This window comes from Ceratotherium simum, chromosome X (genome assembly GCF_057802395.1).
Source record: "Ceratotherium simum simum isolate JZ-2026a chromosome X, ASM5780239v1, whole genome shotgun sequence".
Classification (NCBI taxonomy): domain Eukaryota; kingdom Metazoa; phylum Chordata; class Mammalia; order Perissodactyla; family Rhinocerotidae; genus Ceratotherium; species Ceratotherium simum.
Genome location: NC_141940.1, coordinates 67595334 through 67667422, shown reverse-complemented (window position 1 = coordinate 67667422; position 72089 = coordinate 67595334). Strand labels below are relative to the sequence as shown.

Genomic DNA, 72089 nt, shown 5'->3' with positions numbered 1-72089 from the left:
ATCCAATTTGTTGGCATATAGCTTTTCATAGTATTCTCTTATAATCCTTTGTATATCTGTGGTATTCGTTATAATTTCTCATCTTTCATTTCTGATTTTATTTATGTGAGCCTTCTCTCTTTTTTTAGTGAGTCTAGCTAAGTTTTGTCACTTTTATCTTTTCAAAGAACTAACTCTTAGTTTCATTGATCTTTACTACTGTATTTTCTGTCTCTATTTCATTTATTTCCACTCTAATTTTTATTATTTCCTTCCTTCTATTGATTTTGGGCTTTGTTTTCTCTTCTTTTTCTAGTTCTTTTAGATGTAATGTTAGATTCGTTTATTTGAAATTTTTCTTGTTTCTTGATGTAGGCCTGTATTACTATATATTTCCCTCTTAGTCCCTCTTTTGATGTATTCCATAGCTTTTGGTATGTTGCATTTTACTTTCCATTAGTCTCCAGGTTTTTTTTTAAATTTCTCCTTTAATTTCTTTATTGATCCAGTAGTTGTTTGATAGCATGTTGTTTACTTTCTACATATTTGTGACTTTTCCAGTTCTCTTCTTGTAGGTGATTTCTAGTTTCATACCATTGTGGTCAGAAAAGATGTTTGATAAAATTTCAATCTTCTTAAATTTATTGAGACTTGTTTTGTTTCCCAACATACGGTCTATCTTTATAAATGTTCCATGTGCACTTCAGAAGAATGTGTATTCTGCTGCTTTTGGATGGAATGTTCTCTATATATCTATTAAGTCCATCTGATGTAGTGTTTCATTTAAGGCCGATGCTTCCTTGTTGACTTTCTGTCTGGATGATCTATCGATTGATGTAAGTGGGATATTAATGCCCTCTACTATTATTGTGTTGCTGTCAATTTCTCCCTTTTTGTCTGTTAATAGTTGCTTCGTACACTTTGGTGCTCTTATGTTAGGAGCATATATGTTAATAAATATTGTGTCTTCTTGATGGATTGTCCCCTTTATTAGTATATAATGTCTATCTTTGTCTCTTGTTATATGTTTTGGCTTCAAGTCTATTTTGTCTGATACAAGTATAGCTACATTCATGTTCTTTGGTTACCATTTGCTTGGACTATCTTCTTCCATCTCTTAACTTTGAAGCTATGTTTGCCTTTAGAGCTGAGGTGGGCCTTCTGGAGGCAGCATATTGTTGGGTCTTATTTTTTTAAATATATCCAGCCACTGTGTGTCTTTTTATTGTTGAACTCAGCCATTTACATTTAGGGTGATTATTGACATATGAAAACTTAATGCTGCATTTTATCTTTTGTTTTCTCATTGTTCTATATTTCTATTGTTTCTTTTTCCTTGTTTTTCTGTCTACCATTTCAGTTTGGTGGTTTTCTGTAATGTGTTTCTCAGTTTCCTCTGTTTTTGGTTTTGTGACTCTGCTGTAAATTTTTGTTTTGTGGTTACCATGAAGTTTGTATAAAATATCTTAAAGATGAGATAGTTCTTTTTCTGCTGATAGTATCTTATCTTTATTTGCCTATGCAGGTTCCATCCTTTTCTTCTTCTTCTATGTTTTTGTTGTCACAAATTATCCCTTTTCATACTGTGAATTCATTACCAAATTGAAGTGGTTATAGTTATTTTTAATGCTTTCTTTCCCTTTAGCCTTTATGTTGTAAAGTGTGTACTAACCTATTCTGACATAGAGTTGCATTTTTCTGAGTCTACCTATCTGTTTATCACCTTGCTCAAAGCTTTGTATGGGGCCGGCCCTGTGGTGCAAGCGGTTAAGTCAGAGTGCTCTGCTGCAGCAGCCTGGGGTTCGCCGGTTCGGATCCTTGGTGCATACTGACATACCGCTTGTCAAGCCATGCTGTGGCGGCATCCCATATAAAGTGGAGGAAGATGGGCACAGATGTCAGCCCAGGGCCAGTCTTCCTCAGCAAAAAAGAGGAGGATTGGCATTGGATGTTAGTTCAGGGCTGGTCTTCCTCAAACACACACACACACAAAGCTTTGTATATCTTTGCCTTTTTATTTCACGTAGGAGAGCTCTTTTCAAGACTTCTTGTAAGGCAGATTCAGTGGTGATGATCTCCCTCAGATTTTCTTTGTCTGGGAAAGCCTTTATTTCTCTTTCATATCTGAAAGGAAATTTTGCTAGATAGAGTATTCTTGGCTGACAGTTTTTATCTTTTAATATTTTGAATATATCATTCTGCTCTATTCTGGCCTGTAGAGTTTCTGCTGAGAAATCTGATGATAGTCTAATGGGGATTCCCTTGTACGTTATTGTTTTTTTTTCTCCCTGGCTTCCTTTAATATTCTTTCCTTGTCATTGACTTTTGACAGTTTCAATATAATGTGTCTTGGAGAGGTTTTTTTGTGTTGAGATAATTAGGCATTCTATTAGCTTCATGTGTTTGTATATTCAATTCCTTTATCAGATTTGTGAAGTCATCAGCTATTATTCCTTTAAATAAGCTTTCTGCTCTGCTCCTTTCTCCCTCTCTTGTCCTTCTGGGATGCCCGTTATCCCTATGTTGCTTTTCCTAATTGAGTTGGATATTTCTCACAGGATTTCTTCATTTTTTTAAGTCTTAGTTTTTTCTCTTCTTCCACCTGAAACATTTCTAGATTCCTATCTTTGAGCTCACTAATTATCTCTTCCATACCTTCTATTGTATTTCAAATACTTTCTATTTTATTCTTCAACTCATTTATTGGGTTCTTCAGCTGCAGAATTTCTGTGTGGTTCTTTTTTAGAGTTTCAGTCTCTTTCAGTTTCAGTACTTTTTCTGTTCATTAATTTTATTCCTGAGCTCATTGAACTATCTCTGAATTTTCTTGTAGCTCATTGAGTTTCTTCATGACAGTTATTTTGAATTCTCTATTGATTAGATCACAACCTTCCATGACTTCAAGTTTGGTTTCTGGAGAATTGTAATTTTCTTTTTGTGATACTGTGTTACTGTAATTTTTCATGGTACTTGATGAGTTGTTTTTCTGCCAGTACATTTGTAGTCATGAACATCTTTCTTATTTAGGTAAGGCTTTGTTAACTTTTATTTTGAGCTTGTTTTAGTTGTATTTGAGAGCCAGCACTTTTCACCTTCTGCTGCCTCTGTGTGAGGTGTCATCAGTGCCCTCATTGTGCTGCTTATGCCTCTGAGGTTGCTGGCGCGTTGCTGTTTCCAGTGTTGCTACAGTCACATGTGTGACCACTGAGGTCACCTGGCTGGAGAGCACCTCTGTTTCTTCTGAGGTCACCTGGGTCTCAGGTTCCCCCACCATGATGAGGGGAGGGTGAGGGTGGAGCAGCAGTTTTGATAATGGTCACCTCTGCCATGTTCGGTTTGCTGGGTCTGCAGGAACCACTCTTGTGGGTGGTGCAGCCAGGGTTGCTGGTGCCACTGCAGCTGTGTCAGACTGGGGTGTGAGCTCTGCTGTTGCTGTTACCGGGCTCTCTGTGACCTTGGGTACTGCTGCGACTTGTGGGCCACTGCCATACATGCTGCCTCCACTGCTCCTCCCAGGTTTTCAGGGGGTGCTTGCACCACTGCTGCTGGGGGCGTTAGGCTTGTAAGTATCATCACCACTACCATGTGGGCTGGTGTCACAGGTGCTACTGCCACCACAATGGGGGGAGTGGTACCTGGGTCATAGGTATCACCAGAGTTCCTGGAGCCTCTGGTCTCGGGTGCCACCAAAGTTCATGGAGACTCAGGTTGCAGGTTGTACTGCCACTACTGGGGGGGGGGGCTGAGTCACAAGTGCCATCATAGCTCATTGAGTCTCTGTTCATGGATGCCATCATGGTTCCTGGAGCCTCTGGTTTTGAGTGCTGCCACAGTTTCTGGAACCTTGGGTCACTGGCATTGCTGCAGCTGCTTGGGTCACCGGGGTCTTGGATGCAGGCCCTGGAATTGGGAGATCTGTGGTCACAAGTGCTGCTGCCAGGAAGGGGAGTGTTCTGGTTCATGTGTGCCGTTGTGGTTCCTGGAGCCTCTGGTCACAGGCACTGCAGTGATTTTTGAAGCCTTCAGTTGCATGTGCCACCTTGGTTCCTGGGGCCTCCATTCACGGGTATTGCTGCAGTCCCTGGAGCCTATGGTCATGGGTGCCACCACAGTTCCTGGAGCCTTTGGTCTCAGGAGCTGCTTCCACTGCTCCTCTGGTCCCACTGTCTCTATCAGGTCCAGTCCACCCATCTTCAGTTGTATAGATGTATGGATCTTTCAGGGATTCTGATGTGCTGTGTGGAGGACCCTTTGTTGGTTTATGGCTGTCCTACTGGTTGTAACTTAGAGGGGAGAGACAAAGGGAGCAACTCACTCCACCATGATGAGGATGTCACGCTTGTTTGTTCTTCTGCCAGTTCCTTGGTGTGCAAAGTTAGGTTGTTTATCTGAGATTTTTCTTGCTTCTTCAGATAAACATTTATTGCTATGAGTTTTCTCCTTATCACTGCTTTTGATGCATCCCATAAATATTGGTATGTTATATTTCTATTTTTGTTTGTCCCAAGGTATTTTTTAATTACTTTTTTTATCCATTGGTTGTTCAGTAGTGTGTTGTTTAATCTTCATACATTTGTGAATTTTTCAGTTTTCTTGTAATTGATTTCTAGTTTCATACTGTTACGGTCAGAAAAAATGCTTGATATGATTTCAATCTTCTTAAATTTATTAAGACTTATTTTGTGGCCTAACATATTATCTATCCTGAAGAATGTTCTATGTGCACTTGAGAAGAATGTGTATTCAGTTGCTTTTGAATGAAATGTTCTCTATATATCCATTGACTCCATCTGGTATAATGTATTATTTAAGGCTGTTTCCTTTTTTATTTTCTATCTGGATGATCCATCCATTGATGCAAATGGGACGTTAAAATACCCTACTATTATTGAATTGCTGTCTATTTCTTTCTGTAGGTCTGTTAATACTTTCTTTATATATTTTGGGGCTCTTATTTTGGGTGCATAAATATTTAAAAATGTTATATCTTCTTGTTGGATTGATCCGTTTATCATTATGTAATGACCTTCCTTATCTCTTATTACAGTACGTTTAAAAAGTCTATTTTGGCTGATATACATACAGCTACCCCAGCTTTCTTTTGGTTTCCATTTACTTGGAATATCTTTTTCCATCTTTTCACTTTCAGTCTGTGTGTGTTCTTACATCTGAAGTGGATATCTTGTAGGCAGCATATTGATAGGCGTTGTTTTTCAAACATTCAGCCACTCTATGTCTTTTGATTGGATCATTTAGTCCATTTAACTTAACATAATTATTGATAGGTGTGTACTTATTGCCATTTTGTTAATATTGTGGGTGTGTTGTATTTATTCTGTTTTTTTCTTCTCTTTCTCTCTCCTTACAGTCTATTTTAAATCGGTAACAACTTCAGTTTAAATGCATTCTAAAGCTCTACATTTTTACGCTCCACTCCCCATGTTTTATGTTGTTCATGTCACAATTTACATCTTTTTATCTTGTGTATGCCTTAAGAAATTATTGTAGTTATAGTTATTTTTACTACTTTTGTCTTTTAACCTTCATACTAGCTTCATAAGCGATTAACCCACCACTTTTACAACATTAGATTATTCTGAGTTTTACTATATATTTACTTTTACCAGTGAGATTTATACTTTCATACGTTGTCCTGTTACTAATAAGCATTCTTTTGTTTTGGTTTAAACAAGTCCCTTTAACATTTCTTGTAAGGATAGTCTAGTGATGATGAACTCCTTTGGCTTTTGCTTGTCTCTAAAACTCTTTATCTCTCCTTAAATTCTGAATGACAACTTTTCCAGGTAGAGTATTCTTGGTTGGAAATTTTTTTTCTTTTGGCACTTCAAATATATCATGCCATTCTCTTCTGGACGGCAAAATTTCTGCTGAAAAATCTGCTGATAGTCTTATGGGTGTTCCCTTGTATGCAACAAGTTATTTTTCTCTGCCATTAAGATTCTCTCCTTGTCTTTAACTTTTGATATTTTAATAAGTAGTATGTCTTGATGTGGGTCTCTTTGGGTTCATTTTGTTTGGAACTCTCTAAGCTTCCTGGATCTGGATGTCTGTTTCCTTCCCCAGGTTAGGGAAGTTTTCATGCATTATTTCTTCCAATAAGTTTTCTGCCCCTTTCTCTCTCTCTTCTCCTTCTGGGACCCCTATAATGTGCATGTTGGTCTGCTTGATGTTGTCCCATGAGTCCCTTAAGCTATCTTCACTTTTTTTCATTCTGTTTTCTTTTTGCTGCTCTGATCAGATGCATTCCACTGACCTGTCTTTGTGTTCACTGATCTTTTCTTCTGCTTCATCTAGTCTACTGTTGAACTGATCTAGTGTATCTTTAAGTCCATTTTTTGAATTCTTCAGCTCTGTGACTTCTATTTGGTACTTCCTTATATTTTCTTTATCTTTGTTGAAGTTCTCACTGTTTTTATCCATTCTTCTCCTGAGCTCAGTGAGAATCTTTATCACCATTGTTTTGAATACCTTATCAGGTAAGTCACTTAGGTCCATTTCGTTAAGGACTTTTTTTGAGGTTTTATTTTATTTTTTCATTTGGAACATATTCTTTTGTTTCTTCATTTTCCTTGACTCTCTGTGTTGGTTTCTATGCATAAGATAAAGCAGCCATCTCTCTCAGTCTTAAGGTAGTGTCTTTGTGTAGGAGATGAACTTTATCATTCAACATTGCACTAGCTCTTGGTTTTTCCTCAAACCTTTGTGATTTCCAAGTGGCCTATTTTATTTTTAATAGCTCCCAGTAGTTTAGGGTGTGCCAAAACCTGTCAGTGTCCCAAAGAGGAGGATCACAGTCAGGACCTAGAGTCAGGCTGATTAGAAGCCAGACCCTCAGACAGTAGTTTTTATTTTTATTTATTTATTTATTTATTTATTTATTTATTTATTTATTTATTTATTTATTTATTTATTTTTTGTGAGGAAGATCAGCTCTGAGCTAACATCTATGCCAATCTTTCTCTTTTTGATGAGTAAGACTGGTCCTGGGCTAACATCTGTGCCCATCTTCCTCTACTTTATATGGGATGCAGCCACAGCATGGCCTGACAAGTGGTGCATTGGTGCATGCCCGGGATCCGAACCTGGGCTGCCAGCAGCGGAGCATGCACACTTAACTGCTATGCCATGGGCCTGCCCCAGGCAGTAGCTTTTAAAGTATGCAAATATATACAGTCTGATGGGACTGCAATCCTAATTCCCACTGGCTTCCAGATCCAGGTGGTTTAGAAGCATCTCCTGGCAGCAGCCACAAAAATTAGAGTGCCTGGTGAGGGTGTAAGCTCCTTTCTGGGAGATACCAGTTAGCCGGATCAAGGCAGAGGGAGAGTGCCAAGATGACATCCACTGGCGTCGGTTCCCTGAGAGCAAGTAGTAGGCTGTTAGATGTGTGCCAAACCAGAAGCCTGCTCCTCAGCCTGAAGCTCCAGGACAAGCAAGTAGGTCTTTTTACAGGAAGACTGTGGATGTGTTTCTGTCTTCTGTCTGTGTAGTGCCCTGGGTGTGGTAGCCAGCTAAGAACTTTCTCTCTGATTGTTACAGTCCCGTGTACAAGCCTCCTTGGCCTCCAGAGCCAGGCAATCAAGTGGTGTCCCATGGATGGCACCTGCAATAACCGGGGCACCAGATATAAAAATGGGGGCACCAGATGTGTGTAAAAGCTCCTCTCTAGGAGATACTGGTGCTCTGGAGTGCAGCAGGGGCAGAGTGCAAAGATGATGCCCGCCCGCTAGAGCAAGGCAGAGGCAGGGTGCAAAGATGGTGCCTGTTGGGAAAAAAAAAGGGCCTAGAGTTAAAATAAAAAGAGCCTAGAGTTATAAAAAAAAGTTAGTACTCACTGGCTGGAGAGAGGCAGGCAGAAGGAGAACACAAAGGTAGCTCTTGCCAGCCTCCATTCCCAGAGAGTACCCCAGCAGGCACATAAATGTTTGTTAAGTTAGATGTGTGCCCCTCAGGCTGACACTTAAGGATAAGCAAATAAACCTCTTTGCCTGAAACCTGGGCACTTTTCCGATCGCTGTCTCTGTGCTGTGCCCTGGGGTGGGTGAATCTAGGCACGAGCCCTTTAAGAACTGTTTCTCACTTTGCTATAGCCTTGTGAGTCTCGTGGATGCAAGCCCCATTGGTTTTCTTTTTTTTTTTTTTTTTTTTTTTTTCTGGCTTGTTTGTCTTTTATTTTATTTTATTTTTTTTTAAATTTTTTGTTTATTGCAGTAACATTGGTTTATAACATTGTAAAAATTTCAGGTGTACATCATTGTACCTCTATTTCTGCATAGATTACATCATGTTCACCACCAAAATACTAATTACAACCCATCACCACACACATGTACCCAATTATCCCTTTCACCCTCCTCCCTCCCCCCTTCCCCTCTGGTAACCACCAATCCAATCTCTGTCCCTATGTGTTTGTTTATTGTTGTTATTATCTACTACTTACTGAAGGAAATCATACGGTATTTGACCTTCTCCCTCTGACTTATTTCACTTTGCATCATGCCCTCAATGTCCATCCATGTTGTCACAAATGGCTGGATTTCATCGTTTCTTATGGCTGAGTAGTATTCCATTGTGTATATATACCACAGCTTTTTTATCCATTCGTCCCTTGATGGGCAAAAAATCAACGATAGAACTACCATATGATCCAGCTATTCCACTGTTGGGTATTTATCCAAAGAACTTGAAAACACCAATTTGCAAAGGTACATGCACCCCTGTGTTCATTGCAGCCTTATTCACGATAGCCAAGACTTGGAAGCAACCATTGGTTTTCAAAGCTAGATGTTTTGATGGCTCATCTCTCAGTTTCAGGTCTTAAAAGTTGGGTTACCTGATGTAGGATTCAAACCCTTCACTTCTCAGGGAGAGAGGTTTTGAATTCTCTTCTGATTGTGGGGTGCTGTGCCAGGCATTTTGTGTCTCAGCCTTTCTTACCTGCTTTGAAGTGCTTTTTTCATATTTGCCCAATGTGTAGTTGTCATTCAGCTAGTTTTTGGGTTTCTTTTTAATAGAAAATTGTTCCATATGTAGCTATAGATTTGGTGCGCCTGTAGGAGGATGTGAGTTCAGGATCTTCCTACATCTTGAACCTCCCCTCCACCCTAGATTTTTAAATTTTATCCTGCTTGGTATTCCCTGGGCTCCCTGGATCTATGTCTTGGTGCCTGTCATTAATTTTGGAAAAGTCTCAGCTACTACTACTTCAAATAATTCTTCTGTTTAGTTCTCTCTTTCTTCTTCTATTGTTACCATTGTGCATATGTTACACCTTTTGTAATTGTCCCACATTCTTTTGTTCTCTGTGCTTTTCAGTTTGGATAATTCCTATGGACATATCTCTAAGATCACTGATTCTCTTGTCAATCATTTCCAGTCTACTGAAGAGCCCATGAAAAGCATTTTTTATTTCTATTACAGCCATATCTTAGTCTGGTTCCATTGCTTGCTTTGTCTTTTCAGACAATGTTTTTTCATGCCTTTTAGCATGCCTTGTATTTTTTGTTGATTGCCAAACATGATGTATCTGGTAAAATGAAATGAGGTAAATAGGTCTTTATTGTGAAATTTTGTGTTTATCTGGCTAGAAGTTAGGCTATGTTTACTATTTTTTGCCATAGGTATTGGCCTCCAAGGCTAAAATTTCCTTTAGTTTCCTTGTTTTTGTCTTCCCTGTTGTCTTTATGTTTCCCTAGAGATTCTTCTTAAGTAGGTCTGATACTTGCAGTTCTTTCAGTTGTAATCCCCTGTGACTACACAGAAGCCTGTGGCCTGTATAATAATGTAATGTTAAGGTATGTTTTAAGGTATGGGGGTAGGGGAGTTTTCTGTAGTTCTATGATTAGGTCTCAGTTTTTTCGTGAGCCTGTTGCCCTGACCTTCACCAGTTAGTCTCAGCTTTTTATCCTCCTTAAGTGAGACAGGAAGTCTAGAGGGGGCTGGAACTGGGTATTTTCCTTATCTCAGGTTAGTTATACTCTGGTAAACCCAAGTTAATTATGCTCTGGTAAATTAGTTTCCCTTGAGGGCAGGATTTTGTTAAGGAGAACAGAGTGCTCTGGGCGTATTTCACAATGGCTACTTTTCCTCTCCCCTACTCAGAAACAAGAGGGGAATTTTATCCTTTGCTTCTGCTCCTGGTAAGCTTTTATTCTCTGTATTAATTTGTCTCTCCAATTTTTGGCATGGCAGCTTTCCCTGTGACCTCAAACCTCTGATGGATCTAAGAGGAATTGTTGATTTTCAATTTGTTCAGCTTTTCCTTGTTGTGGGGATGAGAGTGTCGACTTTCAAGTTCTTTACATATCAGACAAGAAACTAAGCTAGTTTTTTTTCTGTATATTTTTTCTTGATACCAACAATGAAAACTCTAACTTACTAGACTAGTTCTTTTCTTTGCTGTCTCAGGAGGTAGTGAGTTCCATATCATTTAAAGAATGGGTTAAAAAATCACTTGGCAGAAACCCCAGAGGGGACTCAAACAATGTATGGGAATCTGGGCTATGTGACCTCTAAGGTTCCTTCTAGTTCCCAGATTGTAAGATTCTTAATGAGTTAAAATATTCAAAAGTTGTTGCAGACACTGTCAAAGTGATTATAATAGGTTTCCACTTCCAAAGTGCCATTTGTAGTATTGAGGAATAGCTTGATAAGCAAGACCTAGGAGTTACACTTTTTCTCTATTCCAGAGTTGGGTCTTCCGAAGCTTTAGTTCTAGAAACCTCCATTCTCAGTTAACTTATTTTGTTCAGGACTGAATTGGGGCTAAGAAAAGAGAGTATGGCGATAAGGTCCCAGGGAAACTAGTTCCTGTTGCCCAAACCTACCAGAGAAGAGTTTTTACCAGAAAGTCAATTGAATATTTTACAGTCAAAATAGAATAGCCAAGCAGATGAATATTCCTACTGGCCAGTGAATATTTTTTTTCTGGCAAGGAAGCCAGGAAACCAAATGGATATCCTAAGACTGATTTATGAAGAATACAGTTGATTAGTGAGGAGACTGCACAAATTAACCAGAATCTCCTGTCATCCATCTGGATACTCCCTTGAGAGTTCCTGGGTACATTCTGTCCCAATATCACCTCAAGTTGCTCCTTTAATGCATTCCAAGATGCTTCTTGAAGTTTTCTAATGATATGAACACCCACATTAAGGGTCTGTAATTATTCCAGCCTTGAGAAAATGTCAATTTTTCCGTTAATGCACTAGCTTTTAATTCCCATGAATCAAGGAATTTTAGGCTTCTTCCAATATTCTTATAAAATTAGAATATAGGTTGTTGACAGAATCCTTCGAAAACAAGAGAAGAAATGGTACATATTCAAGATGTCAGTTATGCTGAGTACTAAGTGTGGCATAGTAGGAAAAGGCACAGAGTCAGAATTCAGGCCCCACAGGGCTACAGGATCTGCTTTGGAATGCTCTTATAATTAGATTTAAATACATTAGATTTAAATAAAAAATTGATATCCATGAAGAGTTGTTGTGGTGATACTTTAACAATGAAAATTTCTTCTGTGGTTGGAAGAAAGAGCCAAATCTTATGCTGAGGAACTATAATCATTATCTAGTAAAAATGAAAACTATGTGGAAGAGTGAAAGGGGATAAAATTTCCTGGTCTTCTTTGTAAGTTGTTTGAAGTTTTTTTTTTTTTTTAAGGGAAACTGAATTACTCTTTGCCCCAAAGTTGCAGAAAGAAGAATCTGTTTTTTATGAGCTGTTAGACATTATTTTTTAATCTTTAATTTTCATGTCTCTCTTTGTCTTCAAGAGACCATTAATCTTTCAAGCTATCAAGGTGAAAAAAACCCACTACACCAAAACAAAAGTAGTTAGTTGTGAGTATCTAGGAGGAATAAAAATGATCATTTTTGTCTACCAGAGTACAATGAAACTGGCAAGAGAAAACCTTTATTTTTTCCCTTTGTATAGTTAATAATATAACTTTTTTGCCAAAAAGGCAGCTTTCCATAAGGATAATTTGTGTTAAATTTCCAAGATAGTACTAGTGACATGCAAAACATTTCCTAGATCAAGTGACTAGCTATGAAGAGAATCTTTAAAGGGCAGGTGGTTGGGGATACAAATTTAAATGTCAGTTGAGCAAATGTTCTCTGTAAATCTATTTGATAAAATTTAAGTTATGCTGGGGCCAACCCAGTTGCGTGGTGGTTATGTTCATGTGCTCTGCTTTGGCGGCCTGGGGTTCGCAGGTTTCCTGGGTGTGGACCGACATACTGCTCATAAAGCCATGCTATGGCAGTGTCCCACATACAAAAAAATGGAGGAAGATGGGCACAGATGTTAGCCCAGGGCCAGTCTTCCTCAGCAAAATGAGGAAGATTGGCAACAGATGTTAGCTCAGGGCTAAGCTTCCTCACCAAAAAAAAAAGAAAAAAATTGTTATGCTTTTGAAATTCAGAATGGAAATATATTCTTGTGATTGAGTAGAGTTATTATGGAGGAGATTATATGAAGAGATTATATATAATGCAGAGAAAAAATAAATAATGAACAAATGAATAAGGAGTTAGAATTTGTCTTGCGATTTATCTGGGGTAACAGAGCTCTAGGATGGATCAAAGAAAATGTTTTGAATTTGGCCTCCCAGAAATATTTTGCTTTTTTAGTATTAGGCAAAGGCAATCTAACTCACGTTATTCACATGAAGTAGAATAGACTAAGTGAGCTTCTTTTCTTACCTCTAGTGCAGTGGTGCTTACTAAAAAGGGCTCACAAATTTAAATTGCTCTGAGATCTAATCTCACCTTTCAAACTTCTGAATTTTCCACCTGTTGGAATCATAAAATCTTAGTAGGAACTGTTTATTAAGGGATATATTTAATTGAGGCGTATATTTAATTATCTCAAAAGGACATTTAAAATTCAATTAAAAATGCAAAATCACGTCACTAGAGTGAAAAGCCAGGAGATTTTGACAACCAGGAGAACCAGAGTTTACAGTCTGAGATGAATACACAAAGCCATTTATGTTTATTCTAGAGAATAAAATACAAAACATTGCTTTAAGATCTGAAATTATTTTTTGAGACACAGAAATAATATTGGTTGAACAAGATAGAAAACTAAGTGTATAATGAAAGAGAGCTTGGATAACTGATGAAGTTTGAAAGGACTGTAGAGATCAAGGAATCTGTGTGAAGACTGTGACATGTTAATTCCACAGGGTGTTATATAGCCATTAGGAATTATAAACCTGAAGGCCCTTCTAATGTCAATGTCCTAGGATAGCATACAATATTCTTAAGATATTCTTCCAAATAAAATTATAGGCTTTAGGTCATGCAGTCAAGTAATTAAAAAATTTAAGCATGGAGTTTAATTAAACATAGTTTTAAAAATAAACAAATAAATAATTTTAAAAAAGCCTTTGCTTCTACTCCTTATATTTTGAAGGTGGAAAATGTTCCAGCAGGATAACATAGTAAATTAAGATGTTGAGTTCTGGAGTCAGACTGCCTAGATTTGAACACTGGTTCTGATGCTTACCAGGTGTCTGACACTGGGCAAGTTACTTAACCTCTTGTGCCTCAATTTTTAAATCAGCAAAACAGGGATAATAATGGTACCTGCCTCACAGAGCAGTTGTGAGCATTAAATGAATTGATACAGATAAAGCACTTAAAACAGAGTAAAAGCTCATTAAACATTAGATACCATGATTTAAAGGCATAATTTTGGACCTCACGGAGTTGATAATTCCACAAAGTGATGCTTCCACTTTTTGGGAGAAAATACTAACACATATGGAAAAACTGGAAAAAAATTAAGTACTAAATAGTGTGGTATAGGCTATAAATACATACAACATTAAAGAAGAACAAATTCATGGTGAGCTTGTAGGTGATTAAGTATAGTATGTTTCTGTGTGGGAGGAAGTGGGACTGTGAGTGGAAGTGAGAACATAGGCAAAGAGCTTGGAGGTAGGAACAAGTAAGCAACAAGATTCTTTTATGTGCAGTAGAATTTAACTATGACCTCATTTTGTTCTAATTCTTTAGAAATTGAGAATCCATGTAATATATTTGAATCAGTATGTTTAAGTAACAAACTGTCTCCAAATACTTTAAAATTATATCACACTGTATATTTTTAAGGTAAAACTTTTAACATATGTGTGTATGTTATGATCACATTTGAGTTTCAAAAACGCCCTGTAAGAAAGGCAGGACAAATAGTATTATTCCCATTTTACAAATGAGGAAGCTGAGGATCAGAGTTTATGTCACTTGCTTTTAAGTTACACCACTAGTAAGTAATAAGAGACCAGATTAGCATCCAGATCTTTTGGCTTCCAGTGTAGTGCTCTTCTACCACACTATACTTACCGAATAGCAGAAAGCTTAGTAAATGAGAAATGAGGACTGACTTTTATGATAAATATTATGTTTGATCTACAAGGAAAAAATGGTATAGGGTAAAAGTATAGGTACTGCCAAATCTCAGGTATGTTAAACAAAAATAAATGGGCATCAGTTATTGCTGTGCTTTAAAGGTCCTCTGTCTTTATGTTTTGAGTTTTTTCCCTAAGGAATTGCACTATTAGAAGTGAAATAGAAATAACATACACGTGGCAGATTCAGATAGAACTTCTCTTTTCATAGCTTTCCTTTTTCTTCACCACTATCATTTATTTCCTTTGAGGTAATGTGCCTTTTGAAATACAGAATTAAGAAACAGAACACACTTTGGCAAAAGCTTGCCCATGAATATTATATTTCAGCCATAATCAAGTTGTTGTTGCTGTTTTAAGAACAAAGCTTCCACTGTAATATAAAAGCCACTGTAAACATATCCTTGATATTCCTGTTGACATGCCAATAAAAAAGTAAAAAGCATAAAACAATAATAAAACTTATAATTAACTTCCACTCATAAATGCATATCGTAGAGCAAAACCTCTTACATATAGTTATACACATATGCATAAATATAAGTACTTCTTAAAACAATTTGTAATATCAACATTCAAATTTTTATTCAGAAACCTATTGTAGTTAATTTTGATCACAGTAATAAGCATGTAGAAAAGTAGACTCCTTTACTCTTCCTTAGATAAATTTTTAATTACTTCTCTTCATATATTGGAGTGCCAGTTGTCTGGTTTCTTAAGGAAGGATTGTATGTCTTGTAGGGAGAGAATTCCCTATAAGAATCTCAGTGAGCAACAAAAACTCCACCATTCTCTTTTGGGGGCCTGAGAGAGGAGCAGAAGAAAATTAGACACAAACTAGCCCTTGACCAGGTTTATCTTCCTCAGTTTCCAGATTGTGCATTGCATGGAGTCTTTAGGGCCATTTGGCTGAATACCAGGCTGTTCTAGCACTTGCACATTCTCTTTTGAAAGAAATGGCCCTATTTTGCCTAGCCAGTCAATGCTACAAAGGAAGAGGGTGACAGTATATTTTATGTAGCTCCTGTATCATTTCAGTTCTCATCTGAGGGCATGCACGCAAAGGGATATGTTAGGATGATTGATTACTATTTGCTAATTTTATATCCTAAAAGGCTAGTTCTTATCCTTTGTAAAGCTTTTATTTGAGGGGGAAAAACTTGATCTCAGGACAGTTTTTTATAGTGCCAAGACATTAATATTATCCATCTTTTGATGAATCATCAAAAAAAATTTATAATTTAGTTCATAGTTGTGGACTGAATTTTTAACACAAAATATTTTTAGCACCTCTAATAATGTGGATGCATAAATGAGACATTTATACACACACATTCAGTTGTGTAAATTATCAATGGAAATTCTTATTTTTATTGTAAATGATTTGAGAAAATACTTGTTTGGGAAGCTCTTTTCATTCATAGAGATAGGTTTAAACTATTCTTTTTATATTTCTTCTCCTTTTTCTGGCAAGGAGACCTTCTTCTTGGGTACATAAGTCATGCTGGACAAAGAATGCTTTCTAAACGTAGACAGCCTTCTCCTAAAGTTCCCCCCTGAAAAGAAATATAGGACAGGGTCAAAGCAACAATTTGATGCAGCCAGAGACAAGGTTATGACCACTGACTTTTGCATTCTAAGAACAGAATCACAGGGTTTGGTTTCATTGTGTAAAAAATGAAGGTGGATGGTGCGTTGAATATGATATGGCATGAAGCTGATCAAAAAGGCAGCTGTCACGACTATGATCATTCCTATAGCCTTTTTGCGACTTGATAGATTTTTCTTCATTGAATTTTTTAGTAAGGTCAAAATGATCATTGTGTAACAGACAATTATAATAACAAAAGGAATGATAAATCCAACAAACAATGACACATAGTGCAAGACCAAAACATGATTTTTAGCTTGATGGTCTTGTGGAGGCTCAAAGCACTTGGTATTGTTTTTCTCATCTTTGTAAGATTTGGACATTAAAAATGGAGAACTGGTCAAAATTACAAAAATCCAAATGCCAGCACATACAAACCTGGCTTTTTTCTGTGTAATCAAATTAATGTTCTGGACTGGGAAAACAATTGCAATGCACCGGAAAAAGCTCATTGCTGTCATAAAGAAGATGCTACAGTAGAGGTTGACATACAAGGCATAGGTGCTGAGGCGGCACAAAAAGTCACCAAAGAGCCAAACGCCTTTGTGAACATAATAGACCACACGGAGAGGCAGTGTACATACGCACAGTAGATCAGCTACTGCTAAATTAATCATGTATACTTGGAAGGCTGACTTCTCATGATATGTTCTTATGAGGACGTAGAGCACAAAGCCATTGCCAAAGAAGCCCACAACGGAGATCATAGAGTACAAGGTAGAATATACTTGATTGCGGAAGTCATCAATAGTGTCATTGCATTTGTTATTACTGGCAGAAAATACTGTCAGATTTCCAACTCCATCCATGTTTCTCTAGGAATGGCTGCTTGGTGCCTACAATATATATATAAAAAAAAGTCTCGTCAATTTTTACCAGACCGTAAATTACAGGAAGTACTAAAGTTTCACTTTATAGTATCACTATGTATACTTTTTGACCACGACAGGAAGCAAGAGTGGTGGGGCAATGAGGAGGGATTCAGCTGCATCTTGTCCCCAGGAGAAGGGTTTGCGTCCTACAGGCACACAGAAAAAATTTTTGCCCTCCTTTTTCACCCATATTTGCCTGACGGACTTCCTCTTAATCTCTAAGACTTAGCTGAAACAGCTCTGCCTTATTTTAAGTCATATTACTCCAGTACTATTCTGTAAATCTTCCTTTAAAGTGAGTTTTTTTTGAATTAGAGAAAAGGCTTAAAGACAGTAGTCTCATAAATATGAATAGATCTCCATTATCTACCTACCTACCTATCTATTGGAAGAGCATTGAATTCACTTGGAGAATAAAATCTGGTGAAAATGCTTGGTTCACCCAAGAACAGGGCTTCCTAGGTAAACATCTGCAGGGTGATGCTCATACATAGGGAAAATAATTGAATTTGTTATTAATGGAAGTCACTCCCCTAGGGGAGAATCTTAATCTAGAAGACAAATGTCTCTATTTAGAACCACAGAACACCAAGGCCAGAGAAACTTTAGAAGCCATCCAGTTATTTTAATGAGGAAAAAGAGTTCTAAAGAGGTGAAATACATTTCTAAAATCTGCACCATAAGTTAAGGCTCTGAAGAAAGATATATCACAACTGTTGGAATATACTTTCTGGGTGAAGATATTGCTGTAGCCGTTCCTCCTTGTTCTCTTCCTAGACTCACACTCAAAGTCTTACTGTTTAACAATACATGGTAATTTATCTTATAGCAAGAGGTTGTTACTTGGTCTAGCCTAGTTCAGCTATATCAGGGCAGTCAATCAGGGCAGTCAACAAGCTCTGATCAGCGAGAGCTAGGGATGAGATAGTGTGGAAGTGGTGATTTCTTCAGTGTTCCTCCAGATTCTTTTATTCTTTAAGAAGGTGAGAGCAACTCATTGATATATAATACAGTGGATAATTTTTTATTGAAGTCTGATTTATTGGCCTTTTACACAGTTCTTGCTCACTGGTAAAAGAGGGGTTGGGGTTTGGAAGGTGGGAAGACTGCTTGAGCATGCAAGAACTGCCAGCATTGGAGGGGAATGATCTCATCTCTGTGCCAGTGATACAGAAACAGCCATGGTAGTGGTTGTAGGTGGCGTATAACTTCCCAGGTTTACTATTGCTAACAATTATATTTGCTGTGATAACATGCCATCCATCAATCTGTCCACCCTGGCTAGTTGTTCCATTTTTCCCTTTCATTAAAAAAATGTCATTATTTTTCACCAAGAACTGTTGGTATACAATAAAAAATGGAAGATAACCATTCTGAGAGTGGATATTTAAGATCATAGAGAAAAATGAGTTCACTATTCCCAACCTCTGCATTATTTCTCAGTTTGCTTTCCAATTACCTGCCTCTTTCACCATTGGTTCACTGAGCTCAGGTGCAATTGTGGAAGAAAGGGAAACTGCCTAAACTTAATCTAGTCTTTTATTGTTAGCCTTGTGTTGAGTTTTCCCCAAATCAGGCAGTGTTATGCTGTGAGGCACTAGATGGTGCTATTGAGATTTTTGATAAAGTCTTTGTTTTAAGAACTACACTTGAAAGGTATTAGATAATTACCATCTGTCCTTCATACCACCATCAACCCTCACTAAATCCTGCTACAAACTCTTTCCGGAATAATTTTCCATACATTGTAGCTGCCAATTATGTCATGTCCTTGCTCTAAAACCTTCAATGGTCTCCAAGTGCCTTCAGAATAAAATCCAGACTTCTTGGCCTGATATTTAAGGCTCTCTACAGTTTAGTTGCAACTGAACTTTCCTAGCTTCTCTCTCACTTCTCTCCTTTGCATACCCAAAGTTCAGTGAAACAACTATTTTACTATACCAGGGACATGCGCCACATGTTTTCCCATCTGCCTGTCTTTTTTCATGGTATTTTTTTTTCCTGAAATGCCCTTTCTTCCATTTATGTGTATGCAAAAATTACCCATCTTTCAGCTTAAATTACACATTCTTGACCAAGCCTTCCCTTAGCCTCCTTCCAAAGTAATTTCTATCTTTTTCCCTTCTAGGGAACTTTACACATTCTTTTTTTTTATAGTGTTTGTTTATTTATTTATTTAATTAATTAATTTATTTATTTTGTGAGGAAGATCAGCCCTGAGCTAACATCTATTGCCAATCCTCCTCCTTTTTTTTTCTCTTTTTCTCCCCAAAGCCCCAGTAGATAGTTGTATTCATAGTTGCACATCCTTCTAGTTGCTGTATGTGGGACGCCACCTAGCCTCAGCATGCCCGGACAAGCGGTGCATCAGTGCGCGCCCGGGATCTGAACCCCGGGCCGCCAGTAGCAGAGCGCACGCACTTAACCGCCAAGCCACAGGGCCAGTCCCCCTTCTAGGGAACTTTAAATCCATCTTGTAGATCAATGATTTGTATGCATATGTTATCTTTTCTCACGGACTATCTGGTTGATATATAACATAGGAAGGCATCTCACACAAGGCTAACACGTATGTACCATGCCCATAAGTGCTCAATAAGTGTTAACTGAGTGAATGAGTAAATGAATGATGAAACAAGTTTGTCATTTGAAAATATTATTTGTCATTCAAAGCCACTTAGAGTTATCTTTGCATTTCAATATAATATCAAACCTTTCCAGCCTCAGAGCCTAAAGTGGCTCTGTTAAGTGCAGTAGCTTCCTGAAGTATTAATGAAGGTACTAAATCATAAGGCTAACTGTAAGATTAAAAAAAACCCCATATTTTGACACAGATTAATCATTTGTTTATTTTATTTGTCTGTTAAGTGTTAGAAATAAATTTGAAATTCCTGGATCTTTGAATGAAAGATGTCAAATAAAACTGATAAATAAATTAATAAAAAACAAAGAAAAACAGATGATCTTTAGTCCCATTAATAAACTTGCCAGTCCTTACAGACCAAAATAAACTTTCTTAGTAATTTTGATATTTACGTTCAATTGTTTATTTATAACTGAGTTAAATCAATGACTTAGGCCATAAAAAGAAGATTATAAAACTTTCAAACAAGTAATGAATCTTAGAGGAGTTGAGATCATTTAGTCCAAGCCACTCATTTCATAGATGATGGCTTTGCTTGTCTTAAACATCATTTAATTCATTTTTTTGTAATTTACTGTGATCCCCCAATAACGAGACCCACACTATATGGATAAAGAGATGCCTAAGATCCCATCCCTGCCTTTAAGCAGCTCACAGTCTAGTGGGGGGGAGAAGTGTCTCAGAAGGGTGGAGAGGGACAATACAGTATGGTAAAAGCTATCTTAGCACAAAAGAAATGGTTTATTAATTGATTAATATAAACCAGCAATAAACATAAATTAATTTTTAGTGCAGATGATGAAAGAAGTTACTTTGTTAAGATAATTTTCAAGTTGAAAAAAAAAAGATTCATTTAGAAAGTGGAGCCATACCTCTTTCTGGCAGTGCAGTACCCTTCACGAATGTTTCTGGTTAGTGGTCAGTGCTTCTTATGATTTAGTATCAGATTAAGCCTAAGCTGAAATCATAATATGGAAAAGGAAGTTAATGACATCAGAAGCAGTCCAGAAGGGTCATAGGAGTTGCAGCCTTAAGCACAGATCCAGGTTTGATGGCACATCAAAGCTTTACTGACAGATTTAGGGCTAGTTATTGGATTCCATGCCATCTTCTTTTCCCTCCATTCATTTTTACATCCCCAGGGGAGAAAATTGGAATACAGACCAGGGCTGATCACAGATGTTTTATGCTGTGTGCACATAGCGTCTGTATCTAAAAATGAAGACAGTATTATAAAAATACTCCTTTCTATGAAACCATGATATTTTTCCTATTTTCTCTTCTAAACAGTTTGCTATAAAGTTCAAAGGGGAAATAATATGGAAGTTTATATCCAAGGATCTGGATTGTTAGGAAGAGGAGTTAGAACATTAAAAATATCAAGTATATCTGTCTGGGATGGCTTAGGGACAGTTTTCCTTGTAGGAAGGATGGCTTAGAGGACCTTGGACTCTTCTCCCTAAAAACTCATAATAGCATTTATTGTTAATGTCACTAATTTGGCATATATTATATACTTTCAGAGATCAACTGATTTGTAGTTTGTATAGTTAACTTTTCATGAGTGTATATGTCTCTTCTCTTCAATTAAACTGTATCAGAAATTCTAACAAAGTATAACAAATCTCCAAGAAATGAGCAAGGAAGGGCTTTCTTGAAACAGTAACAATCTGAGCACTTTTCTTCTAAATTTGTGTTGCCTTATGGCAACTTTTATCCCTGTCTGCGAGGACTCCAGAGGCCACTTTCCTGTAAGGCCACTTTTCATTTATCTGTGGTCTACGTGCCAACAAAATAAACACCTTCCTCCAGTTTATTCATAGCAAGTATAAACAGGCTGGGACATTCCAAAGGAACTCTACTGAAAAAAAAAAAAAAAAGGAAATCAGAAGGAAAGTAAAGAAAATGCAAAAATATAAAACATAGACAAGTTTTAAAAGTAGGAACCTGAACCTACAGTTACAATATTGCTGTTTGAATCTACCCTGTACTCAGATAATCATTTTTCAGATTCTCCAATTTCTTCTCTCTCTCTGAATTTTCCCTCCTTCTCCAGGTAAGGTGTTAACATAGGTAACCTACTATTAATGGTCTGGGTGGAGAATAGTTTGCAGGTGGGGAATTACTTAACCAGAGTGGGCTTTTATATTTTGTTACTCAGGCAATAACCTTTTTTTTTGGTTTGGCTTGTCCTAGGTCTCTGAAATTAATAAATATATGCTGACTGAATATTGAATGATAAAAATCCTTTCTAATCCTAAAATTATACGCTTCCACTCAACTTATCTATGGAGAAAATTAACTTTTGCTCCATCACAGTTTTGTGTTTAGACAAAGCTTATATTTCTCCCTAGTATGGAAAGAGAAAGAAAGTTTATGAATTTCTAACACCCATCTATGAGAAGTGTAATATTACCAGGCTAATATACTAGTCATCCATTTCCATGGTAGCTGTGCAATTACAATCTAGCCCACTCTTTACATGTACAAGTGAGTAAATGTTGCATTGTCTTGGCAACAGTGTAGTGTTTCCCCAAGTTTGGGATTCTGAGGTGTCTTCTGTGGTTCCTTTAGAAATTCTGAGCTTTGCATATAGCAGGCACTCAATACTTTTACTCCTTTCCCCTCTTTCCTTTTCAGTTTCCTTAAGGACTCTTGTCTCTGACAGCAGCTTCTGCCAAAAGTAGGTTCTACCATTCTTATCCGGGTGATTGGGTGGGTGAAGGTGAGGCAATAAAGTAAAAGTGTGTATATATGACTTTTGATTTAAATTATTTAATTCAGTAGTTACTCGGATCTTTTATTTGGCTTAAGTCCATGTATGCATGTATGTACATATATTCTCTTTCCATCAGCGTTTGGCCTCCATTGAACCTGTAATCTGGTCATGCTCCAGTGACCAGAATGAGGTAAATGAGAGCCCAGAGATAATCTAAGAATATAAGGTCCCAATTCATATTCCATACTATTTATTGTTGCTGCAATAGAATCACCTATGAGCGAGAATGACTTATATACTGTTGTGTTTTCTAAGTGTGGTCCAGGTAGAGCTGGTGATCTACAAGTGTCCCCAGGTAGTCCCTAGGCTGATGTCTTATATTAAATGAAAATAGTAATAGTGCCTCTTTTTTTGTTTCTAGTCAAAAAAAAAGCCATCTGTGGTCCTCTCAAAACAATTTGATATTTCTCTTTTTTGAAGTCCTGCAGTATTTTTTTTGTACTTTTCTTGATAATTTTCATTTATTGTTTTGTGTCATAGTCATGTCTCTGGTTATTCAATTTAAACTTCTCCATTCTTTCTCACTTGAGTCCCACTAAGCTTAAAGGGCAATAGATAAGTGTTATTCTTTTTGTATTTTATGCTGTACATAGTACAGTACCTTTTAAATGTTGCTTGATTTGAATTAATCAATTTTCTATATCATTTCATTGATGTCATCAAAATCAGAGGGAATATTTGCCTGCAGATGGGCATGGTGGAAAATTTGTAGGACTGGTAGGCACAAGACCTGTACCATATCTCAGGCTCTGGTGGATGATTAATTGTGTAACCTTGAGTAAATCACTTCCTCCTTGTGATCTCTTCACTTTATCTGCAATTCAATAGTGTTGTATTATATGATCTCTGAATTCCTTCCAGTTTACTGTTCTGTAAATCTATGAAGATCAGGGTATGTGATTTTTTCCTTGTTTTAGTTTTGATCTTAGAAAAAAAAAGAGCAAGTAGGATAAGAGATCTTTGGATTTAAGGAAGAGGAACATGAACATAAGTTGTTTGAGAGCTTGTTTTAAGATTACTAGCTGTTCCCTGAGTGTCTCTCAGGTGAACATCTGGGAGAAAGACTCACTTCATTCCTCTTTGAATGTATCGGCTGTGCTCGAGATACAGACTTGGTCAGGCCCTCTAAAGGCAACACAGTAGTTCTAGCTTTGACAGTGGTTTCTTTTCTTTCCTTTTTTTTTTTTTAAGAAGGAGGATCAGCCCTGAGCTAACATCCATGCTAATCCTCCTCTTTTTGCTGAGGAAGACCGGCTCTGAGCTAACACCTATTGCCAATCCTCCTCGTTTTATTCCCCAAAGCCCCAGTAGATAGTTGTATATCATAGTTGCACATCCTTCTAGTTTCTGTATGTGGGACGTGGCCTCAACATGGCCGGAGAAGCGGTGCGTCGATGGGCGCCTGGGATCCGAACCCGGGCCGCCAGTAGCAGAGCACGCGCACTTAACCGCTAAGCCAGGTGGCTGGCCCCGACAGTGGTTTCTAAACTAAGTGCTAATTTTATAATATAAAGTGGCCCCAATTTCTAGGGCTCACAGGTCTCTCTCCCTTGCCTTACCCCTTTTGTTTTCAAATAACAAGTTACAACATTTCTGGTTCTAGCAGTATGATCACCATTTTTTCAGATCTTCTAAGAGAGAAACTCCTAAAGTCATCTTTGTTGATTCCTTTTTATCATCTTTTGTATGGAATGCCAATCCTGCTTGATCATATGGCTTTAGAATTCCAGGGCTGATGATCACATGGCTTTAGATATCTTATGATCCATCCATTGATATCTTAGCTGATGCCTAAATCTACTCTGCAGAGTTTCTAACAGGCTTTGATTCCTGTTAAAATGACATTGTCTTTAGGACAGTCAAGCCACAAATTTACTAGACCCTGTCATCTCAGTTAGATGGAAGGAGTCTGGGAGGATTTTGCTAAAGTTGATGGAGGCAAGAGAAAAAGAGTAGGAAGGCACCTGAAATCTGAGATCTGAAGACACTGAAGTTAAAATTACAGATGGAGAAAACAGCATAGATCTGGGAAGCTCGGGATGAAGGGAGGACGGATCTGACTCCTTCCCAATTTTGCTCCAGTTCCAGCTAAACTTTATCCAATCTGACACCAAGTCTTGATCTTTTTCCTCTCCATGCCTCTTCATTCCCACTGCTGCTTCTTCAGTTCTGGCTCTCATTACCTCAGACATAGATGACTTATAATAACCTCTACTTTTCACATGCACCTTGTATTTTAGCCATGCTGAACTGCTTGTAATTCCACTCTTTTTGCTGCTCAAGAGCCTACAAATGACTAGAATCAAGTCCCAACCCTGTATTTCAAACAACCCCCTTCACAATCTAGCCCTAGAGTCCTATCCAACCTTCTGTCTCACAGAGAAAGATGATAATGGCAGAGGCCAAATAAGTGTTACCATCTGGAGAAAGAAGAAATCCTCTAGTAAGTACTAAGGAAAGCTTAGGGATCTCAGAAAGAGAGCCTTACAACAATCTGTGACAACTTTTTTGATATGCAGTTATCTCAAATTAAGATATGCTATAGAATGAAACAAACAGCTTAATTATTGGAATAGTGACTCTTGGGAAAACTTGGTTCACGGACAAGGTACACTGACATACTAGTTTAAAATTCTAATTGTCTTGACAGGCATATCCCTTGAATGTAGTATTGTGAGTCACCAAAGTAGCCAATATCCTTGCTCTTCAGATCAGTGATTTTGTCCTGAGACCATGCCTTGTAGTACCAAATTTTAATTTCTTTTTATTTTATCCTGTCATCCTTTACAAGTATTCATGGTTTCCAACCAACCCCTTCCCCCTAGGTCCATCTCCAGCCCTGCCCCACTTGGGTCATCTTTTGAGCAATGAAATATGTATTTTTACCTTATTATTTACCCAATGCAAACAAATCATAAACATTTTTGTTTCCTTATGAGTAATATTTTGGGAGGTAGTCAAGTATTCCTGATATCTCCAACAACCTTAATTAAGAGAGATGCCAGGGCCAACTTTGATCAGCAGGAGGAGAGGTGTTAATTTGTTTGATATCTGGCATTTGGACTCTAAAATGATCTTAGGAGATGACCCTAATTTGGAATTTCGTTCCCGGAACTGAGAAAATTTCCAAAAATAATACAAAGAAGATCAGCTGTATTAATCTAAATTTGGGGAGTTTACATTACTGATTGCACTTTGTTGGAGTACAACAAATTACAAATCTTTTTACTTGGGAAAAAGGACTCACTTATTTGGGTTATTGAGAGCCCAAGGAACCAAAATATTCTGCATTAGGGGAGAGATATAGTTTCTATAAGGATCAAGGAGATATGTGAAAATTTACATTGAGCATACTTTATTTTCCAAAATATAGGAGGATAATGGAAAAATTCAAAATTAGAGAAAAAGGAACATGGTTTAATTTAAGGTCTGAATATTGGTTTTAAAAAATGTACCTTTTTGAAAGGTAGATATGGGTTGTGAAGTTGAGGAGGTGGCAGAAAATCTCTTCAGTTCACATTATGGGAAAGCAAGAGGATTATAGTTGTTTAAAACACCCAAAATTCCACAGTGAGGTTTTAAACTTTAGTTATTTTAAAGTTTAGAATTTGAGAAAATGTACAAATAGAAAATCCTTATTTTAAGTTTTTAAAATAGGAATGATACTCACATAAGTTGCAGAAGACATATTGTATGCTAAGTCAAATTGCTTCTGTAGTAGGTTGCAAATAGAAAGAGAGCTTGTTTTTTGTCCTGTTTATTGACCATCTGTCTAATGATTTGTAGTTGCCTGTGTTCTTTCCTTCCTCATAATTCTTGCAAGCTATTGGAATTTTCAATCTGAGAGATCTATGTAGAGTGAGGTATTGCCAAGCAGACACCACTCACTGTGTGGTTATAGAGAAGAACTTAAGAACAAATTTGTATGGGAATGGGAGGACTTGGTGAGGGATGAAGCCAAACAACTCTGCTTTCCCTGATGGACCCATCATCCTTGAATTTCACTTGGAGATTAATTTTAGTTTTATTCTATATCATCTCATTAATAGCAAGTTCTCTGTTTTATAAACGAAGACTTTTTAGTTATACTAAACCACTCCTCCTTCAAGAAAGGAGAAAAACTCAGCTTAATTTTCTTTTTTTTTTTGTGAGGAAGATCAGCCCTGAGCTAACATCCATGCTAATCCTCCTCTTTTTGCTGAGGAAGACCAGCTCTGAGCTAACATCTATTGCCAATCCTCTTCCTTTTTTTCCCCCCAAAGCCCCAGGAGATAGTTGTATGTCATAGTTGCACATCCTTCTAGTTGCTGTATGTGGGACACGGCCTCAGCTTGGCCAGAGAAGCGGTGCATCGGTGTGCGCCCGGGATCCGAACCCGGGCCGCCAGTAGCAGAGCATGCGCACTTAACTGCTAAGCCACGGGGCTGGCCCTCAGCTTAATTTTCTACTGAGAAAAGATCAATGTGGGTATAGTGACAAAAGCACAATAGTCTTTGAGCCAGGATAGGTCTGAGTTTGAATCATGTTTTCTCTACTTACTAGCTGTTTGACCTTGGGCAAGTTACTTAAGCTCTCTGATGCTCAGTTTTCTCATCTGTAAAATGAAGATAATAAAGGAGAGGAGACAGCAAAAGTATGTCAACGGGAGACAAGAAGAAAACAAAAAATGTATAATATTAAACAAGTCAAAAGAGCAGTTTTAAGAAAGAATGTGGTCACTGATTTCAAATGTTTCCAAAAGACCAAAGAGAATGAAGTTCATAAAATGGCAATTGGATTTAGTAATTAAGAGGTCAGTGGTGACCTTGGAGAAAACATTTTCAATAGCGTATTGAGTTTAGAACCAAAATACAAGGGTTAAAAGTTTTAATCAGACAATAAAAAGAGAAAAAGATGAACGAAAGTATATTAGTTTTCTATTGTTGTGTAACAAATTATCAGAAACTTAAAACACCACCTACTTATTTTCTCAAAGTTTCTGTGGGTCACAAGTTTAGGTACAAGCTAGCTGGGTCCTGTGCTTACAGTCTCACAGGGCTGCAATCTATCAGCCAGAACTGCGACCTCATCTGAGGCTAGGGATCCTTTTCCAAGATTACTGGTTGTTGGTAGAATTCATTCCTTGTTATTGTATGATTGAGGTCCCAATTTCTTGCTGGCTGTTGGCCAGGAACCACTCTCAACTCCTAGAGGCCACCCTCAGGTCCTTGACACATAGCCCCCTTCTCTCACAACATGGCTGTTTGCTTTCTTCCAGGCCATCAGGAGATCTCTCTCTTCAAATCTTTCTGACTTCTTTCTCTGACACCTAGACCTACTTTTAAAGGGCTCACCTCATTAAGTAGTCCCACACAGGATAATCTCCTGTTTAGTTAACTGAAAACCAACTGATGAGTACCATAACACAGGAATGAAATCCCCTGATATTTACAGGTCCCACTCACACTCAAGGGGAGGAGATTTTACAGGGCTTGTACACCAGGGGGTAAGAATCCTGAAAGGCATCTTTGAATTCTGCTTACCAAAGAAGAAATGTCTAGGAGGGATTTTCTAGGAAGGAAAATGTGGTCCAAAGCCAAGCTAGAAAATTCTACAAAATAGTGGCAGCTGTGGAAGTGTGGATTTCTAAATAGAAATATGAGGATGATTGGTTAAGGTGCTTCAGGTGGACGTTAATTTCATCGCAGACTTTTTTTTCTGGCAAGGTGGGAGTGAAACAGTGTAGTCTGCATATAAATGCTCCAACAGAAAGGAATTGTCAGAAATCTTTGCCTTCATTCCAGGTGAGGTCTCCTGTTTAAATTATAGCAAAAGCTGGATATGCAGCTGAAGGTTTCCAGATAAAGTCAGGATTTTGAAATGCTCAAAGAAGCTCTTAAAAAAGGCACATGATGCCACTAAAGAAGGTCCCAATGGGGAAACAGAAGATCATTCAGTTGTCTGATATTGAGTACCCTTCAGTGTGGAGGAGCAGACTGTACCTTATTTCCCTGAGTGTTACAGAAAACAGTAATGCAGTAACATTCTTCTCAGGAATACATACATTTTTGAGACTTTGACAAGTCCATCCCCTGGTATCTACTCTCAGTGAATAGAGTGAATTGGAAGTGGTCTATGACTAAGTAAATGGCACATGAAAAGTTAATTTAGGGGCTGGCCCCATGGCTTTGTGCTCCGCTACTGGCGGCCCGGGTTCGGATCCTGGGCGCGCACCGACGCACCACTTGTCCGGGCATGCTGAGGCCGCATCCCACATACAGCAACTAGAAGGATGTGCAACTATGACATACAACTATCTACTGGGGATTTGGGGAGAAAAAGGGGGAAAAAAAAGGAGGAGGCTTGGCAATAGATGTTAGCTCAGGGCTGGTCTTCCTCAGCAAAAAAATAGGAGGATTGGCATGGATGTTAGCTCAGGGCCGATCTTCCTCACACACACACACAAAAAACAGTTAATTTAATTTAATTGAACAAACCCTTCTGATTCTGATTACATGATTAATGGTTTATTGTTTTGTCATAAACAGAATAAAATGAAATGTCTGCTGAACGTTGTCTAAATTCCCGCAAACTATTAAATATTCAGTTAAACTTACGGAGGTTAAACTGAAAATTTTAAAGGATAGGGCTGGAAACTGAACCTCTAAGTTTAACTTCTATGTCTAGAAAGATATTGGCAAAGATACAAGATCAGTTTATATTAAGTATTAAGAAATATTAAGAAGAAATCAAGCTGGCTTTGTAAAGAGAAGAACCTACCAGCCTGATTTAAAACTTTAAATTCTATCCTTCATAGCACACTCGATAATAAAGCAGAAAAATATGGTATAACTATAGAACTTACTACCTTATGCCTAATATTATATTATATTCATTCATTCAAAAATATTTTCTAAGCCTCTATTATCTCTATTTATGTACTTGACTTAGCTCTTCTCACCTGAAGCTCCTTAGGGCGGGTAGTATATCTCACTCATCTTTGTGTTCTTAGCGAGCTTAGCCCAGGGCTTCAGACATGATAAGACCTTAAAGGTATTACTGACTAGCATTGAATTGGTGGTAGGATTATGCTTGAGAATGATAACTAATCAGTGTTTGTCTGGGACTGATGTAGCCATATCTCACAGGATTGGCCTTGGCCTACCATTGTTATTAAAATCCTTGATAATAGGCAAGAAAACAATCATTTTATGCAAATGTTACCAACTGGTGGATAGGAGTTAGAATTCTGAATAACTTAAAAATTAAATGAGCTGGGAGATGTAACTAAGGTGAATGCCCAGTAAGTTTGTATAGTTTGTTAAATACCAGTCAGAAAACGTACTGCTTTGTTGCAAGTAGAGCTAAAAAGAAAGAAAGAACAAACTAGGTGTAAGCATGGAAAGCAAGCTTCAATTTGTTCATAAATCAGCAGTGAGGAGGTAGTCCTGACAGAACACCACTTTGATCATACCTTCTCCCTCCTCAGAATCTCCTGATTACCTATAGGAGAAAGTATAAATTTCATCCCACTAGATTATACCAAATTGCTTCTCAGAGTCCTTTCTGTTACTGTAAATCTGTTAGCATAATATCAAATTTGCTTCTCTAAGATGGATTCAATTATTTGAAATATTCTACCAGTGCTACCTGGGCATTCTTTACAACAAGAAACAGCAGGACAAAGAGTAACTTAGCAGTGTCCTGGTGTTCAGGCTTTCATGAGGATTTGAGACCAGACATGATCACAGAATGAGTCATAAGAGAAGGGATGAGAGCTATGTTCCAACACAACTGGGAGATGAACCAGGTCACTGTGAACAAGTCAATAAAAAGGTAGTATGTGTCAGGATACTGAAAACAATACTTAAACAGAGCTACTCTGTTGAAGGAAGCTTCCAGAAGTGGCTAGAAAATCTCTGGGATTGAATGACCTATGGAATTTTATGGAATGTTAGAGCCAGAAGAGCACTTAGAAAACATCTAATCCAGGCCAGCCCCGTGGCTTAGCGGTTAAGTGCGTGCGCTCCACTACTGGCGGCCTGTGTTCGGATCCTGGGCGCGCACTGACACACTGCTTCTCCGGCCATGCTGAGGCAGGGTCCCACATACAGCAACTAGAAGGATGTGTAACTATGACACACAACTATCTATTGGGGCTTTGGGGGAAAAAAAAAGGAGGAGGATTGGCAATAGATGTTAGCTCAGAGCCGGTCTTCCTCAGCAAAAAGAGGAGGATTAGCATGGATGTTAGCTCAGGGCTGATCTTCCTCACACACACAAAAAAATAAAATAAAACATCTAATCCAACCCCACTCCCTTAATGACCCAGAAAGATAAAATGACTGCTGAAAGTAACACACAGAATTAGTGGCAGAGCCAGGATGCCTGACTCACAGTCCAGTGCTATTTTCACTACACCATACTGTAAAGTTTCAGATTCCACAAGGCCTCTCACTAAATACTGACATAAAACAAACTCATATACTGGTACAAATCATGATGGTTGAACAAACTGTTGTGCAGGGGATTGTGTACAAGCCAAGAGTTGATCCATTTCTTTGCTTTCCCTTTGGTTATAATATGGGAGTACTGTTTACTGAATACTAGAAATTACAACTTTCTTTTTAATTTTCTTATTTCTCTTCTTTTCGGTCTGTCCTTATCATTTATGCTGGATTATTCATATTAAAGCACAATTCTAATTATATTACTTCCCTTTCAAAGGTCTCCAGTGGGCTATTAAGTTAAGCTTGAAGCACCATTCAAGACTACAATAATATTCTATCCTAATCTTCTAGAGTCACTTTCCATGGTTTACTATATGTATATTATACAAATGTGACCTTAAGACCAGTTCCATCGCTTATTTGGTCTCTTTTCCTTTGCTCAGGCCATTTTCCCATCTGAAATGCCCTTTTTCCTCATTACCATCAGATTTAATTCTAATCATCTTTAAGACAATTTTTACATCACCTTCTCCATAAAAACTTTCCTGATCCTCTGTACTACTGTTATATGCTAGTTATATTAAAAGGGATGTATTGGTTACTCACTATGTATTAATTCTGTTCTAGATCCTTTGGAAAATAAGACAAAAGCCCTGCCCATGAAGGCTTACACTCTACTAGAAGGAGACACAGATATGTTAACAAATTAATTCACTACACCATTACAGCTGCTGCAATAGAAGTATACAAAGGATATAGAGAATATAGGGAATAGTAAATGGTGTGTGTATGTTAGTAAAGGCTTCATAAAAGATAGAAGGGTATTACAGGTGGAGAAGAGCATTCTAGGCCAGGGTAGAAAGTAGAATAAGCAACAGCTTGGAGGTGTGAAATAGCCTGGCATATTTAGGGAACAGCTAACAGTGTGATAGAGATGAAGTATAAGAAGAAGGGTGCATGTGTGTGCAGGTGTGCCTGTTTGGGTGTATGTATCTGTATGTGATTGGACTATGGGGTTTAAAAGTTAGAAAATAGTTTGGAAAGAAATGCAAGAACTAGATCATGAAGGGTCTTGTGTACAATTCTAGAGAATTTGAGTTTATCCTCTAGAGAACAGAAAGCCACTAGAGGGTGCAGAGTGAGAAAAAATACTGACATGTAACGGAAAGAGGAAGTGGAGCAACAAAGATAGAGGTTGCTCATCCCTGAGAGGCTTAACTTTCTTGGCAAAGTAAGAGACAAGGTGGTCTGTTGAGAAAAAGAAGGCTGCACTTGGGTTTAGGTCTTCTGAAAACTGGTGAAGATTTGAATGGTGGTTCTGGAGAGTGAGAGTGAAATATGACCACGAAAGGACTGAAGGCCCAACTGAGGTTGTAGAGTGTGGATTTTTAATGGTTCCAGTCTACACAATTGTGTGATTTATTCCAGTAGCGTTCAGCAGCCTGAGTGTAGGAGAGAAAAAATGCAAATACTTAAATTGATCCAAGGTTGGGGTCATAGATCAAATGTTATAGAAGGACAGTGTGGTGAGGAAGTTGCAAATGCTACCAAAAGAATGCTTAAAAGTGAAACCATGAAGAAGTTTAATAAATTGAGAGAAAAGGGAGAGACCGAGGGACTGGTAGATTCACTTAGATTTAACAACTGGTGTAGTGACAATAAGGGAGTGAGAGAACACAAAGCCTAGAATCTTGTGGTCAGAGTGTGGTACATGGTGTTTAAGATTTTAGTTGTGTGATAATAAATAAGGCCCCAAGTGTGGCCATGGAATGAGTAACCGAGGTGGAATGTGAATGGACATTGTTGCAGATAAGGTCGTCAAGAAAATATGAAGTCAGTTTACTGGGTGGGTTGTTTACATGGAAGATGAAGTTAGCAAGGTAATGGCAGGATTTGGGGTAGAAAGGAAGACTGCAAGCCAAATGCCAAAATATTCGGTGAATTAGGGAGAAATAACTAGGAGTTCAATAGATGATGACATTAATAAGGAAGATTAGAAGGTGGTATAGATACATTATGGTAGAAAATTAATGGTTTAAAGTGGCACCAGGGAGCCAGGAGACATCCAACAGACTCTAGATCTCACAGTACTTGGGTTGTAGAAAAATAAGCAGCTTCCTTTTTATGGGGAGGACCATGTTTCACTTAGGGCAAGGAAGTGGTGGGAGAATTATTTGAAGAGGTTTAGGATGTAGGAGAACTTATAATGAAAAGGGGGTTCCAGAGGGCACGGTGAGGAAGGGTTAGTAGAAAGGTTAGATGAAAGGTTAGTAGAAAGGTGGAAGGAAGAATTAGGAGGGAAGTACAGAGTATTCTCAGGATGTTAGAATCCTGGAGAGCAGCTGGCCACAGAGGTCGATGGTTCAATTACAGAATTCAATTTTGTGTTTCTACCTCTTCTTTTTACTTTTTCTTATAATAATTTGTATTTTTGCCTAATATTTACTAATAAATTGTAGACTTTTTTGAGGACAAAGACCAGATCTAATTAATATGAATAATTTATGTAGAACCTAGCAAGGAGCACAACACTTGGTGCCCAGTAAATGTGTTGAATCAGACTAACTCATTTCAAAATTGCTTTATTGAGGCACATTAGATGTATAGTTCATTTCTTATATTACTTTCTTATTTTTTCTTTGGTATAACTCTTGAAACAGTAACAGGAATTTTTTTAGAACATTTTACCAAAGCAAAAAATTAATAAGTACAACTTTATTTGAGAGCTAAATTTAAGCTACTTGTTTTTCATCCAACTAAAGGGATAGGCAAGTCTGACAGCTGAGTGATTTACTGTGGATCAGCTGAAAGTGAGGCCAATAGGTTCAACTAGATTGCAAGTTCCTTGAAAGCAGGAATTATATCTTCATGTTTTCTTTTACCTATTTTACTTCCCCTTGTACTTCCTCATTTTTTTCTAGCACTTTTCATACACAACAGGAACATAATGAATGGCTAGTGAGGTTCTATGCCATTCTTTCTAAATAAAATTATATTATTGACCCATGTCAGTAGAACGTGCTCTTTGTTATTCCAAGAATAGGTGCCAGTTACAGCTAGAAGTGATCTTTGCATTATGTTCCAATGGACATTTACATGTGAAAAAACTGAAACCTGGGGATGGGAATGGAGTGGTGATGACTTGCTCAAGAGCACATATCTAGTAACAGGGCTGGGACTAGAACCCAGGCATTACAACCATCAGTCCAGTTCTGCTACCACACTGCTGCCCCAAAACCCACTCCTCCTTTTGGTGTCCCTTTCATCAATGACAGACTTTCAGATAGCCAATTGAGGTTGTCAGTGCAGCCAAGATCTGTGAAATGCAAATATTTGGTGTTCAGTTCTTTGCTTCTCTCTTTACCTTGGAGAATTTATCAACTTCTATGGTTTAAAAAGATCACTTTCATGGGGATGACTCAAGTCTCTGTCTCAGCCACAAACTACTCACCTGCCTATTAGGTTACTCTTCTTGGATTACATGCCTTTTTCTCAATTTCAACGTGCTTAAAGAAAAATATATCATCTTCTGTCCGAAATGAACTTTTCCAATTGACTTTTCTGTTTTTCCCATTGACACTAATAGTCTTCCAGTGACTCAGGCACAGAACCTGGTAGTCATATTTTATCCCACACTACCCTGACCTCATCCCTCATGTGTAAATTCTAAGTTCTGTTGATTTTCATTTTGTTGTATCTCCTGACTCTCTTTCTTCTACCAACTTAGTTCAGGATCCTTACCTCATCATGCCTTGGCTACTTGAAGATGCTTGAACTATGCATCCTTTTCAGCCTTACATGGTCAAAGAGGTGAACTTGGCAAATTTCTACTTACATTTCAAGATTCAAGTCGAAGTTGTCATTCTCTACAAATGCTTCCTTGTTCATGGTTCTTTTATCTTATTTATTACAGTGCTGTAATTACTCTTTTTACTTGCATGTCTGTCATACCCATTTAGATGGTGAGCCCATTAATGGCAGTCAGTCTACTTTATTCATTTTTGCTCTCTTCCTCTCCTAATTGAGCAACTTTGGAAGAGTAACTGTGCTTTTGAGTAATAGAGTGTTTAACTCTCCAAGGTAGGTGTCTAGGAGGTGGAGGGAGGAGCATATTTTCAGTGTGGAAACGCAGGTGCTACTGTGCAGGAATTTAGATAATGGTGTAAAGTGGAAGTGAAATGTGGACACCTCTAAGAGGGTAGAGTCTATTAAGAAGAAACATGAAAAATCAAAGAGTGTAGGGGACCATGACTCATAAATGGACACTTTACAAATCACTGGAGAAGAAAGGAAAGGGGATAGGGCAGGTGAACCCACACATTTAGGAAGGAACATAAGGCAAAGAGCTTAAAACAGAAAAGGCAAAAGTGGTCTTGTGGGGCTAAAGGAGAGTTCAAAAGTGGACTAGGTCAGAGATTGATGAAAATCCAAAGACCTAAGGATGTGTTTGACTATAAGGTCTGAGTGAGACTGATATGGGTGTTTTTGAATTTAGCCAACAGGAGGGACTGAAAGATTAAGTCAATATTTGGATGTAGTTTTATGACTTTATTAAGTTGAATGTCTCCCCAAGACTTCCTTTCCCTTTCTAGTTAACGCTAGCATGCATCAGATGATCTGCATGTGTTGGAGGACTGCCAACAGGGGTGGGGTAATGAGGGCAGGGCCGAAGCAGAAGTAGGGGAGGTTAGGACTCAGGGTTCAGTCTTCTAAGGCAGATACTTTCTTCACTTTTGCTGAACAGTGGCAAGATTCAGGAAACTTAGTTTTTATGAGGGTGCATGCAGCTCAGCGGGGCCCTACTTTTATTTGGTCAACTCCCCAATGCTCTTTCCTATTTTCTCCATGTATCCTATTATTGTCAAATGAAAAAAGTTAGTTGTGCTGTTCATCCCCTAATATTGAGCTCAGGGAGGTGAGAGACAATGTTTTTTTCCCCAGCTTTATTGAGATATAATTGACAAATAAGATTGTAAGATTTTTTTTTTGTGTGTGAGGAAGATTGGCCCTGAGCCAACATCTGCCAATCCTCCTCTTTTTGCTGAGGAAGTCTGGCCCTGGGCTAACATCCATGCCCATCTTCCTCCACTTTATATGGGACTTCACCACAGCATGGCTTGCCAAGCGGTGTGTTGGTGCGTGCGCGAGATCTGAACCGGCAAACCCCGGGCCACCGCAGTGGAGAGCGCGCACTTAACCGCTTGCGCCACTGGGCCGGCCCTGATTGTAAGATATTTAAAATGGACAACGTGATGGTTTGATATATGTATACATTTGAAGGGATTCCTCCCATCGAGTTAATTAACTGGAACAATGTTTTATTAATCTTTTGATACAGCAGGTGTTTGTTGAATTGGATACATGAATAAATAGGAGAATCAGCAAATATGAATGTTTTGTAAACTGTAAAGCACTATACAAATGTAAATGTTTACGGTTCTCTTTCCTATTCATACTAGGCTCAGCTCAGGTTTCACTTCCTGACACCTGACCATCCCATCCTACACTCATATCTCTCTTCTTTGAACTTGTATTATTTTTATTGTCTGTACCATTAATATGGCATTCAGTATTCTGCTACTTTGTATTGTATCTTTTAATGTGTAGGAATCTTGTCTCCCTAGGTAGCTTGTGAACTCCCCTATCATGGGAGAAGAAAGTCCAGCCTTTTTTTCCTTAAGTTCTATGAACACAAAGCCTAGCCTATCACAATGTTTTGCACATAGAAAAACGTGCAATAAATGTTTGTTGAGTGATTGGTTATTGATTGACTGGAGTAAAGCTAAACATCCTCCATGTTTTTTTTTTTTTTTGTGAGGAAGATCAGCCCTGAGCTAACGTCCATGCTAATCCTCCTCTTTTTGCTGAGGAAGACCGGCCCTGAGCTAACATCTATTGCCAATCCTCCTCCTTTTTTTCCCCAAAGCCCCAGTAGACAGTTGCACGTCCTTCTAGTTGCTGTATGTGGGACGCGGCCTCAGCATGGCAGGAGAAGTGGTGCGTTGGTGCGCACACGGGATCTGACCCCGGCCTGCCAGTAGCAGAGCGTGTGCACTTCACTGCTAAGCCACGGGGCCGGCCCCACCATGCAGTTTTAATCTATGAACAACCAGGCTTGTACTAATGATCCCAGTGGCTTTCCTCCATGGTAATAAAAGATCTTGGAGAGGGGAGTAGAAAGATCCTCCTGTCATCACTGTAGCCTTATTATCACAATAAGTAGCTTTTTTACTTGGCATTTCCAGGGATATGTTTAGCAGCATTTTCACTGGTATAAGAAACTACAGGGGAGTTGATACTGCATTGCTGACAGCTCTAAGATGTTTCTTTCCAGTAGCTTATTCATCCTTAAGGTGAGAATATCACGTCCATCAAATTTGGCCACTCTGTTCTCAGATAGCTAGATTCCAAACACAGGAGACCGTCAAGCCCCAAAGGAACTTGGACTGTGGCATTCAGAGCTAATGACACAGGGTGACCCTTTGCATAATACTGTGACATAAATATTTTATCCTTTGTAATCAGAATAAAATGATTCATAAGAACTGACCTGAAGGGAAATGCAGGTCACAAAATGGCAATAGAAATCTTGAGGAGTGTATGAGTATGGGTGGGAGTGCACAGTGGGAGGATAGTTCCACCCTTAGTCTGGGTGCTAAAAATATGTTACAGATAGCTTACATACTTTTGAACCTTTTGTAAAGCACTAACTAGAGGGCCTACCTCCTTCCAGGAATATCTGTATAAGTCTAATTACCAGCAACTTGGAATCCCCCTAAGTTCTGAGGCTGTTGCTCACAGCTGACTCTGAGGCCTGCCTCTAACTTCTTGGTATTTAGATGCCTGGATCTTGGAGGCAAGATAATTGTTATCTAGGAAATTGCTTTTTATTGAAGGCCTTTGTCTTAAATAAGAATTTAAATTCATATTAAACATAAAGGATAAACAATTTGGCATGAAAAGAAGCTTTATTGTCTTTTGAGGCCTGAACTTCCTAAGAATTTTGGCATAAATACATAAGACGTGTCAGAGATGTTTGAGTGTTGTTATTATTAGCTTAATTCCACTTACCGTGTTGAATCCATGACAACACAAAGACAACCCTATGGCCAACAGACACATGAAAAGATGTTCAAAATCACTAACTATCAGGGAAATGCAAATCAAAACTACAATGAGATATCACCTCACGCCCATCAGAATGGCTATAATTAACAAGACAGGAAACAACATGTGTTGGAGAGGATGTGGAGAGAAGGGAACTCTCATACACTGCTGGTGGGAGTGCAAACTGGTGCAGCCACTATGGAAAACAGTATGGAGATTCCTCAAAAAATCAAGGATAGAACTACCATATGATCCAGCTGTTCCACTGTTGGGTATTTATCCAAAGAACTTGAAAACACCAATTTGCAAAGGTACACGCACCCCTGTGTTCATTGCAGCGTTATTCACAATAGCCAAGATTTGGAAGCAACCTAAGTGCCCATCAAGGGGCGAATGGATAAAGAAGTTGTGGTATATATACACAATGGAATACTACTCAGCCATAAGAAACGATGAAATCCAGCCATTTGTGACAACATGGATGGACATTGAAGGTATAATGCAAGGTGAAATAAGTCAGAGGGAGAAGGTCAAATACTGTATGATTTCCTTCATTAAGTAGTAGATAATAACAACAATAAACAAACACATAGGGACAGAGATTGGATTGGTGGTTACCAGAGGGGAAGGGGGGAGGGAGGAGGGTGAAAGGGATAATTTGGTACATGTGTGTGGTGATGGGTTGTAATTAGTATTTTGGTGGTGAACATGATGTAATCTATGCATAAATAGAAGTACAATGATGTACACCTGAAGCTTTTACAATGTTATAAACCAATGTTACTGCAATAAACAAAAAATTAAAAAAAAAGACAACCCTATGTAAAAACAAAAGCCGTTAATCTGAAATAGATGAGATATATTAACAAGTCCTATATGTTAGACATCTCAAAATGTGATTCCAAACTGGATTTTTCTTTCCCTTTTAGGGAAAAGAGATTCATGGAAAAAAAAAATAGAAAGCTTGAATGTGCCAGGGGACTCTAAGTCTAGATCTTAGCTCTTTTTCCTTTTCCATCAGCTACATTTAAGTAGGAGCTCAAATGTTTGGGATGTATTGATTCTACAACACTCTAAATAAGACAATGAGGGGCCGACCCAGTGGCATAGTGGTTCAGTTTGTGCGCTCCACTTTGGTGGCCCAGGGTTCCCAGGTTCGGATCCCAGGCTTGGACCTACACGCTGCTCATCAAACCATACCGTGGTGGTGTCCCACATACAAAATAGAGGAAGACTGGCACAGATGTTAGCTCAGGGACAATCTTCCTCAAGCGAAAAGGGGAGGATTGGCAATGGATGTTAGCTCAGGAGCAATATTCCTCACTAAGAAAATAAAAAAAAATAAGACAATGACATTTTATTCATCAAAAGGAAAATCAGATTTGTGTTTGAGAGCTCAAGGGTCTATGTTTACTCTTCTGTTTTGTCTCTTTCCCTCTATTTCTACCAGAGCCCCTCCCTAACTAACTTCTTCCAAACATTTAAAGATTTTTCTTCCTCTTTTTTTCTCATGTGTACTCCCCTCTAAATCCAGGAACAAAAAACTGGTGGGGCACAAAGAAGGGAGGGATCATGATGGGATGGAGTGGGATGGAATGGAATGAGGAAGCAGGATAGAAGAGTTTTGTGATGCACAACTTATGTTTAAACAGTGGTCTTCTCTACCAACCTATGAAGAATTCTCAATTGAAGGCAAAAGTAATTGTCAGTTGACGATGTTTTAGCACCAGTGTTGTAACGTGAATTAATGGACTTAAGATGTCTGGATTTATCTAATCAGGTTAAATGACTTCCTGTGTTGCCTTTTCTGTAAGGATGAGGATGTGCCACCACCTGCTATGAATCTATCAGACATATTAGCAGTTATGTTTCCTCAACGCAAATCAACAAATTGGCATTCTGACTCCTGAATCTCTTTTGTAGGATTGATTAGTATGAATCCATTTCCCAGGAGATTGCTCATACCTGATTGAACTGGGAAAGTTTCTCCTCACTGGATCTCAAATCATACCATGTAGATAACCATGTAGCCTGAAACCCAAATAACATCGGTGTAAGGGATAAAAATGACTTTAGGTTTTTGTATTTTAGGGAGAGACACTGCACTATACCTACCTATATATTCTGAGAATATGATTTGTATTATAACCAAATCTGTGGTTGAACAAGTGGCTTTATGACAGAGTAGTGGAATATTGTGTTACATTCAGAACTCAGTGTAAAAAATTATTTTGATCCTTAGCGTTTAATTCTAAGAATCAATGGACTTTATAGAAGTAATAGCTAATGAAAAAAGGTGGATAGTGTTTTCACAGAAATACTTCTTAAATACTACTTTAAATTTTTTATTCCTTTCAGAATTCACATTGAGGCTTCCACAGGTATTGTAGAGTTAGTGGTAACTAGAGGCTGGATCCTACTGATGGGTCTAGGAGGGATGAGATTGCTGATCTTAGAGTGAGGCCCCTGGTCTAGAGGTGTAGTTTTGGGAGCAGAAAGTAACTGGCCCTTCTCTCTCCACATGCAACCAATTTTGTTATGTATTTTATTCTCCTGGAATGGACTTTAAACAGAACTATTTTGGATGGTGCTTTTTGTTTTCAAGTTGCTTTCATATTTATCATTTTAACAGATCTGAAAAATATTCCTATAAGCTCGTTACTACATTTGACACATGAGGAAAACAAGAAATACTGATGTTCAGTAACTTGCTAGAGAACACACAGCTGATTAAAAGGCAAAGTTAGGATGAACTCCCAGTTATCCAGGCCCAGTTTCTTTCTCATTGAAATCCATGCAGCAAGGTAGTTTAGAGCAGCCACTGTTAGGTTGCAGAGTTTATGACAGAGTTCAAACCGGAAGATAGCTTGAAACAGAAAATCTCCATGCTTGCTTGTGTTAGAATAACTTAATATTTTTTTAGTGCTCATGGTGTGTATGAGGCACTATGCTAGTTATTGTCGGGCAGGGGAGGTTTAAAAGAATAAATAACCTTATACTTTCCCTCATGACTCTTGGTATTTTGTGAGAAGAAGAATTATATTTCTTGGCTCTTATTTCTCAGGACCCTCTTCTCTTCCTCTTGCCCAAAAGTGTAAGCACTGCATAAGTGTCAGTCCTTGGTCATCTTTTAGATTAGATTTGCTTTCTAGTAGCTGAGCAATTCTCACGGCCTTGGCTATCACACTCCCTGGATTTAACTTCGGCCTCCACCCCTTACCCATCACTCACATAGAGGGCTATTATTTCCAGCCATCCATCAGACATTGCTTCTTGGAATTTTCTCCATCTCCTCAAACTCAATAGATCAAAAACAGAACTCATCATTTCCCACACTCCCCACTTCCATCCCCAATTTAACTATTTCAATGTAAGGTAGTAGCACCACTGCCCAGATCCCACAGGTTTAAAATTTCAGATACAGCTCTGACTTATTCTTTTCCTATGCTGCCTGTATCTAATCACTCACCAACTTCCATTTATTATTCCTTTTAAATGTCTCTTGAGTTCCTCTCAATTCCATTTTCACTGCCACCAATGTAGTTGAGAGCTTCATTAACTTCTACTCTTTAAGTGGTCTCTCCGTCTCCAGTTTTCTCCAAATTTTGTCAGGCCTATGAAACTCTGCCAGATTCATCTACTCGAAATGATTTTCCATCATGTCCTCAATTATTCAAAGTTTCCTGATATGATTTCCTATTAAAAAGTGCCTGGAATTCAATGTATAATAATCTGGCCTTAAATTTCTCTCCAAATTTGTTTACTGTTATCCCTCAGTTCAATCGCTTTACTCTAGCCACATCAGGCTCCTTGGTGTACCCTGCAGGTGCCAAACTTACTTCTAACACAGTAAATTTCTAACATCATTTCTGTCACTAGAATTGAACTCAAACAACATATATCGACCACTTACTATGTGCACAGAAAGTTTGCTCAGCATGGTCCCATATCCTAGATATTCTTTTAGGCCTATCTCATTTTATCCTCTCTGTGAAGCCTTCTCCATTCAGCTCAGCTCACTGCTATCTTTCTTCTCTAAGCTCCTTTGCCATTAAAAACATAACATTGGTTTACTGTCTCATATTTTTATGTTGTGTATGTCTTGTATCCCCACCAACATTGTAAGTTCCCCAAGGGCAGGAGCTACATTTTACCTTACTTTGTGCCACATACTGTATTAAGCTTAATTGACACTTGTTTAACTGGATTACAACACATTTGAGATATTTTAATAAGAACATAAGAGATAATAAAATGAATCAAAGTAGAGGTTCATGCAGAGCTATGTTATCTGGGCAATTATGATAGTTACCCTTCATGGCATCAAATCCACAAGGTTGGATATATACCTTAAGGATCAGTGCTCTCCCTTTAATCCTTTATCATGAGCCAGTGATACTGCAAAGGCAAATTTGTAATTTTCTGTACCATGGAAGAATCTTACTTTTATCCCAGATAAATAGTTCCTAAACACATTAAAATTTGACTAAGGATAGGAGGGAAAAGGTAGTAGAAAATGAAATTGAGGATTCTAGACTAGGAAGACATTGAGATGCTGGATTCAAACTGGACTTAATCTGCAAAGTTTCTTTAACCTACCACTCTATTTTGGGTTCACTCCTGGGCTGGTTTATTTCATTTGCAGGAACCAACTGGCTAGTGTATTCATTTAAATATTATGGGGACCTGGGGAGCAGTTTTTGTTAAGGGGATGGATGTAAATATAGTACATGAGGTTGTTTATTTACTATGTAAACACAGACAACTTTTAGTTCTAATTGGGCAATTAATTGTGAAACAACAACAGAAAATATTTTTGAGTGATTGTAATAGGTACAATAAACTTAATCTTCCTGCAATAGATACCACAAACTTAAAATTATCTAGAAACAAAGTTCATTAATATATTTGATATACAATGGTGTCCCAAGTCCAGATTTAGTTACATTTTGTTTTTGAATAATCACCTGATAACTGTATGGTGTCATGGCCTCTCTCTAGGTTTCAAAACAGACCATTGGAAGCCAGAACCACTGAATTCAAGGTTTTTTGTTTTTATTTTTAGCTAGAGATGGAACCCACCAACCCATTTGTTTATCCTTGAAAACAGCTTCTTTGCTGCTAAGTAGAAGAATACTCCTGGCCAAAGATTTTGATTAAAATGTATAAAGTGTTGGCTCTGTGTAAACTTGGTCTATGTTAGATATGTCTAAGTTACTAAATAGATCATGCAATTTTCTTATTTTAATTTATAGTTATGAGAGCTTTCTATTTGCAGTCTGTAGTCAGAACTCACCCATTTGTAGTTCTGTGTGTGTTTCCAGAAGTTTTCTTAACCTCTCTGAGTCTATTTACTTATTTGCAAAACAGGGATAGTAGCACTTACCCTGTCTAAATTGTAGGATGTTGAGAGGCTAAAGTGGGATAATGTGAAACTACCTAGTGAAAATTTCAGATCATTCTTCACTGCTTGGTTTACCTTCGTCAGTCACTATATATTTTCTTTCCATATTGAAGGAAACTGTCGTTACAGAGAAAGAAACTCTATTGAGCCCTTAAAATAGGATTTTAAAATATGCCCTACATTTCTGACTTGATTGCAAAGGTGCTGGAAGCTTGGGGAGGGTCCCCTCTGTATTTTGCCACATTGAGCCCCTAGCAGAAGCACTGAGCAATACTTGTTGACAGACTGATTAGGTTATCAAATCTCTTGCCAATAAATAAAGCAGAAAGAATTCATAGTAACAGCCTAATTTAAAGCAGGCAAGGCAGACTAGTTATACCCAAACTCCCAGGAATTTGCTAAAATCTGCCATCAGCAGAATTTTACCACATGCTGTTTTGATCCTGGCATTGAAACACTGAATCTCCTTACCTGCTAACTTCAAGGTTGACAGTTTAAGGTCCTTCTGCATTCATTCTCAGAAGCAAGCTCCAATTCTTCAGTAAATCCAATCTACTCGTTCCTTGGAGAGCTAACAGTGAACCTGAATCCCCTGGATGGTGCTGAAAGCCCACTCCATTCACAGAGTTTCTGCTCTTTAGGCAGTCTTCTTTGGAAAGACGGGTTGCTGCTATTTTCAAGAGAAGAAAGGGCAGGGCACATATGCAAGCCAATGTATACAGATTCTTCTTCCTCTTTCAGATTAGTCTTCAAACTGTTTAAAGCATGCCTAAGTTTTGCTTCTCTTGTGCAAAGTGGGGGAGGGGAAGGCAGAGGGAGTGAGGAAGAATAGAAACTGGAGACTTGCAGGTTGCTGTGTGTATAAATGAGCTTTTATCCCTAGCTCCAGTAACAGAATCCTCAGGAAATCACCCAGCTGCTTTAAGACGGGAAGCAGGAAGGAGTATATTCTCTTCAGCTTAGTTCTGTGTGATTTTTATGACTTGAGAGTAGTTAGACTATTTGTAGGCGGAGAAAGATAATTCTACCAGTATATGCTAATCTAACTGCCATTATGTGAAACTTGATCCTAGGCAAGATAAACTTCATATCTCTCTCTCTTTCTCATTTATGACACTTGTGGCTCTACCCACACTCTAAAAAGCTTTTTCCTTTCTGGTGCCTTATGTCCTGGAAAATAATTGTCTTAGTTTGAGTTTGGTTCCCCAAATCCTCATGACAATACATTGCCTCCACTGGATTAAAAGTGGGTTTTATTCTGTCGCACTGAAAAGGGTTTGGAATGACTGGGCTTGCTATCAGTGCTCCTGTTTTAGGAATTTGGAAGCCATGTAAATGCTCTTGGTCTTGGCTAGGCTCTGCGGTGTTGGAGCTATGTGGCTCTGTCTGGCTTCTGGAGAATGGGGACATGGTATTCTGCTGTGTGCTGACTGGAACTTGTGGGGGCATCTTGATGTTATGAACCAAATGGATGAGACCCTGATGTTAGCTGGCTACATCAATTATATTAAGTTATGTTAAGATGGTCTATATGGGAATGGGCATAAATATGTTCATTTTAATACTTTTTAAATATGGCCCCATAGTTAACAACTAATTTGGTGTACTCAGTAAAACATAAACCCAGCAACACCCCTCTGGCCTGCTACCTGCTGCAGGAATAAAGCCAATTACTCAAATTTTGCATTTGTAAGTACCAGAATTATCTCACAGCCAACCTGGGGCCAGGGCTCTAAGGTTTCTGAAATCTTCACTGCCTTTCATAGAATTCTTGGTTGTAGTACTGGTTGGGTGAAATCAAATTAAAGGGGGAGATAACATTTAGATCCAACACCAGACTCTTTAATCCTCCCCTGGGGAGTTTTACTAACTAAAGTGACATTATAGCTAAAATTTCTTCAACTGAATTTAGATCCCCAGAGATCAAGGGGAAAGTTCATAAGGGAGACGGAGGGTAAGTTATCACTTCCCCTCCAGTCTGGACTGTTACAGCCATCTTGAGCTATGGGGGAAGGGTAGTTCATACTCAGGTAAGGAATAAAAGAGAAAGGGGCTAGATTTTTTTTTTTTTTGAGGAAGATCAGCCCTGAGCTAACATCCATGCTAATCCTCCTCTTTTTGCTGAGGAAGACCGGCTCTGAGCTAACATCTATTGCCAATCCTCCTCCTTTTTTTCCCCGAAAGCCCCAGTAGATAGTTGCATATCATAGTTGCACATCATTCTAGTTGCTGTATGTGGGACGCGGCCTCAGCATGGCCGGAGAAGTGGTGCGTCAATGTGTGCCCGGGATCCGAACCCGGGCCGCCAGTAGCGGAGCGCGTGCACTTAATTGCTAAGCCACAGGGCCGGCCCAGGGGCTAGATTTTTGAGCATCAAGATGGCATCACCACAGCAGTAGCAGAGAGGGGATACCCTGTGGTGCTTCTGTGTGCTCCCCTACTCATTTCCTTCCTTAGCTGCTTCTCTACTTCCTAAGTGGTGGGAAGGGCAGTGTTCCACCTATCCCCAATTGGTCTTTGCCTGTACAGCTGCATCAATTTATACCATGTTTGCTATAATTGACAGCAGATTCCTTATCTCCTTTCCTCACCTCTCCATCCTTTCTGTCTATCTTCATTACATACTTATCCTCGCATTTTCTGTCATTTTAGGAAATGGTTGAGTGCCCAGACTGATACCTCTCTGCTGCCATCTCTCTACTCTTTCTCATTTTCCCATACTTTCAGTTCTTACTTTTATTACCTGGGTGAAGAGGACCAAGTAGGGAATGGTGAGGGAGAGGAGGAATAACACGTAGTTGGATGGGGACTATGTCTTAATGAGGTAGGACTTGTGTAAAAGGTTGAAAGATTTTTGGTCATACAACATTCACACGTTAACTACGAGCCACAGGATTCATAGCTTACATGGACTCATAGAGCTGAAATGGGGCTTTCAAAAATTATTTTGTTTAGACTTTTTATTAAATTGAGTTACTGAGGGTATGACAGGTCTGATTAATCATTGTGTCCCGAGCTGTCCAAGGTGTATCCGTAGCTCATCACCTTGTTTGGCTTAACAAATAGATAAATCTAGTCCAACTCTCTCATATTGCAGATGAGGAAACTGAGGCCAGAGAGAAAGGGACTTTCTCAAGATGTATTTGTTTTACCACAAAATCAAGAGAAGTCAAGTTTTTTCTTCCATAACTGAAATTGTTCCACAATTAATACTAATGACACTTTGGAAAGGTAGATAAAGAGTATTACTATACTTATAGCCCAGTTCTATACATACATGTACATTCATTGGGATAGCCTTGATTCACCCTTTAGTTCCAGCTTATTGAAACCCAGAGACAATAAAAATTACCAGTCTAGCTATAGAAAAATGGCTCTCATCACTTTCCTTCTTTCTGCCCCAGAGCATACCCCATGAGTATGAAGCAATCCTAGATTATCATTTCTGGTGAGGCCTAGGCACACTAACTGAGAATTCTGGATGAGTTTGAATGAACCCTGTAGAATAGAATTGCATAGACCACTTAGGAGAGATGGCACAGATCATTCAAGCCAACATCCCTACATTATTCTGTGCTGTCCAATGTGGTAGCCACTAGCCACATGTGGTTATTTAAACTTAAATGTAAATTAATTAAATGAAATGAAAAGAAAAATTCTGTCTTTCAACCATACTAGCCACATTTCAGATGCTCAATAGCCATAGATATAGACTAGATTTTAAAATTAATATCTAGGTTGGGGTAGGGAGTATCACTAGTACAAGGTCATATAATTAAGTGCCAAGTTGGGAAAAGAACTCAGGTTTTTGGATTCCCCATCAAGAGTAAGCAGATTTATTTCCACCACCTTTGTATTTATTTCTATCTCAATGTGGATCTATGGGCATAACTGAGGCACACTGAGTGTGTGACTGTGTGTGGGCTTTGAATTTCGGGAGGAAGGCATCTGGTTAGCGTGGATGAGGGATTTTCTTTACATGGATTTGTACAGTTCTTGCCTTTGTCCCCTGACAGGACCAAAAGAGAGAATATACATAAGAGTGCAGTGAAAAGAAAAAGAAGTTACATAAAGGTAAGGTATCGTAATCATGCTAAACTCCAGCTTTACTTTCTCCTACTTAGTGTTTGCCTCTGAGTCCAGCTGGAGTTGGGTGTGGGTGGGAAAACGGGTTCAAGTGGTGGTTCGTCTTGGCAACTGAGGTGAGAGAGAGTCTGCTGGGTGCATGTGCTCAGGAATCTTGATAAGAGCCTGCAAATCTAGGAAGTGGGGCCTAGTTGGACTTGCCCCCACCTCAGCTTTTGCTCCAAGAGAGGATCAGTAATGGAGGAATTAGGCAAAGACCTTTAGTGAGAACTACACCTTTCCACAATTGGAGATATTGTCTACAACCACTTAAAAATGTATCAAGTTTAGGTTTTTCTAAGGAAAATGAAAGAAAATTTTCTGAGAAATCATTTGTCATAAATTCCTGGTAAAAGTGCTGCTCTAGCCAGAGACTAGTTTACTGACAGTTATTTTAAAAATGTCTAAGTCCACAATTCCTCAAAGCTCCTGATACTCCAAACTTGTTAGCATAAGGCTGAAATTCCTTTAGGTGTACTTCACAGTGAGAGTCCACTTTTAGATGCCTTTAAACTCAGATCTACTAAGGAGAAGTGACCCAAGGACTGACTCTCATAGGAGAGGTCATCCACTACGGATAGGGAGTCTTAGTGTTCTTATTAGAAAAAAATCATAATAATATCAATTCTGCCTATTTCACAGCATTTAAAAATCAAATAAAATGAGAGCATGAAAGAGCTTTATAAACTATAATGTAATATGTAGATGCAATTATTTCATTACCTATTTCTCCATCCTCCTCTCCAATACAGTGGCTATTTCTCACCAAAAATAGTGCACGGATTCTTACAAATAAAATTTTGAGATAATTTGGGACTCTGTAGGGTGTTACAATCCCAGGGCAAGGGAATATTGCCATTGAGGATCTAGTTGAAAAGGCCTACTTTTATGCCTGGAGCTAAGTTTGTAACAATGACAGCACCTGCCAGGTATGTTTGTATGTGTTTGCTGTGTGTCGGGCTGATGAAGTGCTATTTGTAAAACTGCTTTAGCCACTGGAGCTCCTTGAAGGTAAAGTGAAAACATTCATTTAACTTGAAAATGGAGTCCCAAGACTCCACCATATTTATTATGACTCCACCACTTTTGGTGTGACCTGGGAGAGAGCAAGTCACTTGAAATTTTTGAGCCTCAGTTTTCCCATTTGTAATTAATAATGGTAAAGGGTTAATAATCACATCTCTGTCACTTCAATGGGAATCAAAGTGAGCTAAAGCATGTGAAAGTGCTTGTGAACTGTAAACAGCTATACAAACAACTTTATAGTTATTTCCTGGTATCAGGGGAAATCACTCAGGGACATGCTCAGAAACTGTATTTGGTATATATTTCCTTTATCTCAGTAGGGACTAACCAACTTTCTAGCCAAGAAGGGAAATTGACTTAAACATTTAATTTTGGGGCCGAGCCCTTAACCTTGCTTCACCTCTCTTACTGAGACACCCTCACTTTCAAAAAATACAAGCAGAACTAGATTTGGGCAAAAGTTTTGAATAAAATAATGCATGTTTTCATGACTCCTCTTTCTTTTCCCTTTTAGCACTCCCTCTCCCAGAGGGAGTAGAAGGTAGCATAAGAAACTACATTTTGAGAGGTTGTATACATTGAGAGGTAGACAGATCTGGGCTGAATCTTGGTTCCACCATTTACTAGTTATGATCTTGGACAAGTTTGGCTCCTTAGATTCTTGGTCTGCAAAATGGGACCAATAATTACACTAACTCATGGGGTTGTTATGAGGCTTAAATGCAATAGTGGCTGGAAAAAACTATGTTTCCAATAAATATAGCTTTATTTTTATTCACACTATGATTTTGCTCACTCAGGGTTATTTATATTTTAAAGTTACCAGCAAGGGATTAGACACTGTCCCAAAGAATGATTTCTGGTTTGCAGCATTAAGAACTTTCCCACATCTTAGCCTTGCTGGTTTGGTGGTCCGATGGTTTGTACAAATGGTGCCCTCAGGCTATATTGGGCACAAATTTGAATACAAAATAGAATCTTGATTTTTTTCTTAATGATATTTCCACAGCCTTTCCAATTTACACCTTTTTGATGATTTTTCTTTTACTTTTGCTTACAGATGATCAGAAATGCTTTACTGGATATTGATTATCTCCCAGTAAATATGTGCATCCCTGTTCTGTCCAGAGGCCCCACACCACTAGAGAGTTGGTGCCTAGATTGGCTGCTCAAGGCTTTTACTTTGACTAAAACAAACTAACAAAAATCAAGATTATCTTCCTGTTCTTCAGAGAACACAAAAGATCGTATGGGTCTCATGGGGCTAAGCTGGATCCCTAGAACTATAATAGATATGGTAATGGAACAAAGGGCTTAGTTTGTTTAATTTCATGATTTTTGATTTGGAACTCACGTCTATGGATCAACCTCAAATTCACTTTATCAGTTTACAGATTGCCTTTGGTTCCATGAAGTTGTACCTGACAATTTATTTGTCACCCATAGAGAAAAATTATGGGGAAAGTTGTGGAAAGGGGACAAATGTGTGGTTACTGATTGGCTGAACATTTTCCTTATAGAAGGAAAATAAACTTATAGAATGAGGAGTAAAGGCTTATCTGGTGTTTAGGCACTTAAATTGATCACTTTTTCACATCTCTTAACTTAATAGAGCCTGAGCTATTATTTTTCAGTTTCTCATTGTTGATCAAATGAGGTCTGTGAAAGCACTTTGAAAACAGGAATGCATTATAAAATTCTGAGGTTATTATTTGTTATTATCTTAGTGTTGGTTGTGAAATGCTCTTGTTAGAGAAAGTTGAAATTTCTCTTTTGCATAAAAATATTATTGGTGTCCTCCCTCCTCTGAAATGATTCTAATGCTGACTTTGATTTCTAAATGAAGTACATTCTTGAATCTGATGACTATCAATTTCCAGGATGTCTTGAGTCCAATATCATTAAAACAAACAAACGAACAAACAAACAGTCATCAGGAGCAGTCAAAATGGTAGCTGTAAGAGTCTGTCTTTTTGTTCCTGAGATAAAGAAAACTACATTTTACTCATTTTGGGTTTATAACTGTCAGTCCTCTTCCTTCCTGTTTTAAGCAGGAAATGCTGTTAGCATTATATATAAATAAACACTCTATGTTGCTTAACTGTTGCCTCCTTTCTGACTTTTAAGAGTGTGTCAGCTAGCCTTGTACTTAGTAGATACTCAGGAGAGCCAGTCAGAAGAACATTTTAAACAAAGAAGAAAAGGGGCTAGAAATTTAGAAATCTAAATTTTTTTTTATGAGAGCAACCAACTTTTTTTATTGTGGTAAAAAATGCATAATAAAATTTACCATTTTAACCTTTTTTTTTTTTTGAGGAAGATTTGCCCTAAGCTAACATCCAATGCCAATCCTTTTTTTTTTTTTCCCTTTTTGCTTGAGGAAGATTAGCCCTGAGCTAACATCCATGCCAGTCTTCTTCCATTTTGTATGTGGGACACCTCCACAGCGTGACTGGCGAGTGGAGTATGTCCATACCTGGGGTCTGAACCCATGAACCCGGGCTCTCAAAGTGGAGCGCACAGAACTTTAACCACTGTATCACCAGGCTAGGCCCGTTTTAACCATTTTAAGTGGACATATTGGTGGCATTCATTAAGTCCATTCACCTTGTTGTGCAACTATCACAACCATCCATCTCCAGAAGATTTTTCATCTTCCAAACTGAAACTTCATACCCATTAAGCAATAACTCCCCATCCCCCTCTCCTTCTGGCCCCTGGCAGCCCCATTCTGCTTTCTGTCTCTATGAATTTGCCTATTCCAGGTACCTCATATAAGTGAAATTATATAATATTTGCTCTTTTGTGACTGGCTTATTTCTCTTAGCATAATGTCTTCAAGATTCATCCATGTTTTAGCATGTGTCAGAATTTCTTTTGTTTTTAAGGCTGAATAATATTCCATTGTATATACCACATTTTGTTTACCTGTTCATCTGTTGATAGATACTCGGATTGCTTCCACTTTTTGGCTGTTATGAATAATGCTGCAATTAACATAGGTGTACAAATATCTCTTTGAGACCATGCTTTCAATTCCTTTGGATATATATCCAGAAGTGGAATTATTGGATTGTGTGGTATTTCTATTTTTAATCTTTTTGAGGAACTGCCATGCTGTTTTCCATAACAGCTGCACCATTTTACATTCCTTTTAGCAGTGTACAAGGGTTCCAGGTTCTCCACATCCTTGCCAACGCTTTGGTTTTTTTGTTAATAGCCATTCTGATAGGTGTGAAGTGGTATCTCATTGTGGTTTTGACTTGCATTTCCCTCAGGATTAGTGATATTGAGCATTTTTCATAAGCTTGTTGGCCATTTGTACATCATCATTGGAGATTTCTATTCAAGTATTTGCCCATTTTTAAATCAGGTTGGTTATTTTTTTGTTGTCGAGTTGTAGGAGTTCTTTATATATTCTGGATATTAACCCCTTGTCAGATATATGATTTGCAAATATTTTGTCTCGTTCCATAGATTGCCTTCTCACTCTGCTGATTGTGTCTTGTGATGCACAAAAGTTTTTAATTTTGATGTGGCCCAATATATTTATTTTTTTCTTTTTTTACCTGTGCTTTTGGTGTCATATCTGAGAAGTCCTTGCCAAATAAAATTTCATAAAGCTTTCTCCCCGTATTTTCTCACAAATATTTTATAGTTTTAGCTCTTATATCTAGGTTTTTGATCCATTTTGAGTTAATTTTTGAATATGGTGTAAGGTAAGGTAACTTCATTTCTTTTTTTTAATAAATTTTTTGTTTATTGCAGTAACATTGGTTTATAACATTGTAAAAATTTCAGGTGTACATCATTATACTTCAATTTCTGCATGGACTACATCATGTTCACCACCAAAATACTAATTACAACCCATCACCACACATGTACCGAATTATCCCTTTCACCCTCCTCCCTCCCCACTTCCCCTCTGGTAACCACCAATCCAATCTCTGTCTCTATGTGTTTGTTTATTGTTGTTATTATCTACTACTTAATGAAGGAAATCATACGGTATTTGACCTTCTCCCTCTGACTTATTTCACTTTGCATTATACCCTCAATGTCCATCCCTGTTGTCACAAATGCCTGGATTTCATCGTTTCTTATGGCTGAGTAGTATTCCATTGTGTATATATACCACATCTTCTTTATCCATTCGTCCCTTGATGGGCACTTAGGTTGCTTCCAAGTCTTGGCTATTGTGAATAACGCTGCAATGAACACAGGGGTGCATGTACCGTTGCAAATTGGTGTTTTCAAGTTCTTTGGATAAATACCCAGCAATGGAATAGCTGGATCATATGGTAGTTCTATCCTTGATTTTTTGAGGAATCTCCATACTGTTTTCCATAGTGGCTGGACCAGTTTGCACTCCCACCAGCAGTGTATGAGAGTTCCCTTCTCTCCACATCCTCTCCAACACATATTGTTTCCTGTCTTGTTAATTATAGCCATTCTGACAGGCGTGAGGTGATATCTCATTGTAGTTTTGATTTGCATTTCCCTGATAGTTAGTGATTTGGAACATCTTTTCATGTGTCTGTTGGCCATCTGCATATCTTCTTTGGAGAAATGTCTGTTCAGGTCTTTTGCCCATTTTTTAATTGGGTTGGTAGTTTTTTTGTTGTTGAGGTGCATGAGTTCTTTATATATTTTGGAGATTAAGCCCTTATCAGATGTATGGTTTGCAAATATCTTCTCCCAATTGTTAGGTTGTCTTTTCGTTTTGTTGATGGTTTCCTTTGCTGTGCAGAAGCTTTTTAGTTTGATGTAGTCCCATTTGTTTATTTTTTCTATTGTTTCTCTTGCCCAGTCAGACGTGGTGTTTGAAAAGATGTTGCTAAGACCGATGTGGAAGAGCGTACTGCCTATGTTTTCTTCTAGAAGTTTCACGGTTTCAGGTCTTACATTCAAGTCTTTAATCCATTTGGAGTTAATTTTTGTGCATGGTGTAAGGTAAGGGTCTACTTTCATTTTTTTGCATGTGGCTATCCAGTTTTCCCAACACCATTTGTTGAAGAGACTTTCTTTTCCCCATTGTATGTTCTTGGCTCCTTTGTCAAAGATTAGCTGTCCATAGATGTGTGGGTTTATTTCTGGGCTTTCGATTCTATTCCATTGATCTGTGTGTCTGTTTTTGTGCCAGTACCATGCTGTTTTGGTTACTATAGCTTTGTAGTATATTTTGAAATCAGGGAGTGTGATACCTCCAGCTTTGTTCTTTTTTCTCAGGATTCCTTTAGCTATTCGGGGTCTTTTGTTGTTCCATATAAATTTTAGGATTCTTTGTTCTATTTCTGTGAAAAATGTTGTTGGAACTTTGATAGGGATTGCATTGAATCTATAGATGGCTTTAGGAAGTATGGACATCTTAACTATGTTAATTCTTCCAATCCAAGAGCACGGAATATCTTTCCATTTCTTTGTGTCTTCTTCAATTTCTTTCAGAAATGTTTTATAGTTTTCGGTGTACAGCTATTTCACCACTTTGGTTAAGTTTATTCTTAGGTATTTTATTCTTTTTGTTGCAATTGTAAATGGGATGGTATTCTTAATTTCTCTTTCTGCTACTTCGTTGTTAGTGTACAGAAATGCAACTGATTTTTGTATGTTGATTTTGTATCCTGCAACTTTAGCATATTCGTTTATTACTTCTAAAAGTTTTCTGGTGGATTCTTTAGGGTTTTCTATATATAAAATCATGTCATCTGCAAATAGTGACAGTTTCACTTCTTTCTTTCCAATTTGGATCCCTTTTATTTCTTTCTCTTGCCTGATTGCTCTGGCTAGGACTTCCAATACTATGTTAAATAGGAGTGGTGACAGTGGGCATCCTTGTCTGGTTCCTGTTCTTAGAGGGGTAGCTTGCAGTTTTTCACCATTGAGGATGATATTAGCTGTGGGTTTCTCATATATGGTCTTTATTATGTTGAGGTACTTTCCTTCTATACCCATTTTATTCAGAGTTTTTATCATAATGGATGCTGTATCTTGTCAAATGCTTTCTCTGCATCTATTGAGATGATCATGTGATTTTTGTTCTTCATTTTATTAATGTGGTGTATTACGTTGATTGATTTGCGAATGCTAAACCATCCCTGCATACATGGAATAAATCCCACTTGATCATGGTGTATAATCTTTTTAACGTATTGTTGTATGCGATTTGCTAGTATTTTGTTGAGGATTTTCGCATCGATGTTCATCAGTGATATTGGCCTGTAATTTTCTTTTTTTGTGTTGTCCTTGTCTGGTTTTGGTATCAGGGTAATGTCAGGTTCGTAGAATGAGTTAGGGAGCTTCCCCCCCTCCTCAATTTTTTGGAAGAGTTTGAGAAGGATAGGTATTAAGTCTTCTTTGAATGTTTGGTAGAATTCACCAGGGAAGCCGTCTGGTCCTGGACTTTTATTTTTGGGGAGGTTTTTGATTACTGTTTCGATCTCCTTACTGGTGATTGGTCTATTCAAATTCTCTACTTCTTCTTGATCCAGTTTTGGAAGGTTGTATGATTCTAAGAATTTATCCATTTCTTCCAGATTGTCAAATTGGTTGGCATATAGCTTTTCATAGTATTCTCTTATAATCTTTTGTATTTCTGAGGTGTCTGTTGTAACCTCTCCACTTTCATTTCTGATTTTACTTATTTGTGCCTTCTCTCTTTTTTTCTTGGTGATTCTAGCTAAAGCTTTGTCAATTTTGTTGATCTTTTCAAAGAACCAGCTCTTGGTTTTATTAATTTTTATTATTGTTTTTTTGGTCTCTATTTCATTTATTTCTGCTCTGATTTTTATGATTTCCCTTCTTCTACTGATTTTGGGCTTTGTTCTTCTTTTTCCAGTTCCTTTAGGTGCATTGTTAGATTGTTTATTTGAGACTTTTCTTGTTTGTTGAGATAGGCCTGTATCGCTATAACCTTGCCTCTTAGAACCGCTTTTGCTGTATCCCATAAATTCTGGCATGTCGTATTTTCATTTTCATTTGTCTCCAGGTATTTTTTGATTTCTTCTTTGATTTCTTCGCTAACCCAGTCGTTGTTCAGTAGCATTTTGTTTAATCTCCATGTATTTGTGGCTTTTCTGATTTTCTTCGTATAGTTGATTTCTAGTTTCATACCGTTGTGGTCAGAAAAGATGCTTGGTATTATTTCAATCTTCTTACATTTATGGAGACTTGTTTTGTGGCCTAATATGTGATCAATCCTGGAGAATGTTCCATGTGCATTTGAAAAGAACGTGTATTCTTCGGTTTTTGGATGGAATGCTCTGTATATATCTCCTAGGTCCATCTGTTCTAGTGTATCGTTTAAGGTCAATGTTTCCTTATTGATCTTCTGTTTGGATGATCTATCCGTTGGTGTAAGTGGAGTGTTAAAGTCCCCTACTATTATTGTGTTACTGTCTATTTCTGTTTTTATGTCTGTTAATAATTGCTTTATATATTTAGGTGCACCTACATTGGGTGCGTAGATATTTACAAGTGTTATATCCTCTTGTTGGATTGTTCCCTTGATCATTATGTAATGCCTCTCTTTGTCTCTTTTTACAGTTTTTGTTTTAAAGTCTATTTTGTCTGATATGAGTACTGCTACCCCAGCTTTCTTTTCATTACCATTTGCGTGGAGTATCTTTTTCCATCCCTTCACTTTCAGTTTGTGAGTGTCTTTAGGTCTGAAGTGTGTCTCTTGTATGCAGCATATATATGGGTCTTGTTTTTTTATCCAGTCAGCCACCCTATGCCTTTTAATTGGAGCATTTAGTCCATTGACGTTTAAAGTAGCTATTGATAAGTTTGTACTTACTGCCATTTTTTAACTTTTTTTTTTCTCAGTGTTGTAGTAGTCCTTTTCTGTTCCTTAGTTCTTCTATACAGAATTGATGGTCACTTTAGTTTGACCTCTGTCTGAAAGCTGTATACTTTAACTCCCCTCCTCCCTCCTTTTATGTTTTTGATATCATATCTAACCTCTTTTTTGTGCATTTGTATCCATTACGTTTTAATCATGGAAATAGATAATTTTTCCTATTTGTGGTCTTCTCTTTTCCCCTTAAATCAGTCCCTTTAACATTTCTTGTAGCACTGGTTTCTTGCTGACAAACTCCTTTAATTTTTGCTTATCTGGGAAAATTTTGATCTCTCCTTCCATTTTGAATGATAATCTTGCTGGGTAGAGTATTCTTGGCTGTAAGTTTTTTCCTTTTAGCACTTTAAATGTATAGTGCCATTTTCTTCTAGCCTGTAAGGTTTCTGCTGAGAAGTCAGCTGATAGCCTTATGGGGTTTCCTTTGTATGTAACTTGACATTCTCTTGCGGCTTTTAGGATTCTCTCTTTATCTTTAATTCTGGACATTTTGATTATGATGTGTCTTGGTGTGGGCCTCTTTGGGTTTATCTTGTTTGGGCCTCTCTGTGCTTCCTGTACCTGGATGTCTGTTTCCTTCCTTAGGGTAGGGAAATTTTCATCTATTATTTCTTGAAATAGATTCTCTGCCCCCTTGTCTCACTCTTCTCCTTCCGGGACACCTATAACACGGATGTTAGTTCCTTGATGTTGTCCCAGAGGTCCGTTAGACTGTCCTCACTCTTTTTAATTCTTTTCTCTTTTACCTGTTCACCTTGGGTTATTTCTTCTAGTCTTTCTTCCAGCTCACAAATCCGTTCTTCTGTATCCTCTCCTCTGCTTTTGAGTCCCTCTAATGAATTTTTCATTTCCAGTATTGTATTCTTCATTTCTGATTGGTTCTTTTTTATATCTTCCATTTCTTTGTTGACATTCTCACTGAGTTCATCTATTCTTCTCCCCAGATCAGTGAGCATCCTTAACACTCTTAGTTTGAACTCTCTGTCGGGTAGGTTGCTCATTTCTGTTTCACTTAGTTCCTTTTCTGGGGTTTTGTCCTGTTCCCTTACTTGGAATGTATTCTTTTGCCTCCTCATTTTGCCTTTTTCCCGGTGCTTGTGTCTACGTATTAGGTAGGTCAGCTACGTCTGCTGCTCTTGGATAGGTGACCTTATGTACGTGATGCCTTAGGAGGCTTCCAGTGTGCTTCCCTCAGTTCTCAATGTTCCAGGGGTGGCCCCTATGTGGGCTACGTGTGTCCTTCTATTGTGGCCTGTTAGCTCTCCTTATAGGCGCCCAGGGAGGCTGAGTTATGCTCCTGGCCAGCTGTTGTAATGCTCAGCTGCTTGTAGTTGTTGTGGGCCCTTCAGTCTGTTTATCAAGTGTGGGGAGCCCCAGCACAGTTGGCTGTAAGTTCTAATACCACATTTATGTTGCAGTATTTCTTTTAAGTGAGTAGGCCCCCAGCGTGGCAGGTTGTTAGGCTCAGTGCCTTACAATTACTGTAAGCCTCTAGCCTATTAGGTCTCTTGTCAGCTCTCTGAGGATTGCAGCTGGGTGGGGCTGGCCTCAGGCACAGGAGCACCCAATTGTTTCAGGCTTTGGAAGGTGGGGCAAACCTCCTATGTGGGTCTTTGAGAAGCACAAGTCTTCTGCAGCTGACAAGCCCTGTTGCCCACAGGTCCACACACACAGTCAACACAGTCCTGCCCCGTGTGAGCACCCCGACCTCCCCAAGTGGACCCAGTCTCACCATGGCAGGAGCCCCACACACTCCGCCACCGCCTCACACTCTCCACCCGCTCCTTGTGCACACCCTGCCCACTCAAGTCGGCTCAGTTGCCAGGCTGCAGAGAATCCAGTCACCAATCTATGCAAGCCCACACGTTGCCTGAGGGCTTGTTGTTGGGTGGGGCCAGTCTCTAGGGTGGGCTGCCTGCCCTGGCTGAGCTGGATTAAATCGGTGCTCTAGTGAGTGGAGCAGACCCTGGGCTAGCAGGCCTCAGGGAGAACTCCAATGGCGTCTGTGTCAGCATGCTCACACCAGGCCACAACAATGGCCGCCGCCAATGTCCCAGTCCCTGGATTGGTCTCACCCCTCACCGAGATGCACTCAGGGCCTATTAGGTGAGTCTCTTGTCACCAAAGCACCGTGCACCTTTCTTTCTGGTGATTTTAGGATGCTATCTGGAACGGGTGAGTTTGTGCGCAGGCCCTTTAAGAGCCAGTTTTAGTTTCTTTGTGAACCGGGTTTTCTGGGGGTCCTCCCCAATGCTTTAGTAGCAGGCACAGTCAGATATTATGCCACTGGTCTTGACTGTGCTGCATCCACAAATTGCCCACAGCGGGGGCGCCCCCTGGCTCAGGGCCCCGCGCCTCCAGGGAGGGTGCGGACCTGTGGGCTGCTCCCGGCGGTCGTGAAGCTGGCGGCTTGTGAAGGTGGCATTTTTCCTCTCTGGAAGGGGGTCTCTGCCTCTTCTACCCCAGTTAGGATTGCCCGTTGTTGCAGGTGTTCCTCTTATCCAGTTTTCAGTTCTGTCTCAGGGGTAATTTTTCCACGAGTAGTTGTAAATTGGCTGTGTCCACTGGAGGAGGTGAGTTCAGAGTCTGCCTACGCCGCCATCTTGACTCCGCCCCCCGGGAGATTTCTTGATTTTTCTTTTATTTAAAGATCTCTTTTCTCTTTTTTCTCTTTTCTGTTGTCTAGGCATCCAGTGCTTCTCTTCTTATGCTGATTGAGTTCCAACTGTTTGAAGGAAAGTGGATTTGAGAAATCAGTAACATTTTAGTGTAGATAAATTTAAGTTGCTCTTTTTTCTGAAGTGACTTCATTTTATTTTAGTTATATGAAATTACAAAATATTACTAAGGAAAAATAAAATCAATAAAAAATCATCCATGATCCCACCATGCTGAATTAACCCACTCTTAATATTTATGTGTATAGGCTTTTAGGCTTTTTTCTTTGCATATATACATAGATATAGTCATCAAAATGTGATTACATTATACATATTGTTTATCAACCTGTTATTTTTATTTAGCCATATATTATGAATTTCTTTCTATAACATTAAATATATTCTCTCTCTTTTGGTTTCTTTTCATTTGAAAAATTTTTATGTTGCTAAACCATTTGTAGACAACCTGCTTCTGGGTCATCTACAGAGCAGCTTCCTTGCTGTGATCTACTGAAAGTCAGCCCTCCAGACAAGGGTTTGTAAAAAAAATAAAAAACAATGTAAAAACACAAAAACAAAAAAGAAATTAAAAAAAATTTTAAAAAGTGGTGTGTGTGCTTGGCTGAGGAACCAATGGGGGAAGAAACCACTTTTGCGATTATGACTGAATACCTCTAAGGTAGAATCCCACCCAGGAGAAATGATATGGCAGCACTACAGAGCTTGGGTTGGCCTCAGATAGCTGGTGCCCCCACTCCTTGCGTTGCTCGGTGTGCCCTTGCTGTGCACCAGGCCAGGGTCTGCTGCAGAGAGCCTCTTCCCCCCAAGTGGGCACTGCCCAGACACACAGCACTTGTTGGTGGGAAACCTAGTGCTAAAAATATTTTTAATTAAAATTTTATGTTGGGATAATTGTAGATTCACATGCAGTTATAAGAAATAATACATAGAGAGAGATGCTGTGTACTCTTCGCCAGTTTCCCACAATGGTAACATGTTTCAAAAGTATAGTGCAATATCATAACCAGGTGATTGACACTGATATAGTCAGATACAGAACATTTCCATCACCACAAAGATTCATGTTGCCTGCTATAGCCATGTTCACTTTTGTTCTTGCCCTCATCCCTCAGCCTCAGGCAACCATTGATCTCTTCTCCATTTCTATAATTTTGTCATTTCAAGAATGTTATATAAATGGAGTCATACAGTATGAAAATTTTTGGGATTGGCTTTTTCTCACTCAGCATAATTCCCTGAAACTTCATTCAAGTTGACTCATGTATCAATAGTTTGATCCTTTTTATTTCTGAGTAGTATTCCAGGGTATGAATGTGCCACAGTCTTTTGAATTATTCACCTGTTGAAGAACATTTTGGTTGTCTCCAGTTTTTTTTCTAAATTATTTTATTGAGGTCACATTGGTTTATAACATTGTGTAAATTTGAAGTGTACAGCATTATATTTTGGCTTCTGTATAGACTACATCACGTTCACCACCAAAAATCTAGTTGCCGTCTGTCACCACACATACATGCCCCTTTATCTCTTTTGCTTTCCCGCCACCTCTTTCATCTCTGGTAACCACCAGTCTTTTCTCCTTATCTATGTGTTTGTTTCTTATGAACAAAGCTGCTATGAACACTTGTGTACAAGTTTCTGCGTGGGCATAATTTTAATTTCTCTTGGATAAATGCCTAAGAGTTCAATAGTTTGGTTGTATGGCAGTTGTATGTTTAGTAAAATAATACCGAAGTACTTTACAGAGTGGCTACACCATTTCACATTCCCCAAAGCAATGTATGAGTGATTGTTTCTCTGCATCCTCACTCACATTTGGTGTTATCACTTTTTTGTGTGTGTGTGAGGAAGATCAGCCCTGAGCTAACATCTGATGCCAATCCTCCTCCTTTTTTGCTGAGGAAGATTGGCCCTGAGCTAACATCCGTGCCCATCTTCCTCTACTTTATATGGGATGCTGTCACAGCATGACTTGACAAGTGGTGTGATGGTGCAAGCCTGGGATCCGAACCTGCAAACCCCGGGCCGCCGAAGCGGAGCGCCTGCACTTAACTGCTTGCACCACCAGGCTGGCCCGGTGTTGTCACTATGTTTTAGCCATTCTAATAGGTGTGCTGTGACATTTCATTATTTAAATTTGCATTTCCCTAATAGCTAATGAATTGAATATCTTATCATGTGCTTATTTGCTGTCTATATATTCTCTTCAATGGAGTGTCTGTTCATGCCTTTTGCCCATTTTCTAACTGGATTTTTTTCAATTATTGTTTTCGCAGAGTCCTTTATAAATTCATTTTTTTAAAAATTTTTTGTTGATTGCAGTAACGTTGGTTTATAACATTGTATAAATTTCAGGTGTACATCACTATACTTCTATTTCTGCATAGATTACATCATGTTCACCACCCAAATACTAACTACAACCCATCACCACACACTTGTGCCAAATTATCCCTTTCGCCCTCCTCCCTCCCCACTTCCCCTCTGGTAACCACCAATCCAATCTCTGTCTCTATGCGTTTGTTTGTTGTTGTTATTATCTACTACTTAATGAGGGAAAGCATATGGTATTTGACCATCTCCCCCTAGCATTTCACTTTGCATGATACGCTCAATGTCCATCCATGTTGTCACAAATGGCTGGATTTCATCGTTTTTTATGGCTGAGTAGTGTTCCATCGTGTATATATACCACATCTTCTTTATCCATTCGTCCCTTGATGGGCACTTAGGTTGCTTCCAAGTCTTGGCTATTGTGAATAACGCTGCAATGAACACAGGGGTAAATGTATCTTTTTACCCATTGGTGTTTTCAAGTTCTTTGGATAAATACCCAGGAGTGGAATAGCTGGATCATATGGTAGTTCTATCCTTAATTTTTTGAGGAATGTCCGTACTATTTTCCATAGTGCCTGCACCAGTTTGCACTCCCACCAGCAGTGTATGAGTGTTCCCTTCTCTCCACATCCTCTCCAACACATGCTGTTTCCTGTCTTGTTAATTATAGCCATTCTGAGGGACGTGAGGTGATATCTCATTGTAGTTTTGATTTGCATTTCCCTGATAGTTAATGATTTTGAACATCTTTTCATGTGTCTCTTGGCCATCTGTATATCTTCTTTGGAGAAATGTCTGTTCAGGTCTTTTGCCCATTTTTTAATTGGGTTGTTAGTTTTTTTGTTGTTGAGATGCATGAGTTCTTTATATATTTTGGAGATTAACCCCTTATCTGATGTACGGTTTGCAAATATCTTCTCCCAATTGTTAGGTTGCCTTTCATTTTGTGGATGGTTTCCTTTGCTGTGCAGAAGGTTTTTAGTTTGATGTAGTCCCATTTGTTTATTTTTTCTATTGTTCCTCTTGCCTGGTCAGACATGGTGCTTGAAAATATATTGCTAAGGCTGAAGAAGAAGAGCGTACTGCCTATGTTTTCTTCTAGAAGTTTCATAGTTTCAGGTCCTACATTCAAGTCTTTAATCCATTTGGAGTTAATTTTTGTGTATGGTGTAATGTAAGGGTCTACTTTCATTTTTTTTGCATGTGGCTATCCAGTTTTCCCAACACCACTTGTTGAAGAGACTTTCTTTTCTCCATTGTATGTTCTTGGCTCCTTTGTCGAAGATTAGCTGTCCATTGACATGTGGGTTTATTTCTGGGCTTTCACTTCTATTCCATTGATCTGTGTGTCTGTTTTTGTGCCAGTACCATGCTGTTTTGGTTATTATAGCTTTGTAGTATATTTTGAAATCAGGGAGTGTGATACCTCCAGCTTTGTTCTTTTTTCTCAGGATTCCTTTAGCTATTCGGGGTCTTTTGTTGTTCCATATAAATTTTAGGGTTCTTTGTTCTATTTCTGTGAAAAGTGTTGTTGGAACTTTGATAGGGATTGCATTGAATCTATAGATTACTTTAGGAAGTATGGACATCTTAACTATGTTAATTCTTCCAATCCAAGAGCACGGAATATCTTTCCATTTCTTTGTGTCTTCTTCAATTACTTTCAGCAATGTTTTATAGTTTCGGTGTACAGATCTTTCACCTCTTTGGTTAAGTTTATTCCTAGGTATTTTATTCTTTTTGTTGCAATTGTAAATGGGATGGTATTCTTAATTTCTCTTTCTGCTACTTCATTGTTAGTGTATAGAAATGCAACTGATTTTTGTATGTTGATTTTGTACCCTGCAACTTTACCATATTCGTTTATTACTTCTAAAAGTTTTTTTGGGGATTCTTTAGGGTTTTCTGTATATAAAATCATGTCATCTGCAAATAGTGAGAGTTTCACTTCTGCCTTTCCAATTTGGATCCCTTTTATTTCTTTTTCTTGCCTGATTTCTCTGGCTAGGACTTCCAGTACTATGTTAAATAGGAGTGGTGACAGTGAGCATCCTTGTCTGGTTCCTGTTCTTAGCGGGATAGCTTTCAGTCTTTCACCATTGAGGATGATATTAGCTGTGTGTTTGTCATATATGGCCTTTATTATGTTAAGGTACTTTCCTTTTATACCCATTTTATTCAGACTTTTTATCATAAATGGATGCTGTATCTTGTCAAATGCTTTCTCTGCATCTATTGAGATGATCATGTGATTTTTATTCTTCATTTTATTAATGTACTCTATCACATTGATTTGCGAATGTTGAACCATCCTTCCATCCCTGGAATAAATCGCACCCGATCATTGTGCATAATCTTTTTAATGTACTGTTGTATGCGATTTGCTAGTATTTTGTTGAGGATTTTTGCATCGATGTTCATCGGTGATATTGGCCTGTAATTTTCTTTTTTTGTTGTTGTCTTTGTCTGGTTTTGGTATCAGGGTAGTGTTGGCTTCATAGAATGAGTTAGGGAGCTCCCCCCCCCCAAATTTTTTGGAAGAGTTTGAGAAGGATAGGTATTAAGTCTTCTTTGAATGTTTGGTAGTATTCAGAAGGGAACCCGTCTGGTCCTGGACTTTTATTTTTGCGGAGGTTTTTTTTTTTTTTTTTTTTTTTTTTACACTTTATTTTTATTTTTTTAATTTTTGACTACTGTTTTGATCTCCTTACTGTTGATTGGTCTATTCAAATTCTCTATTTATTTTTGATCCAGTTTTGGAATGTTGTATGATTCTAAGAGTTTATCCATTTCTTCCATATTGTCGAATTCTTGGCATATAGCTTTTCATAGTATTCTCTTATAATCTTTTGTATTTCTGAGGTGTCCGTTGTAATTTCTCCTCTTTCATGTCTGATTTTACTTATTTTAGCCTTCTCTCTTTTTTTCTTGGTGAGTCTAGCTAAAGGTGTGACAGTTTTGTTTCTGTTTTCAAAGACCAGCTCTTGGTTTTATTAATGTTTTCTATTGTTTTTTTCAGTCTCTATTTCATTTATTTCTGCTCTGATTTTTGTTATTTCCCTTCTTCTACTGATTTTGGGCTTTGTTTGTTCTTCTTTTTCCAGTTCCTTTAGGTGCATTGTTAGCTTGTTTATTTGAGATTTTTCTTGTTTGTTAAGATAGGACTGTATTGCTGTAAACATCCCTCTTAGAACTGGTTTTCCTGTATCCCATAAATTCTGGCATGTCGTATTTTCATTTTCATTTGTCCCCAGGTATTTTTTGATTTCTCCTTTGATTTCTTCATTAACCCAATTGTTGTTCAGTAGCATTTTGTTTAATCTCCACATATTTGTGTTTTTTCTGATTTTCCTCCTGTAGTTGATTTCTAGTTTCATACCATTGTTGTCAGAGAAGAATCTTGGTTTATTTCAATCTTCTTAAATTTATGTAGACTTGTTTTGTGGCCTAATGTGTCATCATTCCTGGAGAATGATCCATGTGCATTTGAAAAGAACGTGTATTCTTTGGTTTTTGGATGGAATGTTATGTATATATCTAGTAGGTCCATCTTTTCTAGTGTGTCATTTAAGGCCAAATTTTCCTCATTGATCTTCTGTTTGGATGATCTATCCGTTGGTGTAAGTGGAGTGTTAAAGTCCCCTACTAATATTGTGTGTCTATTTCTCTTTTTATGTCTGTTAATAATTGCTTTATATATGTAGACGTTCCTACATTTGGTGCATAGATATTTACAAGTGTTATATCCTCTTGTTGGGTTGTTCCCTTGATCATTATGTAGTGCCCTTCTTTGTCTCTTTTTACATTTTTTGTTTTAAAGGTTATTTTGTCTGTTATGAGTATTGCTACCCCAGCTTCCTTTTCCTTGCCATTTGCGTGGAGTATCTTTTTCCATCCCTTCATTTTCAGTTTGTGAGTGTCTTTAGGTCAGAAGTGTGCCTCTTGTATGCAGCATATATATGGGTCTTGTTTTTTTATCCAATCAGCCACCCTATGCCTTTTCTTGGAGCATTTAGTCCATTGATGTTTAAAGTAGCTATTGATAAGTATGTACTTACTACCATTTTTTAACTTTTTTTTTCTCAGTGGTTTCATAGTCCTTCTCTGTTCCTTTCTTCTCTTTCTCTCTTCCCTTGTGGTTTGATGGCTTTCTTTAGTATTATGTTTGTGGTCCTTTCTCTTAGTCTTTTGTGTATTTATTATATGTTTCCGGTTTGTGATTACCATGGGGTCCATATACAGAATTGACGGTCTCTTTAGTTTGATCTCTGTTTGACAGCTCTACTCTTTAACTATCCTCCTCCCACGTTTTATGTTTTTGATATCACATCTAACCTCTTTTTGTGCATTTGTATCCATTACCCTCTTATCATGGAAATAGATAATTTTTCCTATTTCTGGTCTTCTTTTTTCCCCTTAAATAAGTCCCTGTAGCATTTCTTGTTGTACTGATTTCTTGGTGACACACTCCTTTAATTTTTGCTTGTCTGGGAAACTTTTTATCTCTCCTTCCATTTTGAATGATAGTCTTGCTGGGTAGAGTATTCTTGGCTGTAAGTTTTTTCTTTTCAACACTTTGAATATATCGTGCCACTCTCTTCTAGCCTCTAAGGTTTCTGCTGAGAAGTCAGCTGATAGCCTTATGGAGTTTCCTTTACATGTAACTTCTCTTTCTCTTGCAGCTTTTAGGATTTTCTCATTATCTTTAATTCTGGACATTTTGATTATGATGTGTCTTGGTGTGGGCCTCTTTGGTTTTATCTTGTTTGGTGCTCTCTGTGCTTCCCATACCTGGATGCCTGTTTCCTTCCTTAGGTTAGGGAAGTTTTCATCTATTCTTATTTCTTCAAATAGATTCTCTGCTCCTTTGTCTCACTCTTCTCCTTCTGGGACACTTATAACACAGATGTTAGTGTGCACGATGTTGTCCCAGAGGTCACTTAGACTGTCCTCACTCTTTTTAATTCTTTTTTCTTTTACCTGTTCAGCTTGGGTAATTTCTTCTAGTCTTTTGTCCAGCTCACAGATTCATTCTTCTGTATCTTCTACTCTGCATTTCAGTCCCTCTAGTGCATTTTTCATTTCTAGTATTGTATTCTTCATTTCTGATTGGTTCTTCTTTTTATCTTCCATTTCTTTGTTGATGTTCTCACTGAGTTCATGCTTTCTTCTCCCAAGATCAGTGAGCATCCTCATGACTTTTTGTTTGAACTCTTTGTCAGGTAGAATTTTTATCTCTGTTTCATTTACTTCTTTTTCTGTGGCTTTGTCCTGTTCTCTTACTTGAAACATATTCTATTGCCTCTTCATTTTGCCTCTTTCTCTGTGCTTATATCTATGTAATATGTAGGTTAGCTACATCTCTTAATTTTGGAGAGTTGGCCTTATGTATGAGATGCCTTATGAGGCCCTGGAGTGTGCATCCTTTTTGTCACCAGTTCCAAATGTTCCAGGAGTGACCCCTGTGTGGGCTATGTGTGTTGTTCTGTTCTTGCAGGTTTGCTCCTGCTACAGGTGTCCAGGGAGGCTGGGCTGTCCCCCTGGCCAGCTGGTTATATTGTTCAGCTGTGTGTGGCTGCTATGGACCCTTTGGTCACTTTATCAGGTGTGGGGTCCCTAACACAACTGGCTGCAAGGTCTAATAGAACATTCCTGTTGTGCTTTTTCTGTTAAGTGAGTAGGGCCCCAGTGTGGCTGGTTGTTGGGCTCAGGGGCTTGCAATTGTTGTAGGCCTCTGGCCTGCAAGTCTCTTGTCAGCTGTCTCAGGATTGCATGTGAGTGTGGCTGGCCCGAGGCATGGGAGCACCCAATTGCTTCAGGCTTTGGAAGGGGGCCGATCCCCTATGTGGCTGTTTGAGAAGCACAATTCTTCTGAAGCTGAAAAGTCCCACATCCCACAGGGCCACACACTTCATCAACATAGTCCTGCCCTATGTGCATGCCCTGATCTCCTGAAGCAGAGCCAGTCACCCCACTGCAAAGGCCCCACACACTCCACCTGCTCCTCACACACACCCTGCCCTGCAGAAGTGGACCCACTCACCTGGCTGCAGATGATCCAGGCACCCAGCCTATGCACGCCCACCAATTGCCTGAGGGCTTGCCATTGGGTGCAGCGAATCCCTAGGGTGGGCTGCCTGTCCTGGTTGAGCTGTATTAAATTGATGCTCTAGTGGGTGGGGCAGACCCCTGTTCTAACAAACCAGGGAAAGAACTCCAATGGCGGCTGCCAGCATCTATGTCAGCATGTCTGTACTAGGTCACAATAATGGCTGCCACCAATGTCTCAGTCCCTGGAGAGGTCTGACATCTCACTGAGATGCACCCAGAGCCTATCAGGTGAGTCCCTTTTCACCAAAGGACTGTGCATCTTTGTTTCTGATGATTTTATGTTGCTTTCTGAAATGGGTGAAATTGTGTGTGGGCCCTTTAAGAGCCAACTTTTCTTTCCTTATGTCTGATAGCTTTTCTGTGGTTATTCCCCGCCACTGTTAGTAGCCAACAAAGCCAGACACTATGACACTCGCCTCAGTTGTGCTGGGACCAAAAGATATTTATAGTGGTAAAACTCCCCCGCTCAGGTCCCCCACTCCTCCAGGGAAGGCTGTATACCTTTGGATTGCTCCTGGGCAGCCATGAAGTACTGCAGCTTGTGAAGGTGGCTTTTTTTTCTCTCCAGAGAGAATATCTGCCTCTTCCACCTCAGCTGGGTCTGTCTCTTGTTGCAGGGGTTCTTTTGGCCATTTTTCAGTCTCTCTCTGCGGCAATTGTTCCAAGAGTAGCTGTAAATTTGTTGTGTCCTTGGGAGAAGGTGAGTTCAGAGTCCACCTATGCTGCCATCTTTCCAGAAAAGTTTTTTCTGCTCAAGAAAGGAAAAACTATGGAAGTAATATGAATTATATCTATCTCATGGTCCTACAGTCTCCTGATACAAGGAAAGCAGAATTTTGAGGGGGGTAAAGTATGTCAATCTCACCTTTCCCTATTCCAAGTATGTTTCCCCTTCCCCCTCCTCTCCTACAGTTGGAATTAATTATTCACTTTTAGATTTCCTAATGCATTTTTTATTTCTCATTTTGGAAATTATTATATCACACTCTCGCAGTGATTTGTGTACATGACTGTCTTTCTCAAGATTCTTGATAAAAGGGGTTCATCTCTATGTTTATGTCTATCATGGCACTTAACATCCTGTCTTATAATTTTTGGTTTGTTGGTAACTCCCATAAGGAGCCATTGAGTGAGGGCATAGGTCTTGTTTGTCTTTGTAGTTCTAGCTCAGTGTCTGGAACACTGGAAATGATCCAATAATTTGAGTCAAAGTAAGGTGATGAAGCTCAATTTTCAGTATCTTGTAGCAGGTGTAAGAGGACTTGGGAGGACTTGGGATTCCATTTAGTAGTTTCACCTTCTTTTTTCTAGACCTGGTTTAGAACCTGTTAGCATTTTGAATGATGAACTTCACGAATTTAGCTAAAAGATGATGATATCTATACCAGAATATGATAGAACTTAATATTAATTAACCTACTGGCATCTAGGATTTGGGAGCAGTATTGTATGAGAGAGCTTGGAAGTACTATGCAAAAAATGCTTTGAAAATTGAACGAGACTGTGATGATCACTTTAGTCCACAATGACAAATCTTCTTAATTCCCGCTTAAACTGTACCATTTCACTTGACGTATACTACTCACATTACTGCCTTATGGCGTTTCTTAGACTATAGAAATTTTGACTCTTAAACTAGATTATAGGCTTCATGAAGGCTGGGACCATGCTATCATCTTCATTGTATAACTCTCATGCCTATCAAAGGGCTTAATATACAGTAAACATTCAATAGAGACCTGATGCCTGAATAAATATAATGAATGCACAGATAACTGGTTCCCGGCCCTGTTCCTGTTAGGTCCAGGGGGACCAGAGCTAGATTTCTGTGTTTTGCTAGACTGAAACATATATATATATATTTGCACAAATTCCCACAAATATTCCCAGCTCTCCCCCTTCCACTCCTCACATTAAATATCTATAAACTATCAGGCTTCTGTAATAAACACTGTTGGTTGCATATCCATTATCAAACGTCCTTCTTTTTCTTCCAGGGATGGAGTTTGAAGAAAGCTAACCTTACTTTTTTCTTCAGAAAAGGGCCTGATTAGCCTAAGATTACAGTCCTCTCACCAGTAACTGGTTCAGGCATGGGAAAATAATTTATTCTGGTTAATGAGACATAATTTGGAACTTGCTGGGAGATTTTGGGGAAAGTTTCCTTGTCCTTAAGAGAGGACTACAGGAAAGAATAGCCTTTCTTGTTTCTCTGAATGTAGTCACATCTTGATATGACACCCAGTTCTGCTGTGGACATCTTTCTCCCTGAGGATGGCAGAACTGACATTAGAACGAACCTTAATTCTTAATGACATTACTGATTTTGTATCCTGCAACTTCACCATATTCGTTTATTACTTCTAAAAGTTTTCTGGTGGATTCTTTAGGGTTTTCCATATATAAAATCATGTCATCTGCAAATAGTGACAGTTTCACTTCCTTTCCAATTTGGATCCCTTTTATTTCTTTCTCTTGCCTGATTGCTCTGGCTAGGACTTCCAGTACTATGTTAAATAGGAGTGGTGACAGTGGGCATCCTTGTCTGGTTCCTGTTCTTAGAGGGATAGCTTTCAGTTTTTCACCATTGAGGATGATATTAGCTGTGGGTTTCTCATATATGGTCTTTATTATGTTGAGATACTTTCCTTCTATACCCATTTTATTCAGAGTTTTTATCATAAATGGATGCTGTATTTTGTCAAATGCTTTCTCTGCATCTATTGAGATGATCATGTGATTTTTATTCTTCATTTTATTAATGTGGTGTATTACGTTGATTGATTTGCGAATGTTAAACCATCCCTGCATCCCTGGAATAAATCCCACTTGATCATGGTGTATAATTAATGACATTACTGAGTCCCTGAGTCCCTGAGTGAACTAATCCTAAAAATTTCCCCACCTCTCATCCTATTGTTATGTAATATGTTTCCTTATTATTTAAGCCTTTTGAGTCAGGGTTTCTGTTACTTGAAGCTGAGGACAATCTAACTGATACAATCTCCTTACTTATAGGAAGCAATTGGATATTTTTTAATTTAATTCAAAATGTGTTCTTTATGAGCTTATCTACAAAAATCTTCATAATGCTCTCAAAAGATAAAAATATATAATTATCTAGAGTTGGGATAACAGTTTCTGTGGAACCTTGACTTTCATCTGATGTTAGAGTCATCTACTTTGGAATGACAACAGAGTCTAAATGTATCGTGAGCAAATGAATTATGCAGTAGAAACCAAAATCAGGGGAATTCTGAGTAAAGAAATGTGATTCTAACAGATGAGTAATGAGTTGAGAAGCAATATTAGGAAAAGGAATAGGAAACTTCTCTAATCTCATTGGAGCTTCCTTTGTTAGTAATTGTCTCCAATGCCTGGATCCAACCTAAAGATTGACTAATTATATATGACATTACATTGGTTTGGTGAAGAACCTTTCTTCTAGTGGATTCATAATTTCTTTCAGGGATCATTGGATACTACCTCATTCATCTTTACTCCATCCTTGTGATTATTCTTATTGTACAGATTGGTAAATTGAGTTTTGTGTGGTCAATGGTAGTACCTGGTCTAAAACTACCCTTTAGCAGGGAAGAAAAATGAGCAAGCAAGGTTCAGTCCATTGCAGGATGAAAGCAATGATTCTAGCTGCCTGGAATGGAACTAGAACCAACAGGATGGAAGTAACAGGAGCCAATTTCAATTCACAATAGAAAAGTTTTCCTAACAAGTAAATGTCCAACAACAATGGAGTTGGCTGCCCTAAGAATTACTAAACTGAATTTCTCGTCATTACAGGTTTGAGAGCTACATCTGTCAGGCATACAATAGAAAGAATTCTTCCATTGTTGGAATATCTAAAATTTTATCAGTGTTAAGGTTATATGATTCTATTATTAAATATTCAAAGTGAGAGAAGCCACAATCTACTAGGTGTTCAATAAAAAGGATAAAATTATTAGACCAGCTAGACATTCAAGAAAATAAATTCCTATTTCTTTAATAATCATGACTGTAGGCTCAAGAGGGCAATCTGGGCACCAGTTCTTCCACATATTATTAATCTTCTAAGCTAACAGTCCCATAAAAGGGCTAGAGACAACCCTCCTACTTTCCCGGAAAAATGAGGAGATAGAAAGTTTTAGCACACCACTTAACAAGTGCTGCTGACTGATGAGATAGGTGTAGAGGAATGTATTTATTTTAGAGAGTCTGAAATCAATTTCCACTCATCTGTCTGGACTGCTCTCTCTCTTTCTCTCTGGCTTCTCTGCCAATTTTCTCAATGTCTAGTGTCTACCCATTTACCATTTTTAAGGATTGCCTCACTGTTTGGCTGGACAATAGATGATTCCAACCCTGGGTGGCCTGACTCCCAGGATGGTATCTAATCATTAAGCCAATGGTTTATTGCTTATTTCAGTCTGTGGACTTGTTCTGGTTGGGGAGGTTTTTTCTTGCTCTTATTCAGTCATTCACCAATCTGGGAACAACTCCTCTCCTCAGTGTTCTTAATCTTCCCTCTCCAATTTTGGTTGCTATTTCTGTGTTCATCTACATTTTATCTGCACACGTCTGTCATTCTATCCAAAATGTATTAAAAAGGCAGTGAGGGAAATCTTAACATCATGACATGCCAAAGAAAT

General features: G+C 38.4%; 1 protein-coding gene across 1 annotated transcript; it reads right to left on the bottom strand.

Annotated features, from left to right (window-relative positions):
* Positions 1-14180: 14180 nt before the first annotated feature.
* On the bottom strand, positions 14181-44053 carry CYSLTR1 (cysteinyl leukotriene receptor 1). Its single transcript, XM_004442068.3, has 3 exons — positions 43774-44053; positions 20456-20541; positions 14181-16903 (listed from the first exon to the last, which is right to left on the bottom strand). The coding sequence occupies exon 3, from the start codon at positions 16874-16876 to the stop codon at positions 15863-15865; it is 1014 nt and encodes a 337-aa protein (XP_004442125.1). The 5' UTR covers positions 16877-16903; positions 20456-20541; positions 43774-44053; the 3' UTR covers positions 14181-15862.
* Between the last annotated feature and the right edge of the window lie 28036 nt (positions 44054-72089).

What these genes read in the sequence shown, in the direction of transcription:
- CYSLTR1 (XM_004442068.3), bottom strand. Translation starts at nt 16,876, where the DNA reads ATGGATGGAGTTGGAAATCTGACAGTATTTTCTGCCAGTAATAACAAA.